The sequence below is a fragment of the Acanthochromis polyacanthus genome, chromosome 17 (genome assembly GCF_021347895.1).
Source record: "Acanthochromis polyacanthus isolate Apoly-LR-REF ecotype Palm Island chromosome 17, KAUST_Apoly_ChrSc, whole genome shotgun sequence".
In the NCBI taxonomy this organism is placed as follows: Eukaryota; Metazoa; Chordata; class Actinopteri; family Pomacentridae; genus Acanthochromis; species Acanthochromis polyacanthus.
In genome coordinates, this window is record NC_067129.1 from 35,168,445 (window position 1) to 35,240,533 (window position 72,089).

The 72,089-nt window shown below is 39.3% G+C and overlaps 2 protein-coding genes across 5 annotated transcripts in view; one reads left to right on the top strand and one right to left on the bottom strand.

Annotated features, from left to right (window-relative positions):
- tlcd5b (TLC domain containing 5b) overlaps nt 1-2,576 on the bottom strand; it is a 4,427-nt gene extending 1,851 nt beyond the window's left edge. The window contains exon 1 of the mRNA XM_022218152.2: nt 1,597-2,576. Coding sequence (XP_022073844.1) covers nt 1,597-1,786 — 190 coding nt within the window. The 5' untranslated portion in view covers nt 1,787-2,576. The remainder of the gene's footprint in view (nt 1-1,596) is intronic.
- Nucleotides 2,577-9,329: 6,753 nt separating this feature from the next.
- On the top strand, nt 9,330-42,984 carry elmod1 (ELMO/CED-12 domain containing 1). 4 transcript variants are annotated; one of them, XM_051937688.1, is made up of 11 exons: nt 9,330-9,595; nt 9,941-10,003; nt 18,833-18,978; nt 22,101-22,129; nt 24,234-24,331; nt 26,886-27,015; nt 34,117-34,250; nt 34,464-34,532; nt 36,918-36,968; nt 38,658-38,791; nt 39,745-42,984. In XM_051937688.1, the coding sequence occupies exons 2-11, from the start codon at nt 9,987-9,989 to the stop codon at nt 39,918-39,920; spliced, it is 984 nt and encodes a 327-aa protein (XP_051793648.1). In that variant the 5' UTR covers nt 9,330-9,595; nt 9,941-9,986; the 3' UTR covers nt 39,921-42,984. The 4 variants fall into 4 exon arrangements, with proteins under 4 accessions (XP_051793648.1, XP_051793645.1, XP_051793646.1 ...); XM_051937685.1 differs by having other exon boundaries at nt 9,331-9,595; nt 9,811-10,003; XM_051937686.1 differs by lacking the exon at nt 9,330-9,595 and adding an exon at nt 9,602-9,739 and having other exon boundaries at nt 9,811-10,003.
- Nucleotides 42,985-72,089: the final 29,105 nt, after the last annotated feature.

The window sequence follows — 72,089 nt, forward strand, 5'->3', positions numbered from 1 at the left end:
CTGTTCTACAATTTCATTTAGAAGACACTTTTATCTAAAGCAATGTACATCTGAGAGTAGATACAACACAAGGTGGGTGGGGCAGCATTTAGGACCTTGCCTAAGGGTCTTCACTGGACAGCTGTACCCTGACCGGAATTTAAACCACCAATCTGCTGTGCAAAAGCCACTGAGTTATCCAGTTTTTATGTCCAATCTGTGATTATAGCCAATCTGCAACATCTGGTGCTAAAAAAACATAAAGCCAACACAGGAGTACCAAAAACTGCAGACATCTGACCTAATCAAATCTCTAATTGGAAATATTCGTCCATCCATTCTCTATACACCGCTTTATCCTCACTAGGGTCGCGGGGGTGCTGGAGCCTATCCCAGCTGACTCGGGCGAAGGCAGGGGACACCCTGGACAGGTCGCCAGTCTGTCGCAGGGCTACATATACAGACAAACAATCACACTCACACCTAGGAACAGTTTAGAGTAACCAATTATCCTCAGCATATTTTTGGACTGTGGGAGGAAGCCAGAGTGCCCGGAGAAAACCCACGCATGCACAGGGAGAACATGCAAACTCCATGCAGAAAGATCCCAGGCTGGGACGAGAACCGGGGATCTTCTTGCTGCAAGGCGAAAGTGCTAACCACTATTCCACTGTGCAGCCCCTAATTGGAAATATCAGCACCTAAATTTTTTCAAGGTAGATTTCATGTTCAAGTTATTTACAACCTCATTAGTTGAAGTTATCTTGACCATGACAGTTTAGATATCTTGAACTGATAAAAGTTGAAGATATTTTAATCTAGAATTACATCCAATTTGAATTAAGTTGTAGATATCCAAAACTGGAATTGCAGCTAATCATAACTGAGCTGCAGATTTCCACAATTCACATGTACCTGTATATATCTGTAAAGATGATACTGACATGATTTGCCCTGGTAGAATGACAGATGTGAATATCTGAAATATTCTTTTTGAATAAACTTTCAGTTCAGCTAAAGCATTCTTCTGTTTACACTGCTAAGATGATGACAGCTGGACCCCTCACACTGAACTTCATAGCTTCTCTTAAAGAAACCTACAGGTAATGTCACATAGAGTTCTACTGCCTGTGATTACAGCCTTATAAAGGGATTTATTCCATTACAAGGTGAAAACTTCTATCAGGTGCATGGCATCTTGTGGTCCTAAAGCTCAACTCAAATGTTTTTTTTAAGCTATGAGCCTTTAAATAGTGTAGATTCATTCACCAATTGCTCTTTTTTCACTGGATTAGACTGAAGTTTCTACTGAATATTCAACATTTTTTTAAACTCAGTGGCAGAAAATAGTGTATTTGTTTCTCAACTTGCTTTATTCATTCATTCATTACATTAGAATGAATTAGAGCTCATTAAATGAGTAGATGCTTAAATTAATTATTGGTGTTCTCAGCTTTATTACTGACCAAATCAGTGTGCTCTTACACTAATTCAGTCTAATTGCTGATTATTTATGTGGATTCATATTTAACATTTCGTGTGTTACTGATCTTGTTCAGTCCTCAGGCAGGAGAGCAGGCCTCTAAAATTAGCACCAGTCTTTATCTTCCCACCAACCTGCATGAGTGAAGGGCCAGGGTCCGTCCACGAAGACGACATACGCCGTCAGCAGCACTATGAGGATGCCGTGGGACAACGTGACCAAGCGGCAGTTCCACTCAGGCGTCCGCTTGGTGAAGGTGCAGCAGAACAGCAGGTAGAGACACAACCAGCCAATCAGGCTGCAGGTCACCTCAAGCACTGGCATCGCTGTCTGTGTGGGAGGAAGGAGGTGATTTTACCACCACTGACTGAGATTGTATCCCACTTAACTTTGGAGTGCTTTCATTTTATTAGTAGTCATCTGTCATATACCATGTATCAACAGGATCACATTTGAAATTTAAGTGTCAAACTCTTCATTTACTGCATTCTGGTGAATTTCATGCACTTTTTTGTGCCTCTTCTGTACCAAAAATGTTTCCAAAATGCTTCCAGTGACTCCATTTTAATAATATTTAACTTAATATTGTAGACACACACAAGTGTTATTTATTGTTCTGTCTTATTTTGCGTCTTTTCTTTTGTGGAAGTAACTAACTTAAATGTGCCGTGACACTTCTGCAAATAATTTGTATTCACTTTAACAGCTTTTATGTCATTTAGCAAGATTTCTGCACTTTCAAAAATTTCTGCACATTCACAATATGTCACACAAATCTGTGTTTTAGGATAAAGTCTAAGAGGCATGTCAACTATGTTACTGAAGCTGATAGAAAACAAGAATACCACTCAATGGACCATGACATTATTTAAAATCATCATTACGGAATAATTGTGATTTGGTGGTCGCAGGAGCTCATAATTCATATTTTGGAGGTAAAAAGAAAAGGCCTCAACCCTGCCAGAGACGTTGCCATCTACGAATAATGTCATAACAGTGTTTCAAACTAAAAAATCTCCTTTTTCTCTCTTTTTTCTCTCTTTTTCATGTTTTCATTGGCAAGGTGAGAGGAAATATGTACATTTTCTAAATGCTTGAGATCTGCAATAAGGAGGTTTGGCTTTTTCATATGACATTTTCTTTCAGGAAAGAAGCAGCTGAGCAGCTTTTGAAAGTGATTTCTTTAATCACCAAATGTATAATTTGACCTTTTGCAGTACTGGGTTAGACTTGCCCAGTAATGATTTATTTCAATGCAATGAAATGTTTGATTTATATATATATATATATATATATATATATATATATATATATATTGCAATTTGGTTTATTGCATGAACTGAACTGTGTGTATTTGACACAGTGTTTGTCCCAACACTAGTTTTACTCTAAAACTGTCCCACATTTATTGTATGAAAGAATGTTTATATCACATTTAACACTGTGTTATGAGCAGATGTAATACTTTGTAAAAAACCATAATTCTTCTTCATTGTACTTAAAAGTGGAGGCTGATTAATGACAATATAGTAAATAAGGATCCACTGATATGTTTTTCAGTGTCGATATTGATTATTAGTAATCAAGGAGCCTGAAAACAGATTTTTGGAACATACAAGAAAAATTTAAATGTGGACTGATGTAAACTTGAAATGGCTTTGTTTGCTTGCATTTAACATACATTTAAATAAAATAAACTTTTCACCATTTATTCCCAGTATTTCTAGACTATTACTGATAACATGTGACTACTGACATGACTAAATTTGGAGTTGTATCAGAACCAAAGTTACACATTTTCAAATAAAATAGTTTTATCAGAAATTTGCTAAAGAGAGATTGGATACTAATAATCAAAAAATGCTGAATATTGGATCTGATAATTGAACAGGTCGATAATCAGACAGCCTCTAATAGGAAAATACAGCTGTGACAATGTAAAATATGCTATTTTATGCAGTAAAAAGAACTTAAAATGTTTTTATACATGCAAACAATTTCTTTGCAGTGCATTATAAACTATATTAATTGCTAAAAAAAATAACTGTTACCCAATTACTAACAAATTTAAAAGTTTTGAACAGGTTCTACTATATTTTAGTATGGATAAAAATGACACTAGACCAACAAACGTTGGATGCTTTGTAATGTCAAACTAATATTATTGGCCCAGAAGTGTGTCATTAATACAAAGCTAACCGTCCTGCATAGAGGCTCTCGGTTGACGTCTCACCTTAACTCCTCCTCCTGTCAGTCGTCCTCACACTCAGGATACATAAGAAACTGCTCCATCAGTCGCAGGACGCCACCATCACCGTTTATGTGCCATAAAGACACCACAAAGTGCAGACAGCTCAGCAGATTTCCAACACACTCACTGTGCCAACATGACAGAAATGCCATGTGGCGTCCACGGCGGACGGTTAGTGGATCCTGAATCCTCCCCCTGCGTCTCAGACCTGATCCTCTTAAAGGATTACCGTCTCAACTTCTCTGCAGATACCTGCTTTTAGACAGGACCAGCAATACAAGGCTGCAGACCCGCAGATGCAACACAAAACTGAAATTTGTTCATGCAACATCCAGTCCTGGGATCTTGTCTGCATGAGAGGCAAGTTTGTCCTCTGCAGTCACTGAATCAAACATCAGAAGCCTTTACTGTCATTAAAAGCTCTGCATAAAACCAAAATAGTGCTTGTCCTCCTGGTGCACAGAAATGAAAATATTAAAACACAAAACATTGTGTAATGAGCAAGAAGATAAATATATTCATGAATTCAAAGTATGAACATTCAATATTAAAGCAGCAAAGACTCTCTGTAACATCAGATTCATGCAAAGTCCCACCGGTTCAACTGTAAGATTACACCAGAGTGTAAACTATAATCAGTAGCAGCATTTAAAATGATTCTGATCAGTAGTAAACATAATATTGAGATGCACTAAATCTTTCCATTTGGGGGTTTTCTGGTGTGACTCAGCAGCGTTTCATTCATGTCTGCAGGTTATTAACCTGTTGGGCGAAGGTCAGCGGCTCACCTGACAACCTGCAGCATTAACCCACTTCCAGATCAGCTCTAATCCAACACCAGAGCAGATTATTGGTCCGACGTGGAGAGCTGAAGCCAATAGATACGTTCATTATATCATGCTGTTACTACTTTCTCTAAATCAGACTGAATGAGCATAAATGTGTAAAGGATAAATGACCAAAAGCGACATGTGCAGCTAATAAGTGTTGAAATGGAAACTGTAGAGATACTGCAAAATGATATGGTACTGGTCCAAGTAGTTAATAGGATCATAAAAATTCTTCTTCTTTTTTTTTTTTAGGAAATGCATAATTTTAAAATGGTCTGTATTTATATAGCGCTTTACTATACCTGAAAGATACCCAAAGCACTTTACATGATACGTCACATTGACCCACACATTCACACAATGATGGTGGAAGCTGCCATGCAAGGCGCTAACCATGACGCATCAGGAGCAATTAGGGATTCAGTGTCTTGCTCAAAATGCTTAAAAATACTTTTAAAAATATTTTTTCTTTTATTCATAGTTTTTTGTTCCTCTTGTTGCCTTCAGGTTTCTCCTCCTTTCTTTTTTGTCTTTGTCACCTATTTCTACTTTTTTGTGGTTATTTCTGCTCTTTTTTGTGTCTTGTAGTAATCATTTGTTTCTTTTTTTAAAAAAACATTTTGCATCTTTTCTGGAGCCATTTCTGGCTTTGTGTGGTCTATTTACATCTTGCTGTGCTCATTTTTTAAAAATCCTTTTTATACTTGTTCTGCATTTTGTAGTGCTTCTTGTGTGTTTCTTGTCGGTCATTTCCATCTCTTTTGAGCTGTTTCTGTCTTTTAGTAGTCGTTTTGGATCTTGTTGTGGTCTTTTTCATTTTGTTGTGGTTGTTTTGTGTCTCTTTCTGGTAATTTTTCATCTTTTTGTGTTTATTTTTCATGTTTCTATGATTGATTTGGCATTTTGTACCTCTTTTCAGTCAGTTTTGTCTCTTTGTAGTATGTTAGGATCTCTATGGTCTTTTCCACCTTGTTATTATTTTGTGTATCTTTGTGTATCTCTTTCTGATAATTTCTCAATTTTTGTGGTCTTTTTCATCTTGGTGTGGTTGTTTTGTGTCTTTTTGTGATCATTTAGCAACTCTTTCTGGCAGCCTGACAGAAATTTCTTCAAATATAGTACAAACGCTCACCTGGACTAATTAGATTTTTGGTGTCTTTTGTGGTCTTAAGAGTCTCTTTCTGGTCATTCCTACCTTTTTCTGGTGTTTTTTTTATTTTCTTGTGCTCACATTGCTTCTCTTATCAGTCTATGCTGTCTCTTTGTGGCATGTTTACATCTTCTATTGGTCATTTTCTGTCTTTTTGTTGTTGTTTTGCATTTCATTGTGGTCAGTTTGTCTTGCATTGTTTGCTTTTTCTTTGAAATGATTGATAATTGATTGACTTTCCAACAATAAACAGCTAAATTCAGACTCTGAAATCTTAAGGACTTCCAAAATTTGATTGAAGCGCAATGTCTGATAACCAGAGTCGGCATGTTACCATTCCTGTACAGCAGGTGGCGCCTTGTGAATTTTTAGTGACTTCTAGCCTATTTACTGGGAGATGATTCTCATTTTGCTTAAAAATAACTGTATTTATAATCAGACCTGTCACAACTCTCACACAATTGTGGCTGAAGTTTAATGTTGCTCAGAAAAACATGCTGACTTGTTTGATATTCACTTTACTAATATACACTTACATAATTATATACAGCCCATTTTAAGCAGCTTTCTCTCCTTCGCTTCTGTTTACCTGCATGCTACTGTTTTCAGAATTAGCCATATTAAAGCCTATATAATTGCGATATTTGTTAAAAAACATTTTATTCTGCATGTCTCACTAGAAAGCTACAACTGTAGGGTTTGCTCTCAACAGATTCTGTAAAAACAAAAAAAAATATTGCTCTCTTCTGCACAACAGTAAAGTTATTAGTGATTCAATGTGACAAAAAATCTGGTTGAACTGCAGGCTGTGTTTACGTAAGCTAATTAAAATGTCAAAAAGGTAATGAAATATCTATTTGTTGTTGAATGTGCCGCTCAGTACTTTTGTGTTCTTCCACTGTGCATAGTAAGTTCATCGACAGGCTTTAATCACTGCAGGTTTAGAACAAAGGGCATATGGTCCTAACCTGGCAATAGTCAGGAGGTGCTGATGCATGCTTTTATTTCCTGTCGTTTAGATTACTGTAATGCCCTGCTCTCTGGTCTCCCTAAAAAGAGCATGCATAACTTACAATTATTGCAAAATTCAGCCGCACGAGTGCTGTTGAGGACCAGAGGGCGGGAGCATATAACACCTATTTTAAAATCGCTGCATTGGCTCCCCATGCGCTTCAGGATCGATTTTAAGGTTCTTTTATTAGTTTATAAGTGTCTTAACGGTCTTGGGCGTTCTTATTTGTCTGCACTACTTTTATTTTATCAACCCTCGCGGACCCTGAGGTCCTCTGGTGCTGGGTTTTTAACGATACCACAAGTTAGAACTAGAACACACGGGGAGGCGGCATTCAGTTATTATGGCCCCCGATTGTGGAACACCCTCCCAGAGAACCTCAGGGCCGCAGAGAATGTTGATGTTTTTAAAAAGAGGCTCAAGACCCATCTTTTTAATCAGGCTTTTAACTGACTGATTTTAATTCTTTATAATTTCTTAATCTGACTTTTATTCTTACATTTTTTATTCTTACAATTTTTATTATTTTGTGTATAAATTTTTACTTTATACATTCTTTTCTCTTATCTCAGTCTTAGCTTCCATACCTTTTATTTATTTATTGATGTATTTATTTTTTACTATTCTTTATTTTTTATTTATTTATTTGTTTTACTATTTTAGTCCCTCGTTTCTCCAGTGTTTCCTCCTGGGGGCCTACCACACCTGGAGTTGATTCTGGTCCACTGATGGGGGTGCTGGCCCGTGGATGGCCCTGGCCCGGGTGGCTGGAGAGCTTTACACCTTCGTGTGGAGCCTCTTGTCTGCCTGGGCTGGGGTGGTCCTTGTGTCGGCTCCCCTGCAGTCATGGTCCAGGACTCCATTCGGTGTGTGTCGCCCCCACAGGTGGCTTCTTCCTCACTTTGGATTTCGGTGCCCAGCCATGTCTCCTCTATATCTCCTTAAAGACAGATGGTGTATGTGGGTGTGTGTATGTCAGTATGTTTGTGTGTGTGGATATGTATGTCTGTTCGTATGTCTACGTATGTGTGTGAATGTATATGTGATTGTGTATCTGTGTGTATATTTGTTGGAGGGTGGAAGGTTTCGGGTTTTTCACAGTGTTTTGTATTGTGTTGTTTTTGTTTTTATCCTCTGTGAGGCACTTTGTGTTACTGTATTGTATGAAAAGTGCCATATAAATAAAGTTGATTTGATTTGATTTGAATAGTCAGATTAATAATTTTGTAGTACTTGCTAGAACTCCACAACATCAATCTGGGACTGCTCCATGTAAATCCGTTCGGAGGAAAGACGCACGGATTGGACAATGCAACAGTATGTCCCGCCTCTGACAGGTTTGTTTTTAGCCAATCGCGGGATCTTCACAACAAGCGGAGCCAATTGGTAGATTAAACTCTTACCAAAACCCGTAGGTAAAAAAGCACAAACATCTTTACCATCCAGAAATGCGCAAAGCGCCTCTTGTTCTTCCTTCAAAGAAGCGATAGGAGATTCAGCTAAAACTGACTTAATAGCATCTACACGATCGTTGTCCTCCATTGCCATGTTTGTTTTGATCTACTGGCGCTTGGTGTTGTCGTCACACCCGGATATCCCGCCCATTATCCCGCCCCACACACGAATACTGCTGCGTGATTGGCCCGAACCAACTTGGTGCTGTACGAAAAGTGAAGGCGGGAGCGGAGCAAGATGGTTTCTTCAGAGATTTGTGAACTCACAAATATCGCGAGAAATTAACTTGCTGGCAAGGTTAATATGGTCCGGATCTGGAATGAAGATGGGGGGTGGAAACACTCTCAGGGTTTAAGAATAAGACTAATTCCTTGGTAGGTTTTCTGTGGTGCAGGCAAAGAGGAATCTGGGTTGTCAATGAAATCACAATGTGAGGGATGACCTCCTGAAATAATATTTTTTTTTGACAGTTTGGTCAATGGTTGTGCAGTACTGCTGTCACTGAGGTAGGAAATGTTCTTTTAAGATGCATTTTTACATTGAATATCTTGAAGAAATTTACTTTTGTAATGTTGAATACACACTCTTTTTATGTTTTTTTTTTTTTTTAAATTCAGATCTGATGCATAATTTTTTCCCTGTGGTTGCAGCATTGTTTTACTTCTAACAGTACTTTTGCTGTTTCCATAGAGGTGCAGGACTTTATATTGCAGTGAAAAATGAGCCCACAGTGAGAGAAAATTCCTAGTTAGTGGAAAAACAGCTACTGTGATAATGAAGTGAAATATAGGATAAACATAGAAAGCACAGTGTCTAATATTTATATTGATTTTACTCCAAAATAACTTAAAAATGCAATGAAAGGGAAAAAATGAAAAGAATAAAATAAAAACTAAAAAATAAAACTAAAATATGAAGAAATATAACAAAAAGAAGACAAATGCAAACGTACATTTTCCATAGAGCTGGAAGACTTTATGTTGCAGTGAAAAATGAGCCCACAGTGAGTAAAAATGTCCAGTTTATGGAAAAACAGCTGGTGTGATAATGTGGAACATGGGATGACCATACTGTGTCACATTTACACATTTTTTTCTCCAAAATAGCTTAGAAATGGTGCGAATATAAGGTTAAAATGTGAAGTTTTGTGAGCTGGACTGAGTCCTCTAGATCCTAGGAGTTCCTCTGTGTTCCGGAAAACGTTTTTTAATTTATAGATCATGCAAAAGTTAATAAGATGTCCTTGTGTGCAGGGACAGATGCTGTTGGAGCTGCAGTGTTGGTGGAGCCTCGGATTTCTGCACTGCGCTTCTGCTCTGTCGCTTTTAGAGCTCCAGTCTGTCATCATGGAGGAGCAGTAGACGACCGGAGCCGAGTGAAGAGGACGAACCGCCGCCGACATCCCGCCTTGTTGCTCCAGTATCACCTCACGTCGGTAAGAGAAAAACGCTGCGTCCGTTTCCCTGCATGCAAAGCTCCGTGCTGCGTCTGGTGAGCAGCTGCGGATTAATCGGTGTTTGTGTCCGCTGATCGCCTCCTTCTCCAGGCTTCTGTCAGGGCGAAACCGGCCCCGGAGCAGGTTCGTGTGGGTGTTTTTCTTCTTCGCTGAGCTGATCATTTCTTTTATTTATTTATTTTTTGCCCGATCAGAACCCGCAGAAACCCGGAGCTCTGTGGCAGCTTCGCTCGTTCAGCACCGCGGACAGCTCCGGAGCTTCGGGCCCGACCGGAGCGCGTCGCTCGGCCGCAGCAGAATCACTGGCATCCTGTCTGTCTGCAGGTGATCCGTCCGCTCCGGAGACACCTGAGGAGGAACCGCCGCCAACATGAAGCATTTTCTGAGGTGAGGTGGTGTTAAGATGGAGGCAGAGCTGGGTTTATACAAATATCGCATCAGGAATTCATTGTACATTCATCCTCCGTCTGTGTGCTGTTTTTTACTTATTTATACCAAACACTGCGACTCGTTTATGAACAGTTCTCCCAGCTGAGCTTTCTGATATCGATTCTGATATATTAAGTGGCTGTGAATGGGATTGAATGAGAGGCCTATTAATATCGGAGCACATGTAAACCATGAGCTCTCCAGAGGTGTTTCTATTAATAGTCTCTCTCTGCACACGTGTATTTTAAACATTTATGTCAGGATAAATAAAAATAGCAACACTGACATTGTTATACTGATAATGTGAAACTAAGTCTTTTGTATTGTAAGACTTTGTTTTTGGAACAGTTTTCATAAAAATGGATTGTAACACAAAGTATTTTATAGAGCGAAAAAAAAATGAACCCACAAACTATTATGTTTTATATGCAAGGCTCAATGAAAACGTGGGCCAAGAAGCTGCTCATAAATAAATTTCAGATTTTATAAATTTGCAATGAGGAATCAGCAGAGGCAGGATCAGTTAAAAATAAAAAACAAAACATTAAAATAGAAAGATAATACAAAAATTCAAAATTCAAGCGATAAAAGAAAAATAGAAGGTATAAATAAATAGATAAATAAACAAAATAAATGCAAATCCAATGTATGTGATTATATTCCAGAAAATGAAATAAAAGCATCTAAGAAAAATAAAATAATATAATAAAAATAAATAAAATGAATAAAGCCAAAAACACAAAAATAAATAAATGCAATAAAATACAATAGAATGAAAGAACAAAAATAAAATAAAGAGAAAATGAAAAAATAAAAACATATAAAATAAAAATAGAAAGAAAATAAAAAAGAAAATAAGTATAAATTCAATAAAAAAGATTAAAGTTAATAAAAACAATAAAGCAAATAACATGAGAAGAAATTAAATTAAAAATATTTTAAAAATGAAAAGAAACAAAGTAAAAAATACAAATATAATTGAATTTAAAAATATTCATAATAAATGAAAAAGACACATTACAACATGATTTCAAGAGTTAAATTAAAAGTGGATAGAAAATAAAACTTGCAATGCAAAATATAAATAATTAATCTTTCATTTAGAGTAAATAAAAAGAAGAGATGTTCACCTTGAATGAACCAAACTGGATCTGGGCGAGCCTCTGCTTTGTTCCAGATTTCTGTCACATAAAAGCTGTAAATCACCCACCTGAGAGGTTTGGACAGCAGCAGCAGATCAGACGAATATTTTGGCTCTGAACCATTAAATGCTTTATGAACCAACAACAGCATTTTAAAAGATGATTTCTGCATATCCTCATCATGAATAGCACTCACAAATGCACTTTAATCTGCCACTTTTTCCACAGTATTACTTTTTAATCAGTGATTTTGTGTGGGTTTTCCCTATGTAAGACCACATTTCCCATAAACCCCTGCTCTTTTTATTCTTATTAATAAGAGAATAAATCTAGTGGAGAGTGTCTTTCAGTTTACTCTCTTTGTTATAGTCTCAGAGCTATTTAACGTTGTTAACTTTTAATGAACAGTGGAGGCCGACAGAGGCTGCCAATGTTTCTCACTGATGGCTGTGTTTGTTTACAGTAATTATACTAATGTGCTACAGTGGCTGTTGTAATAGTTTTCTGATGTAGAAATGATTCATGCGGCGCCTTTAATGGTTTTTGGCCGATCCGAGTGTTTAGGAGGACTTAAAGGCCTGAATTAGTGCCGCACCTCCCACAGTTTGGGGAGGAAACAAAAAGAGGTCGATATGGAAGCAGCAGAGGCAAACAAATCTGCAGGTTTTGTCTCTTGTGTGGCTCCACAAACATTTGATTTTCATGCAACAGCGACCTTCTGCCTGCAAATACTCACCTTGGTGCTCGTCTTTCAACTCTGCATCTCCAGTTGTGCAGGGCGTCAGTTTGATTCAAAGCCAAGTTGCTTTTATTCATGTAGAACGACATCAGAGATTTGCCTCAAGCTGCTGTACAATCTATGGAGCAGTGGTCAGCTCTGAGGTTCAGCTAGGGGTCATCTTATTTCTGCAGTGACCATGGAGATGTGGGACGATTGTGGGACTTTTGTTAGTGATTTTACCCACAGTCACAATTTATACTGGGATAAAAAGAACAGAATACTGGGAGAGACAATAACTCTGGAGAGTTTGACAAAAATTAGTCAAAAATTGTTGAAAGTGACCAAGAATTTGTACAAAATGGCCTAAAACCGTCCACAATCACTGAATGTTTGTCAAAAATGATTCACAATCTGCCAGAATTAATAAAAATGTGTCAATAATGGGTCAAAAATTGTTGATAATGACTCCAACTTTGTTCAAAATAATAGAAATTCATCCAGGATGACATGACACTTGTCCAACATTAATAAAAAATGTCCAAAATGATGAAGAAATGAATAAGGACTGGGCTGCTGATCTTCACTGAACACAAGGTTAAAAGTTCTGTACATCTCAGGAATATATGATTTCCTGTTCAGGTCAGTTCAGGATTTACACATCACCATGCACAGACGAATGCTAAATTTGATGGTTCTTTTCATGCACACATTGCGTTGTCTTTGATATTGTACACAAAAGACACACAGGCCTCCTGTTGATGCTTCTGAAAAGCTGTGACTTTGCACTTTTTTTCAGGATAGAGCAGCCATTTACAGATTTGGCTGCAGCACTGAGTGATTATTTCTGAGGTGCATCACACATGATATCTGGAGAGTTTAGAACTTTCCACTACAGATGGGAAGCACCTCTAAAGTCTGGCAGTGGCTGCTTAAATTACAACTTCTTTTAAAGGATGAATTATAGACATCAAGCATTTGTTTTAAGGACTATTTGTTTCCTGTCTATGTGGTCACATGTTGACTTAACCTGCACAAGGATGTCTGCAAAACGTCTGAGCTGAACTCTGCAGATGACGGAATTTATATTTTGTAGACACAGAAAAAATGAATTTGCCTTGATTATACACTGACAGTCATTAAAAACTCTGAGACCATATTTTTCAACATAATTTTTATTTTGAAGCCCGAAACTGGATTTTCTTCATATGAATCATTTGTTTAGCATATTGGCATACAGAAACAAAAATCTAAAGTTTCAAGAATGATTTCAAAATAAAGAATTTCACAAAATAAAGAATTTCACAAAAGAAAACAGCATCTGCCAAACACAAAGTCACAACAGTCAATACCGAGTATGGCCTCCATTTGCTTCGATGCAGGCAGCAATCCGTCGGCGCATGCTTTGGGCCAGGCTTCTGATTGTGGGTTGGGAACAGCCCATACGCCTGGCTACATCACTGTAGCTCAAACCGGCCTCCACCATACCCAGTGCCCGGAGACGTTGTTCATGTGATAGATGCGGCATGATGCTGTTCACTGGACTAACAATGGTGGCCTTTTTTGGGCCTTTATATAGGCCTTCAAAACCCATTCTCAAATTGTGCAGATACTCAGTATTGCTTGGTGTGTATTTGGTTCACTTTTGCAAAGTGACCAACCTATGTGCAATGAATCATGACAAAATGACAACTCATCATTATCTCAACTACCAGGGCACTAGATCATCAGTAAATCCACAATGAATAATTACAACCCCCCTACAAGTACAATTCTGCGTACATTATCTCAAAGTTTCTATTGACTGTCAGTATACTTGCTTGTAGACACACATATGAACATCTGTTGACACCACAGACACCTAGTTGTTGATGTTTTACCTACTAGTTTGCTAGGAGTCCATTGGGAGGATTATGTTTCATGCACCCGCTAACTGCGGGTGCATGAAACAAATTGACCATTTGTGTTTTCTCATTTTGCACATTTGCACTACTGTCCTTGTCCTTTTGCAGTCTTATGGAGCTAATACAATTCTCCTCGTGTGAACGCTGGCATTTCTACTGCCACCTATGTGTTTGAAATAAAAATAAATCATTACAGGTGTCTGAATAGCTCACCTGGTTGATCAGGTGACCCATGAATTGGGGCTGAAAGTCACCAATTCAGTGGCAATGGTATGATTTCCTGCATGTCACTCCTCCTTTCTTCTAGCCCACATCTCCTGTCAGTGTTCAACTTCTCTATGAGACTTAAAATATTCAAAAATAATCTTAAAAGAACAACAAATAAAACATGACTAATTATTACTGGATTACTGGTGCCATCTTGTCTAGGCAAACTTTTCCATCATCATACTTTCAGTTAGAGCACTGATGTCAATCAATCAGATGCTCTTGAGCAAATGGAGGTGATTGAGTCTTTTCTCTCTGATACAGTTTATTTTTTTCATACAAGAACTGCTAAGACTTTAGAAACCTTTAAGTCACAGCTCAAGACCCACCTGTTCTCCCTGGTGTTCGATTTGAGAAGAGCTTAACACCCTAAATCATTGTTACAGGTTTGTTTGTGTATTTTGGTATTTAAAGTGTGTGCAGCATTTTAGTTAACTGGCGGTGGCTGAATTTTGAGAGTTTATAGATTTATTCATCAAAAGGACACATTTGAAATATCATAGAAATGTTTTGATGCAAACGATACACCAGAAAATATCATCAATGTTCATCAGGAGCCATATATTTCTGTTTGTTGGTCCAGATTGTCCACACAGACTGCTATTTACCTTCACTGCTGCATAAAGTTCAACACCATCAGTCCTCAGAGCCTCAGTTTGGATGAGAATAGTCCAAAAGCAGCAACACTTCCAGGACAGAGAAGCAACTTTGCTCATGTGGATAAAAAAGCAACATAAAGTTGACAGCATAGATGAAAAAGATGAGACAGTTATCGATTATCTCAGAGGTGTTGAAGACACAGTGAAGTCAGATTTGTCAACCAAAATGACACATTTATGATCTGTCAATCCAGCAAATGAGAAAGTATGATGAAATTGGTGATCGTGCATTCTATAATAATTGAAGTGGAGCCAAAATATTCCAAATTCTCGGTAAATATATACAAAATAATGCACTAACTACTGAAACCTTGATAGAGACAATAGGTGCTCTTTATTGTCTTAATTGTAAATAAAACTACAACATAAATAGTTTTTTGCTAAAGGTTGTTGCTAGAGTTACGGACCCGTACCTGTAGCCTGTGGACTACGGATACGGCACTTGCCATTTGCCAATCAGATACGCGAGATCTGGTCACGTGACTCCTGGTAGACGCTAGCGGTACGGACCCGTAGCATCGGTACTACAGGTATGGACCCTAAACCTGACCCTAACACTAACCCTAACCTTAACCTTTGCTTACCTTTCAACAGTTTGCAGTGGTTAGCAGCTTCTTGACTCGCGAGACTCGCGTACGGGTCCGTATCTGTCTGGCAAATGGAAAGTGCCGTACCCGTAGCCTGTGGGCTACGGATACGGGTCCGTATCTGTAGACACTACCTTTGCTAAAACACACACACACACGCACGCGTGCGTGCGTGCCCATGTTTTTACTATATTGTGGGGACCAAATGTCCCCACAACTGTAGGAAAACCGAAAACTATGTCATGTTAGGGTTTGGTTTGGGTTAGGGTTATGGGTTAGATATGAATGGGAGTCCATGGTAGATCCCCACAAGGATAGGAAAACACAGTGAGTGTGAGTGTGAGTGTGAGTGAGTGTGTGTGTGTGTGTGTGTGTGTGTGTGTGTGTGTGTGTGTGTGTGTGTGTGTGTGTGTGTGTGTGTGTGTGTGTGTGTGTGTGTGTGTGTGTGTGTGTGTGTGTGTGTGTGTGTGTGTGTGTGTGTGCCCATGTTAGGAAAACCTGTAGGTCACTTGTGGGGACCGAAATGAGGTCCCCACAAGTTTAAACAGTGTTTTCTTGGCCATGTTGTTACTGAAAAAAGTAAAAGTGCAAAAACGTTTCTTTAGGGTTAGGCATTGTTTTGGTTAGGGTTAGTGTGTGTGTGTGTCTTGCTATCATTGTGGGGACATACCATTGACTCCCATTCATATCTAACCCCTAACCCTTACCCTAACCCAGACCAAAACAATGCCTAACCCTAAAGAAATGTTTTTGCACTTTTACTTTTTTCAGTAACAACAACATGGCCAAGAAAACACTGTTTCCCCTCATGGGGACCCAAATGAGGTTCCCACAAATGACATTTCTTTTGGTTTTCCTATTGTTGTTGGGACATTAGGTCCCCACAACAATAGCGCACACACACACCAAGGCTCCAAAAGTCTCCAAAACATTCATTTCTGCTATTAAAGCTTAGATGGAGCATCTTTTGAGCATCTCCTCTTTTTTTGCATCTAGATTTTAGCAACTAGATGGTCAGAGGGCACTTGTTCTGAATAAATCAAGCTGATGTGCACAAAATAATCCATTTTGAAAATCCCATTTTGTCATTCTTAATATAATTGACATCAGTTTGTGTTATACATTTTGTTTTACCTCCTGCTGAGGCACAGAGGATATTCAACAAGTGTTTTCACAGACTAGCTTGCTGCCTAAATTGTAAATAAAACTAGTGTAAATATTTTTTAGCCTAAAAACGTACAGAGAAAGTTTGATTAGTGCTTGTAGTCTTACTTTCTGTTTGTAAACATCTCCCACCAAGCAGAACGAGTAACCTTAGAGGGAAACCTGAGGCTCAAACATGGCCCAAAACACTCATTGCTGCTATTAAATCCTAAATACACTGAATAACCGAACAAAAATATGATATTTTTTAACATCTTCCGTCTTTTTGTATCCGGATTTTAGCAGCTAGATGGTCAGAGGGCACATTTTTTTGAGTAAATCAAACTGATGTGCACAAAAATCCCATTTCATCATTCTCAATAAAATTATAGCCTCAGTTTGTGTTATACTCTTATTTTTAACCTCCTGCGGAGCCACAGAAGACATTAAGCAAGTGTTTTCATGGACTGAGCAGCTTTCCTTAGCAGATCGAGCCTTTAAAATTAATTATCAGGCAGCAGGTTCAGTGTCCAAGTTCATTTTATTTGACGGTTCTGTGTATGAAACCTATAACTGTTTGGCTACAGTATAACTTCCCACCATCCCCCTCTTTTTTTCCTGCTTCACTTCCTTGAAGGTTAAGGAAATGACAGAGTGTCTGTATGAGCTGTTTAACATGCCAGTCTCATGCACAGGCCTCGGAAAGACAAATTAATCCTCCTGGACTTTACTTGTCATCTTTTGTTGACACAGAAGATGATGCTGCGCTGTGATCCTTCAGCATCAGACGGATTTATTTCTGCCTGGGAAGGTTGCAAACTCTATTCCACAGAAAACAAAGCGTGTGTGTGTTGCTAGCAGAAGGAGGCTTTCCAGGTTATTCGCTGCGCAGGTGTGCTTTTTCTGCATTTTCTGAGATAACAGATGGAAGCGCAGGATGTTTTCGGCTTTCATGAAGGCTGGAAATCATTTCAGCCTCCACAGTTTCTTAATGGGTCACTATGCATTTCCCAAGACATCTCCATTTTCATTCTGAGCGTCACCTGCAGAAATAGCACACTTTGATCTGCTACAAGTGTCCCCTGGTAGAAGTGAAGCACAGCCTTCAGAATGACTTCCTTGTCTTCATGTCTTCTTCCCTGACTCTCTCTTTTATCTCAATGTCATGTCTTTTATTTGTTCACTTCAGTTGCTACGTCTGGGTGCTTTCTCTCTACAGTGCTTTTAAAAACTGATCAACATTTGACCTACTTTTCTTCTGCAAAATTAGTCAGAAATAAGAGGGATTTATAGTGTAAAACCTCAAATACACTGATTTTGGTAGAAATCCCAATAGGAGAAAGCACAGGAAGAACAATATCAGAGCTGCAGTTTCTGATTAGTTTAATCCTTCCATGCATAAGTGGGTCAAAAATGACCCGGTGATGTCGTTTTCTTGTACTATGGTTATAATGAAAGGGCTTTAAAATTTTATATTCCAGCCATACCTCAAAAAACTTGTATTTGATATCATCCCATTTAAACCTTTAAGTTACGTTTTATACTCTTAAAGAAATGTAATATTTGCATTACTGCCCCAAGCTCTTTATCACTGATAATATACGACAGGTAACACAGCGCAGAAGCTTGGAGGGATGGAGAGTAGCAACAGCTGGAGGTAAAGGGTGGAAAAATGTCAACAAAATGGATGGTGACATTATTCTATAGCTGTTCTGTGTAATACTCTTCTTGATCAATCATCAAAACATTCAAAATCTGTTATAATGAAAAATCAACATATTTCAAACACGAAATCATTCTGGTGTGGACAAAAATGTATTCCAAACAATAATGCAAATTTTTATTCTCAATCAAAATGACAAAAATGCTATTGAAACACACTGATTCTTATACGGGTCATTTTTGTCCCACTTATGGAAGAGTGTAGGGTCCAATCAGTCATGCATGTAAGGTTTAATAAAACAACAGAAAAAGTCTATCACAATATCCCATGAGGCATCATTTAAAATCTTGTTTTGTTGTTTCTCAACCACCAAAACCCCCAAAATATACAATTTACTATCAAGTCTGATCAAAAGAAGAAGCAAGTTTGTGCATTCAAGAACTGGAACCATTATTTCTGGGCTAAATTTGCTAGAAACAGGACTCAGCTGATTTTCTTTCTGTCACGTATTTGTCACAATTTTACATTTAATTCATTTCAAGCATATACTGGAGATACTAATAACTGCAAACCCCCAAGAATTTGTCATGCATAGCTTCTCTATTTTAGGTTACAAGCCCAAACCAAGTGTTCTCTGTATAATCTGAGTTGTCGGTGTGTGTTTACCTGTTTGTGAATGTAATCACCGGTGCTTTCCTCCCCAGAGTGGTGACCCAGTTCTTCGTGTTCCTCTACTGTAAATGTCTGTGGCGAGGCCTCAAGTTCGTCGTCAGGAAGTTCACAGGGCGCTGTGAGCTGCAGCGAATCTGCTACAACAACAAGCATGGAGCCCGCAGGACCCTCAAGATAGGTGGGCCTGCACGCTGCCTGCTAAAATGTTTATTTAGATCAGGGGTCGGCAACCCGCGGCTCCGGAGCCGCATGCGGCTCTTTCAGCCCTATGTTGTGGCTCCCTGTAACTTTGGAAAATAAATTGTTCTGCCTTTCAGGCGCGTTTCAATGCATTTTAATATAGAGAGTTTTATTATGAAATTACCGCTCTTATTTTGACGTGTCACTCCACCGGATGTGCTGCTGGGTTTGTTTCCCCCGGGACATGAGAGCGCTAAGTTGATGCAGAGAAGATGGAGAAGCAACGCCTGTAGTTTCATATCGTTTTGTACTCAAGAATGGCAAGCCTGTATATTAAAGTTCCACTCCAAGAAAGACACGTCTGGTCTTTGAGTCAAAAGTACTCATGATAGGATAATACACGTTACTCGCAAGAACACAGCTCGATGTCCAGGCAGCAGGTCAGAGAGTCAGAGGAGTGTCGTCTTGGAAAATAGGGCAGCGACTTACCGGAGAAAAGTTATTAGCTTAAGATAAATAGATTTTACAAGTTAAATAGACATTAGCAAAATATTGAGTTCCAGTTAACATTACGTAACATATGAGGTCCAAGAGCAAAAATGACATTAACCAAGTAAGATAAATATTAGTGGAAGGACACAATTTAAAAAATGAATCTATCTAATTAGAGGCTTTGTAATTAATTAATCACGACTGATTAACAAGGGCATAGAGGTAAAAAAAGCGATATATGCAGTGTTGTCTTCATTTTAAATACCAAAAGGATTTTGCGGCTCCCGGTGTTTTTTCTTCTGTGGGAAATGGGTCAAAATGGCTCTTTGAGTGTTAAAGGTTCCCGACCCCTGATTTAGATCATTTATGCATGAAGGAGATGCCTGTCTGGAACTAATTTACCCTGATGGATGGATTCTGTGCTTGTATTCAGTGTTGTTCATGTTTGTGTTCGAGTTTCTAGTTGAATCTTGGGAATAGATCACAATAATTAATGCTGCAGGTTGTCAGGTGAGTCGCTGACCTTCGGCTCACAGGTTCATATACTGCAGACGTGAATGAAACGCTGCTGAGTCACACCAGAATACCTCCAATATAAAGATTTGGTGAATCTCTAAATGTAATGTTTACTATTGTTCAGTATCATAATGCTGCAGCTGATTATAGTTTACACTCTGGTGTAATATAGTCAAACCAGTGGGACTTTGCATGAATATAATGTTGCTTATGGCGCTGTCACACTCTGGCGTATAGAGCCAGCGTATGAGGAACTTATGGACTTTTTGGGCATATGCTGACATACGCTGAAACACGCTAGGGGTACGCTGGAATACGTTTCTAGTACGCCGGTGTACGTCGGTGTACGCTGATGTACGCTGACGGCCAAAAAAATTTTTGAACATGCACAAAGATTTTCAGCGTATGCTGACGTATGAATTTTACGCTCTTCATACGTTCCTTATACGCTGAACACGCTAGAGGTACGCTGAAGGTACGTTACTCATACGTCGAGTACGCTTGTCATACGTTGAAATTGAGTGGGTCAGGAAACCTAGCGTTAGAGGAGCGTTTAATGAAAGTGTGTCTGATGTGTCTAACGAATGGCTAACGTTATGATGGTCGTTCTAACGACAGTCTAACGTACTCAGCTTATGCCTAACGTGTTCTGAGCATACAGCCAACTTATCCCATGCGCATTACATGCGCATTTCCAGCGTATGGGGGGTATATAAAGTCTCACATTTCCAAATCTGTATCAGTTTGTACCAGCAGTTCAGAGATGGAGGTTGCAGTGCTGCAACATCACCAAGATTGGTTACAGTTGGCAGTTGAGTATGCTAGACACAGAAGAAGAAGGCGTCGAATGAGACGTGCAATCTGGGTAAAACCTTGGATTGGAAGGCATCGTCAATTAGGCCTTTATGACCAGCTTATGGTTGAATTGAGAACTGAAGATCAGAGAGCCTTCAGGAACTTCCTACGCATGCCTCCAGAAATGTATGATGAACTGCTGGACAGAGTTGGTCCCAACATCACCAGCTCTGTACGCTCCTCATACATTAGGCTGAAGGTTCCGCATACGTTTCTCATACGTCAGAGGTACGCTGATATACGTTACTCATACGTCGGTATATGTCCAACTCAAATACACATCACATCACATAAGCTGACATACGCTATGCGTACGCTATTCATACGCTGACATACGCTGACATACGCTATGCGTACGCTATTCATACGCTACTCATATGCTGACGGTACACTAGGCTCACGTTACTCTAACGGTCATTAACCGAAAATCAACCTCATACGCTGAAAAGTTGTGCGTATAAACAATTTTTCGAAATATTCGATATGTTCCTCATACGCTGGCTCTATACGCTAGAGTGTGACAGCGCCATTACACAGCCTCATTGGTGCTTTAATATTTACTGTTTATACTACACATGCATGACTATACACTGCCATTCAAAATTTTGGGGGTCACTCAGAAATGTCCTTATTTTTCAAAGAAAAGCAGTTTTTTTCAGTGAAGATAACATTAAATAATCATAAATACAGTCTGGAAGTTGTTAATGTGGTAAATGATTATTCTCGCTGGAAACAGCTGATTTTTAATGGAATATCTCCATAGGGGTACAGAGGAACATTTCCAGCAACCATCACTCCTGTGTTCTAATGCTACATTGTGCTAGCTAATCGTGTTGAAAGGCTAATTGATGATTAGAAAACCCTTGTGCAATTATGCTAGCACATGCATGAAAGTGTGAATTTTAATGGAATTATGAAGTTTTCTGTGTGAGCCCAAACTTCTGAATGGTAGTGTATACAACGGTAAAGATAAGACCAGTAAAACATGAAAGCTGGTCTATGAGTAAACTACATTCTGAAAGCACACAACTGAGAAAAGAAAGACCTAACCCTTTAAAGAGGTCTGTACAATGAAACAAGTTCTGTTAGAATAACTATAGTTCAGGGTCATGAGGAAATAATTTAGACAAAAAACTGTTTCCGGGATGTAAATTCAATGTGCTACACCAACATATACATTCTAAAGCTCATGAATGGTGCTGATTGTCAGGTCACTGCTGGCACTTTTCTTACACCGTGCAATTTCTTTCTTTCCAGAGTCGTCTATGACGTACTCCAAAAATGAGGTACGAGTCTTTTTTCACAGTTATTTTATAGGTAATATCTAGTTACATGTTAATACTAAACACACAGACCAAAACTGTATTATCCACATCAAAAATCTACAATCTCTGTGTGTAATTTGTTCTTGTATAATGTGCAACTGTAAAATTAGACTGTTGTACTTTCTTTAAATCAGTGAAAAATAAAACTAGTTTGCCAATAGTTTCCATCACTTTGAAGAAAAAAAGATATATATTAAAATAGTAAAAAATAGTAAAAATAAAAAAGTAGTTTGAGATTTTCCCTGTTTTGTTAAATAAAAGGTAATGTTTAGCAAAATCACAGCAAAAAAGTATTTATGTATGTGTTGACAGTTTAAAATGAAGTAATTAATGTCCACATAAAAATGTGTATTTTTATGAATAGTCATTTGTTCTTTACAGTGTATGACTGTAAAATTGCAGTTTACTCTATTTAAATGAGCTAAAATACAATAATTTTGCTGATATTTTACATTATTTCAAAGAAATATCATGTATATTAAGGACTAAAAAATGGTAAGCGATTTTTTTACTGTTATTTTTTAAAATTTATGCTATTTTGTTAAATTACAGACATCTAGTAAGATCTGAAAAAAATATTTATTTACACATTAACCCTAATAAAATGGCCAAAATTGAAAAATCTGTGTTTTTACCAATAATTGTAAAATGACACTGCTGAACTTCATTTAAATCAGCAAAAAAAATCATTATTTTGCTAATATTTTCCATTGTTTGAAAGAAAAATTATGTATATTAAGGATTGAAAAATGGTAAATAAGTTTTTAGCTGTTCTTTTCAGAATTTCCCTGTTTTGCTTAATAACCAATAAAATATTTATTAACATGTTAACCCTAAATAAACTAACCAAAACTGAAAAGTATGTGTTTTTGCAAATGGTAGTGTGTTCCTTAACAATAAGTGACTGTAAAATAACAGTCGTATTTTGTTTCAATCAGTGAAAAAAATACAATTGTTTTACTAATAATTTATATTATTTTACAGAAAACATGATGTATATTAAGCACTGAACATGGTAAATGATCTTTGTTCTGTTAAATCACAGATAAAATCTAGTAAAATCACAGAAAATAAGTACAGCGGGTACGGAAAGTATTCAGACCCCTTGAAATTTTTGACTCTGTCATTGCAGCCATTTGCCAAAATCAAAAAAGTTCCCAAACTTCTTCCATTTGAGGATCATGGATGCCACTGTGCTCTTAGGAACCTTGAGTGCTGCAGAAATTCTTTTGTAACCTTGGCCAGATCTGTGCCTTGCCACAATTCTGTCTCTGAGCTCCGTGGGCAGTTCCTTCAACCTCATGATTCTCATTTGCTCTGACATGCACTGTGAGCTGTAAGGTCTTATATAGACAGGTGTGTGCCTTTCCTAATCAAGTCCAATCAGTTTAATTAAACACAGCTGGACTCCAATAAAGAAGCAGAACCATCTCGAGGAGGATCAGAAGAAATGGACAGCATGTGAGTTAAATATGAATGTCACTGCAAAGGGTCTGAATACTTCTGACCATGTGATATTTCACTTTTTCTTTTTTAATACATTTGCAAAAATTTCTACATTTCTGTTTTTTTCTGTCAAGATGGGGTGCTGAGTGTCCATTAATGAGAAATAAAATAAGCTTTTTTGATTTTTGGCAAATGGCTGCAATGACACAGAGTGAAAAATTTCAAGGGGTCTTAATACTCTCCGTACCCACTGTATTAATTTACATGTTGACTGTTAATTTAAAAAAACAGCCCATAACTGTACATAATGTCCACATCGAAAATCAGTATTTTTGCAAATATGAATTCTTTATTTTACAATGTGCAACTATAAAATTGAAGTTTACTGTATTTATATGAGCTAAAAAATAATCTGATTATTTTACAGATATTTGCTGTTATTTTCATTGTTTTTACAGTTTTTGAATGCTACATTATTACATTATTTTATCAACATTCACTTCTGGGAGCCTTGCTGCCAGATTCTCTCTTTTCTTTTTTACAGTGTGTTTAACAAACAGTACACCTGTCTCTTTTTTAGCACGTGTTCTCACTTTCCGTCTCTTGTTTTTCTCTCCAGCTGCTGCAGTCTGCCCTCAGTGTCCATCCTGACAAAGTGGAGAAGACCATCGACAACATCATGGCCCTGAAGAAGATCAACCCTGACACCAACCCTCAGTAAGAATCCACACATTTCTCTCATGTTACCACCTCTGTTACCATGTTGGTGTAAATTAGAGGTTGGAGTTCATCCCTGGAGTGTTGGCATTTTAAATCCTAGCTGTGAAGGTGTGACTTTGGACAGTGAATTTCTGATCTGAGATTAGTCATAACACATTTAAGGAAAGGAAAAATGGAGCAGAGTTGGTGATCTTCAGTGTACCTATAGATTTACCGAACAACATACAGAGAAGCCTGCAACAAACTGAGCTAGTCAGAGAAAAAAAATCAACTTGAATTAGCTTCTATACACTGTCCAACATGCAACCTACAGTACTGTGAAAAGTATTTGTCCCCTACAGAAATGTTCGTTTTTTTGCACATTTGTCACCCTTAAATGTTTCACATCATCAAATTAGTTATAATGTGAGACAAGCAAGGGCGTAGGTTTGGTCTCAACATTGGTAGGGATGATATAACAGCATAACCTGCATGTACACTTTTTGCTGGGGACAGGACATTAATAAGACCAAACAGATTGGGTGAACGTCGGTCAGGGCTACATTTCTCACGAATATGAACCTAATTAATTGATAAGCTAAATGATCAATGCAAAATAAATCTGTATTGACTTATACTAACTTTCTTGTGTATTGGTTCAGGTGATAGTAATTAAATACATTTTAATAAATAAATAAATGCACTCATAGGTATTTGGTTTCAAAAGTGTAAAGTCACAACATGCTCTAGCCTTCTTTCCTTCTAAACCAGGCCGTTTACAAGAAGAAAAGCAGCCGCAAGTGTTTTTTTGACTGTCAACACTTTCCTGTGAAACACAGACTGGGACCTCTCTCTCTAAGCAGCTTCTTGCTCACGTTTTTCTGGTTCTATATTTTCCAGCAGAGTTCACTACATTTCTCACAGTTTAACGTTAACAGTAGAAAACACATACAGGAGGACAATTCTCTCTAAGCAGCTTCCTACTCGAGTTTTGCAGGTTAGCAAGTTCACACAGTTTAATGTTATGCTAACTCTGATGCAGGTCGGACTTTCAGTAGCAACATTAGTGGTGTGTTCCCCACGTCCACAACATTGACGTCTTTTTACATTACTTACAGTGTTGTCGTCTGCTGCTGCTGGCTGAAAAAAACTTCTAATATCCCTCCTCTTCGAAGGGGGCGGAGAAGACGGCATGTTTATTTCTTGTGTATTTCTGTCGGGGCTGTGTGAGTGTGCATGTGGGTGGTGGTGGTGGGGGGGGGTCAAGTCATCAGCCAATCAAACGCACGTTTGACTGGACCTGCACATTCAGCAAGTGAAAAGGGGTAAATGTAAGTCTGAACCTGGTCTGAACATAATGAAAATAATTCACTTAATAATGGTAGGGTCAATTCTATCCTTACAATATATGGGAAGACAATCAAAATTACCTATATAACTGAACTCATTATATAATGCAAATAAGCTTGCTTAAAAGTTGGTGGGGACAATTTGACCCTCTTGAAAAGTTGGTAGTGTTATGTCCCTACCGTCCCTATGCAAACCTACGCCCTTGGAGACAAGGATAATCCATGAAAACATTACATGCAGTTTTTGAAGGCAAAAATTCTGTCCAGACCATCTTGCCCTATGTGAAAAAGAGTTTGCCCCCCTTAGCTACCAATCTACCAAATGACCGAATTCATTTGCCATTTGGTTTCATTTTCACCATCCACACTCCCATATGATTACTGTCAGGCTTGTTGAACCTAAACAGAAGACCTTCAAAGGACAGTTCATGATCAAAAACCATCTAATGTGACTAAATTAAAACTATTCTGCAGAGAAGAGTGGACTAGAATTCCTCTGTGGTGATGGAAAAGACTGACAACAAGCTGGAACAAACAATTAACTGTTGTTGCTGCCAAACCAGCTGTTAGGGAGGCAATTACTTTCTCACAGGGATTATATTGGTTTTCAATAAATCATCATTTAAAAATGGCAATCTGTGTTTTGTGGGTTGTGTCTGTCTATTCAATAAATGTAAATATTAGTTTGATGATCTGGAACATTTATGTGTGACAAATATGAAAAAAACAGAAGATTTCAACTACTTTTTTCACCGCACTGTAGATGTCCTTACTCTGATTTTCAGCTGATTCTCACGTCCTGTCTTGAGCTGCATCACCACATCATGTGGGATTATCGTTGCAGGCTTTTGCTCACATTAAAACTTGAATAGTCTTTGTTTTCGGTACACTCTGGGAATTGAACATTGAGGCAGAACATTCTGATCAAAGCTTATTTGTTTCTACATGAGTCACATATGGCCTTTTCTTATATGCACATCTTATCAGTACGGTTTATTTTTTACAGTTTTCACTCTTCTAGACTGTTATTCTCATTTTATTTGAGCTTCTATGATTGGATATTGCAGAATATCTATTAAACAATTAGTGAAAATGGCCTGTTTAAACAATTATTTGATTGTAATTTCCAATAAATGTCAACATCAGTGCTTAAGTAGTGCAGGTATCTTCATTATCAGTCCTGAACCTCCTCAGACCAGCCCTTCTGTCTCTGTGTGTCCCAGATTGGGCATCTCCCTTCAGGCCAGTCTGCTGCAGATTGTGGGCTACAGGAGTCTGGTGGCCGAGGTGGAGAAGCTGCGCCGGGAACCGTATGACTGCGAAAACGCTGAACATGAGGAGATGCTGATGAAGGTGAGCAGTTCAGAAAAAATACTTGACGGTGCCAGTTTCCTTTGTTTGCTTGATCTGTCACACTGCTCACTCGGTGCATTCAGGGAACTCTGCCATCATGAACCAGTGATTGTGACCCTTTTAATCCCACAAAGCTGTCAGATGAACGTTGACATTTGCTGGAGACATCACTCTTTATTTTTAGTTGACAATTTAAATGACTTATCCAGTAGTTTGTTTCATAGTGCTTCAGAAAATTGCAACAACAACAGCAATAATAATAATAATTTACTTTATTTTTTGTTATTTTATTATTGTTGCTGTTTTAGTTTTATTTTAAATTTTTATTTTAGTTTCCCCGTGGGAATCAATACATTTTCTATTCTATTCTATTCTATTCTATTCTATTCTATTCTATTCTATTCTATTCTATAACAAGTAAGCTACTTATTTAGCCAGGTTTATATTGTCATAATTGAGGGCTAATTCATGATAAATCCCTGTTGTGTTTCTCTGGTTGGATTAAAAGTAGATTATATTGAAATTCCACAAATAAACTGAGTTTATTCAACAAACTTTACTGCAGTTGAACAAAATGCATTTACAAGCCAAAACCTGTTAAAAAATCTATATTTTTGCAGTGTGATGTTGTTGTTTTTTCTTTCTTTTTTTATTCATTTATTTGATAGGGACAGCACATATTAATGAACATAAAAATATGTAAATATGCCAGATTATAGCCACAGGCTAAATTCCATCTGTTGTCCCTAGACAGGCTGATGGAGTGGTCACATTAAACGGTAACAGAAAAAATACGTAAAAGAAATTAAAAACATAGAACACAACTAACATTATACACTTGGATCTCAAACAGGGACAGAGTGAAAGAGGACACAGGAGGGACAGGAAAGGACAAAGGGAGAAAAGGGAAAAGGAGAACCAAAGAGGGCAGGGAAAACAAAAGACATAGGACAAAAACTGAAAGGAAAACATTAAATAGTTGGAGATTGTCAGAGCGTGAGCAGTTCAATTCAATTCAATTCAATTTTATTTATATAGCGTCAATTACAGTCAAATTGTCTCAAGATGCTTTACAGAACCCATATGCCTGACCCCCAGAGCAAGCCCAAAGGCGACAGTGGCAAGGAAAGCACCCTTTTAACAGGGAAAAAACCTCGAGCAGAACCCGGCTCTATATAGGGGGGACCCATCTGCCTGCTGGCCGGGGGGTTCGAGAGGGACAGAGGAGGGCAAGGGGGAGGGATGGGAGAAAAGGGAGGGGTGGGAAAGCAAGGAAAACACAACACACATTTGGATACATGTATGACAGGATATGTGACACAAACAAAGTATAAGCTAACATTGAAAACTGACTCATAATTTACTCTTATGATGCACAGCTCTGACATTAAACATACAACCCAACCCGGTCTCACGGGGATTCGTGAAACTGTCACGTAAGTTTTAGTTTCGGTTTCGTGCGCACCAACACGATTTCGTCATGTTTTTCGTGCCGCTCACCACGAAATGTTTTTCGCTGTGGTAATCACATCTGAAAGTGGTTTATACCGGCGGATTCATGACGATCTAAGCTGTCCATCGGCGTATGCTTGTGTGATCGCGTTTGCGGCCGCCGGCCGCCGGACATTCTTGAAATTCCTATGCAAATTGGTAAGTGTACCACCGGCTTATGGTTAGGTTATGGTTAGGGTTATGGTTAGGGTTATGTTTAGGGACGATGTCATGCAAAATATAGCGTTGGATTCGCCACGGTTTTACATTAAAAATATAATATACACATTCTTTTGAAATACGTTCTGAGTGGCACGAAAAGTCCGCCGTTTAAAATACATTGGTGCGCATTTCGTGGTGAGCAGCACGAAAAACATGACGAAATCGTGTTGGTGCGCACGAAGCCGAAACAAAAATTTACGTGACAGTTTCACGAATCCTCGTGAGATCGGGCTGTACAACCACAAAGGCAGTAGTGACATTGATCAGTTCATAAATTCATCAAAAACACTAAATTTCAATAAGTTAATCATTTATCATTTACATTTGAGACAAAATTCTAAAACTTTAAATTATAAAGTACAGTAGTGCATTGTACATGAATCTATAAATTGCTTCTCAGTGACTAGGTTATTGCACATTAATCCATAAGGTGTTTTTTAGTGTTATTGATCAATGCTCACATTTTTGATTAGATCTTAGCCACTCTTTTAAGTGACCTTTGAAAGTTTTAAAACTCAGGGCCTCCCTCAACGAAGTTGGTATTTTGTTCCATTGCACACAACCTTTAGCCTAGCCACGCTAGACAACCCACAGCAACGAATTTAATTCTCTGCCAGGGTGGGTCTAGTTACCCTCCATAAGGCTCGAGGTTGGATGCTCCTAAAACTGGCCGGATGAATCACCATGAAGTGTAGAGTCAGAAGGCGGGCGTAACTAAGTGACGACAGAGGCATGACGATTCTGACAGAAACAACCGGCGCACAATAAACAGTTATCTTTCGACTCGGCTTTGGCCACAGCCCTTAAAGATTTGAAGCTAAAATTCAACTTGAAAGATAAACAAAGGACGGCACTGAAGTGTTTCATTGAGAAGAAAGACGTATTTGGACTTATGCCGACGGGATATGGCAAATCCTTAATATACCAGTTGGCTCTGATGGTTGGGAAGCTAATGGGACTTAGCCACAATCCGCCGGCGCGCTAGGAACTACTTCAGCCTATTCGTTGCGCTGATTGGTTGTATACCTACCCAATTGCTGCAGAGTGATTTGAAAGACAACCTTTTAGCCCGCCTCCCTCCCTGTCGAACGTTCCTAGACCCTTGTGTCTTAAGAGCTGGGTCTAGCGTGGCGAGGCTACGCAACCTTTGTAGGACAGGACATTTTGACCAAAAGCTGTTTTCCTTACTGGCACCTCACAGTCAGCCCTGCTTTCGGCCCTGGTGATCCGTGAACTGGTTGGTTTGTATTTAATGTAATTTGAGAGAGGTGGCGGCGCCAACCCATGTAAACATTTGTAGATCAGGCAAGCATTTTTAAATGTAATAAAATTTTCAAAACTTAATAGATTGAATTTTGTTAGAATGTTACAGTGGTGATAGGAAGACTTTTTTTATCAAGAATTTTTAAAGCTCTTTTGAAAAGAATTTCAGTTGGTTTTAATGTTGAGCTGCCTGTCAAAGACCAGCTAGTAATACAATAGCCTATGTGTGAGAAGATCATACTGTGCAGAAACATCATGGCAGCCTGATCAGTCATTGACCTTCTAATTTGATTGAAGTTGGATACATGAAATTTAATTACTTTAGCTAACATTTTGATATGACTTTTAAATGAAAGAGTAGAGTCCAAAAGCACTCCTAAGTATTTAAACCCCTGGACTAACAGCAGTTCGATGCCTCCAAAATACACATTAGAACGAGCAATTCTTCTTTTCCTTTCGGCTTTTCCCTTCAGGGGTCGCCACAGCGAATCAATTGCCTCCATCTAACCCTGTCTTCTGCATCCTCTTCTCTGACACCAACTACCTTCATGTCCTCTTTAACCACATCCATAAACCTCCTCTTTGGTTTTCCTCTAGGCCTCCTGCCTGGCAGTGGGAAACTCAGCATCCTTCTACCAATATATTCACTCTCTCTCCTCTGGACATGTCTGAACCATCTCAGTCTGGCCTCTCTGACTTTATCTCCAAAGCCTCTAACATGTGCTGTCCCTCTGATGTACTCATTTCTGATCCTATCTATCCTGGTCACTCCCAAAGAGAACCTCAGCATCTTCAGTTCTGCTACCTCCAGCTCTGCCTCCTGTCTTTTCCGACCAAACAACACATTAGAACGAGCAGTATTTAACGCTTTTTAGAGAAAAACATACTGACAGTCTTTTGCGTATTTAAGTGCAAGCAAGACTGTTTGAGCCAACTTTGAATGTAAGTCAGCGCTGATGTTAGAGTTTGAGCTGCTGTCTCAGCTGATTTAGCACCTGTATAGATCACCGCATCGTTGGCATATACACACGTGGACAAAATTGTTGGTACCCCTCAGTTAAAGAAGGAAAAACCCACAATTCTCACTGAAATCACTTGAAACTCACAAAAGTAACAATAAATAAAAATTTATTGAAAATTAAATAATCAAAAACAGCCATTACTTTTGAATTGTTGATTAACATAATTATTTAAAAAACAAACTAATGAAACAGGCCTGGACAAAAATGATGGTACCTCTATAAAAGATTGAAAACTATTTGACCAGAGTGACATGATTAACTCAGGTGTGTCATTTAATTGACATCACAGGTGTTTCCAAACTCATAATCAGTCAGTCTGCCTATTTAAAGGGAGACAAGTAGTCACCCTGCTGTTTGGTGAAAAGGTGTGTACCACACTGAACATGGACAACAGAAAGCGAAGGAGAGAATTGTCCCAGGACATCCGAAAAAAAATTATAGACAAACATCTTAAAGGTAAAGGCTATAAGACCATCTCTAAACAGCTTGAAGTTCCTGTGACAACAGTGGCTCATATTATTCAGAAGTTCAAGACCCACGGGACAGGAGCCAACCTCCCTGGACGTGGCCGCAAGAGGAAAATTGATGACAAATTGAAGAGACGGATCGTTGGAATTGTATCCAAAGAGCCCAGAGCAACCTCCAAAGAAATTAAAGGTGAACTCCAAGGCCAAGGTACGTCAGTGTCAGATCGCACCATTCGTCGTTGTTTGAGCCAAAGTGGACTTCATGGGAGACGACCAAGGAGGACACCACTGCTGAAAAAAACTCATAAAAAAGCGAGACTGGAATTTGCAAAAATGCATGTTGACAAGCCACAAAGCTTCTGGGAGAATGTCCTTTGGACAGATGAGACCAAACTGGAGCTTTTTGGTAAGGCACATCAACTCTATGTTCATAGACTCAAAAACCAAGCATACGAAGAAAAGAACACTGTCCCTACGGTGAAACATGGAGGAGGCTCAGTAATGTTTTGGGGCTGCTTTGCTGCATCTGCCACAGGGTGTCTTGAAAGTGTGCAAGGTACGATGAAATCTGAAGACTATCAAGGCATTCTGGAGAGAAATGTGCTGCCTAGTGTCAGAAAGCTTGGTCTCAGTCGCATGTCATGGGTCTTCCAACAGGACAACGATCCAAAACACACAGTCAAAAACACCCAAGAATGGCTGAGAGAAAAGCGTTGGACTATTCTAAAGTGGCCTTCTATGAGCCCAGATCTGAATCCCATTGAACATATGTGGAAGGAGCTGAAACATGCCATTTGGAGAAGACACCCATCAAACCTGAGACAACTGGAGCTGTTTGCTCATGAGGAGTGGGCCAAAATACCTGTTGACAGCTGCAGAACGCTCATTGACAAATACAGAAATCGTTTAATTGCAGTGATTGCCTCAAAAGGTTGTGCAACAAAATATTAAGTTATGGGTACCATCATTTTTGTCCAGCCCTATTTCATTAGTTTGTTTTTTTAAATAATTATGTTAATCAACAATTCAAAAGTGATGGCTGATTTTGATTATTTAATTTTCAATAAATTTTTATTTATTGTTACTTTTGTGAGTTTCAAGTGATTTCAGTGAGAATTGTGGGTTTTTTCCTTCTTTAACTGAGGGGTACCAACAATTTTGTCCACGTGTGTAGGTGTATGTTCACATCTTTGCAAACATCCGGAAGGTAATTTATGAACAGTGAGAATAATATAGGCCCCAAGATAGATCCTTGGGGCACACCTAATGGACAATCTAGATGAGATTTAACTCCATTTACTATGGTGGCTTGTTTTCTATTTGATAAATAGGATGCCATCCATTTTTGTGCTTGCTCAGAGAAATTCAAGGATTTCAATTTTGACAGCAGAATGTCATGATTTACAACATCAAAAGCTTTCCTCAGATCCAGGAAAACTGCTCCTACAAAACCACTTCTGTCCAAACTACTTTTCGCCTTTTCCAGAAACATTGTTATGGCTGATTCAGTTGAATGATGTGAACGAAAGCCGAATTGCATGGGATGCAAGGGGTTTGGCCACTTTGAAGATGTTGAATTAATTCCTTGCAACCCATTTTTCCAGAACTTTAGAAAAACTGATAATATACTAATTGGTCTGTAATTGTTTATGTAATTTTTGTTGCCCATTTTAAAGATAGGGGTAATTGTGGCCATCTTCCACATCTGTGGTACAGTGGAATGCTTAACAGAGAGATTGATTAAATGTGTAATTGGATGTGCCAGTGTCATTTTATGAGTTTTAAAAAAGCTATGTCGTAGCCATGATGATTTGATTACAATCTAATAAAAACTTAATATTGGAAATGTTCACCAGTATACTGACATGTGCGTCTCTTCAATGTCAAAGTGAAAACGGATTCCCATAATGGATCGACATTTAAAAAAAAAAAAAAGCATGTTCGGCTATAATTACAGCATTGAGCCTGTGCGTATGGGTATCAGTCAGTGTTTCACATCTGGACACTGCAGCTGTTCTTCATTCTTCTTTGCAAAACTGTGGGATTACACATGGGTCACGAGCCCTTTTTAAAGTCTAACCACAGATTCTGAGTTAGATTGAGGTCTGACTTGGCCTCAAGAACATTCACCTTGTTGTCTTTTAACCATTTCCAAATAGCTTTTGACAGTTTGCTTCCCATCATTGTCTTGCTGGTGAACTGGTAAAATGTTCTTCGAAATTGTTTTCATCAGGTCGTCCTTCAGGATTTCCTTACATACTGTATTTACACTACTGTTCAAAAGTTTGGAGTCATGCAGACAATTTCATGTTTTCCATGAAAACTGGAACTTTTATTGATGTACTAGCATAACTGCACAAGGGTTTTCTCATCATCAATTAGCCTTTCAACACTATTAGCATTAGAACACAGGAGTGATGGTTGCTGGGAATGGGCCTCTGTACCCCTATGTAGATTTTCCATTAAAAATCTGCAGTTTCCAGCTAGAATAGTCATTTACCACATTAATGTTATCTTCATTGAAAAAACCTGCTTTTCTTTGAAAAATAAGGACATTTCTAAGTGACCCCAAACTTTTGAACAGTAGTGTATGTATGAAATCATCTGTCCTGAGCGGTGGTGTGTTTGTGTTGTAGTTATGGAAGGAGCTGCGTCCTGACACTCCTCTCAACGGTCGCATCTCTAAACAGTGGTGTGAGATCGGTTTCCAAGGCAGTGATCCCAAGACTGACTTCAGAGGAATGGGTCTGCTGGGCCTCCACAACCTGCTGTAAGCTGTCAGGCTGGAAAACACAGATCACAGTTGAAAAACAACATACTTTCATAGGATGTACACTCTGTATATTAGTAATTACATGGACAAACACATAGAAAAGTAGTTACAGAGGACAATCCGCAGCTGAGACAATGAATCCAGAAGAAAAACTGATCTACAGATGTGTGAGAATTATCCTCAGATTTCCTTTCTTCTGTCTTTCTCCAGGTATTTTGCAGAACATGACAAAGCCACTGCTCTGCAGATGCTCCACGACTCCCTGCAACCAAAGCACAAGTACGTTCATCTCTACTTTCTCCGTCTCACATTGAAGTTTGTTGGTTCATCTCTGGAAATTTAATAAGCAGATATGAAGGTGTTCAGTAGGCATAAGTAAAAAATGAAGGGTTATCTGTAGAAATATTTACAGAAAGGTTGCATCTAAATGCAATTAAAGGCATAGTAGGGCCTTTATTTACACTATAACTTTAACACCCAAAATATTGGTGATACAGATAATGATTCTATTTTTTGTGGCATCTCAATAAATATAAATGTAGATATACTCTATAAAAATGTTGAACAATTTACTATATTAACTAGAATAATTTGAACAATTTATGTTTCTTTTTTGTTAGTTTTTTTTTTTTACATTTTCTGCTTTGTTAAATCTTGTTTTTATATTAGCAAAAATATTATAGTTTTATAGCCGTTACTTAAAATATAAAGTATACATATTAGGGATTAAAAAAGAGTACCATTTTTTTGTTATACAAATTTTCTTAGTTTTAAAAACAAAAAGACAAAAAAGTTTTTTTTACTCTTTCTGTTTTGTTAGATTAGACATAATTAAGTAGTAAAATCAAAGAAAAAAAATAAAAAAAATAAAAATTATAATTGTAGATAATGTTTACACCAAAATCTGTATTTCTTTAAAAAAATGTCATTTATTCTTTTATTATTGTTGACTATCACTGTTTCTACTGCATTTAACTCTTTTAACTTTTACAGATATTTGATGTTATTTCAAAAATATATATATTAAAGGTTGAAAAATGGTGAATCTTGTTTTTAGTGTTCTTTTACAGATTTGTTATCTGATAATATCTCGTAAAACCACAGAAAAGAGAATTAATTTATATTGTGACTGATAGGAAAAACTGTAATTTTTTAAAATAACGTCTGACTGGTAAATTACACTCTTTTTACTGTGTCTAAACCAGCAAAATATGTCATTATTTTACAGATTTTTGTTGTTATTTTTATTGTTTTTTTGTTGATTTTGATCACTCTTGCTGCAAGATTTTCACTGTTGTTTTTACAGTGTAGACAACATAACAGAAATGTTCAAAGCAGCTTCAACATCTTCTACAAACTTGTTGCATCCCGTCTTCTTTACGCTCCACTGAATCATCCATAGCTCTGTGATCACTCTGCTCTGCTTGATTATTTTCACTCTTACAGCCTGAAGTCATTCACTGCCTCATCTTTTATTGACTGCTGCTGCTTTGTCATCTGCATCTCAGTGAGCTGTCTCATTTCTCCACTGAAGATTCTTCTTTTCTTTTCCTCTCCTCCACCTCCATTGTTTACCCTCTGTGTTTGTCTCATGCAATGTAGGATCACAAACAGAAAGCCAAGGTACTAAACTTCACTCTCATTAATGGCTTCCCTGTCTGGGTTCATGCATTTAAAGTTGCACAAAGCATGATTTGTATGAAACAGTCAGCTGCCTCATCAGCATAAAACAAAGAAAACAGAAGGAATGCACCTCAGTCAAACTAATGGAGACAGACTCCATCAATTTTAGGGAATCCTGAGCATTTTTCAGGTGTTTGTCACCATTTTTTTAAAAATACCATTTATGTTTTCAGTAGACTAGGTGCTGAGAGGCACAGACAGAGAAGCAGTTTTGTCCTTTTATAAAATTTGATCATTGATCTAGAATCTACAAAGTAGATTGAATAGTCTCTGATTACGAATACGTGGAAATTTGAATGAAGAAATTATTACCATCTTTGAGCACACATTAACAAAAGAAATGATAATGCAGAATTAAACTATCAGTGTTTTCTATACCATATGTACTTACATGTCAATGTAATACAAAAGAAAAGATTTCGAACACTTTTTGAAATGAAACACTTGAAATATCGTACTTCTGCATTATCATTTTTTTGTTATGTGCTCAAAGATGGACTTTTCATGGTGTGTCAGTTTCTTTTTTTTTTTCATTTTTCAGCTTACCTATAATCAGACATTATTTGTTATTATTATTTCTCAGTATTAAAATGATAAAAATGATAAAATAGGAGAAAATTTTAAATAAATAAAATAAAAAACACTTTAATAAAGGCAATGACTGTACAAAATAAGGAGTAGTGCAGCTGTATGTGCAATAGTCAGTAGGTAACATACAATATAGATAGCAAACTGTCATGAGGTAGCCAGTGATTTTAGGCTCCTGGGGAAAAGGAACATGTTCGATTACATTTTTATATTTTTTAACCTGAATCTGCTCTAAAGTCATGCTGTCTCTACAACGTCAGTTTAAATGTTGTCTGTAGGTTTTATTTGAGGCAACACAACATACTGTTGTGTTGCCTCACAGACACAACACAACATACTGTTGTGTTGCCTCCCATGCAGACGGTACACGCCTAATGTTTGTGTCCTCCACAGTGAAGTAAACAAGCCTGAATGGGAACAGAAGAACATGGACAAAGCCATTGGGTGAGTCTCCATACTGTAGACGTGCACGTGTGTGTTGAAGAGGTGAAACTTGGCCGACGCTGCTGTGAGTGTTTGGCCTGAATTCGCAGCAGTTAGAGCACGTGACGGGTGTGTGTGTCTGTGTGAGTGTGTGTTTATGTTAATGAGCAGGAGGGGTTTCACTGCTGTGAGTCCTGCAGCTCTGCCGTCTGTCTTCAACCTGCATTCACTCTGAAAAGCACCAAAGATAAATAAACTGCACCTGAAAGGCCTGAAAACTGTGCAGTACACCCAAAAAACTTGATCTTTTTAGCTGTAATTTGTTGAACAATTTATGGTTACTTTTGCAGATTGTTCTTGTTTTGAAATTCAAATACAAACCTGTAAATCCCAGAAAAATAGCGCTAACTCACATGTTAATATGTAAATAAATGGCAAAACTGTGAATGTGTACATTAAAATCCATCCATCCATTCTCTATACACCGCTTTATCCTCACTAGGGTCGCGGGGGGTGCTGGAGCCTATCCCAGCTGACTCGGGCGAAGGCAGGGGACACCCTGGACAGGTCGCCAGTCTGTCACAGGGCTAGATATACAGACGAACAATCACACTCACATTCACACCTACGGGCAATTTAGAGTAATCAATTAACCTCAGCATATTTTTGGACTGGGCTGCACAGTGGATAGTGGTTAGCACTTTCGCTTGCAGCAAGAAGGTCCCGGTTCAGATCCCGGCCTGCGCCTGGGATCTTTCTGCATGGAGTTTGCATGTTCTCCCTGTGCATGCGTGGGTTTTCTCCGGGTACTCCGGCTTCCTCCCACAGTCCAAAAATATGCTGAGGTTAATTGGTTACTCATGGCCGGCCCTAGGACTTTGGTGGCCCGAAGCAAGAATTTTTTTGTGGCCCCAAAACATGCACAGGGCAACTACCAAATCACGTGCACAGCTTGTAATTGGGTTAAAACACAAATGTTTTTATACTTAAAAAATATAATTTCACATAGCTTGGAAAGTAAATGATATCCTTAAATGTTTGGGCCAGTTCAGATATTGAATATATGTATTAAAATTATAAGTCTAAACAAACACAAATTTAACGTTCCAATAAAACATTAAATCGACTCCTATTCATGTTATTGCTTGGCCTGCAGCTTCAACACATAGGCCTACTGTTGATTTGATGTGTGAATGACTGTACACACCAAAAAAACTATCATTCACATTACTAAAATAACTACTAAAATCACAGAAAAAAAACACTTAAATGTTAACTGTTAAAAACAAAAACAAAATTATGTCCAAGATGAAAATCTGTGTTTTATCTGTGATAACTAACTCTTTTACAGGTCTGATTGTAAAATTAGACTGTTTTTTACTGTATTTAAATCAAGAACAATATACTTATTTTATAGATATTTGCCATTTTTTGAAAGAAAAAATTCTTAAATGAAGTTTTACTGTCCACATTTAAAAAAAATCATTAATGCATCAGTTAAGTGAAACTGTTTACAGAGGTTTGGTTTCATCCACATCAAAATATTCACCAACAATGTGTTGATGACTCATATTTCAGTTTTGCAGCTGTGGTTTCATCTGGATGAAAATGCTGACGTGTTTATTACAGGACACTAAAAAGCTCAAATGAACAAATACACAAACCATGTCCTACTTATGAACATATTTTCTTCTATCACCTCCCCTGCAGCTATTCTTTTGCCATTGTGGGCATCAACATCACAGACCTGGCCTACTCTCTGCTGGTCAGCGGAGCTCTGAAGACTCACCTGTACAATGTGGCTCCAGAGATGCCGAGTCTGCTGCACTTCCAGCAGACCTTCTGTGAGTTCAACTTAACTGGATATCTATCTATCTATCTATCTATCTATCTATCTATCTATCTATCTATCTATCTATCTATCTATCTATCTATCTATCTATCTATCTATCTATCTATCTATCTATCTATCTATCTATCTATCTATCTATCTATCTCTATACATCTGTATCTATCTATCTATCTATCTATCTATCTATCTATCTATCTATCTATCTATCTATCTATCTATCTATCTATCTATCTATCTATCATCTATCTATCTACATCTCTACATCTCTCTATCTCTCTATCTATCTATCTATCTATACACACTCTCCACACACTATTTTATTACGTACACCTGCTCAATTGCTTGTTAACACAAATAGGTAATCAGCCAATCACATGGCCATAGTAGTTCATAGTAGTTCAGTAGTGCATTTAGGCATGCAGACATGGTCAAGATAACTTGCTGAAGTTCAAACTGAGCATCAGAATGCTGAAGAAAGGGGATTTAAGTGACTTTGAATGTGGCATAGTTGTTGGTGCCAGACAGGCTTTCACGAGTATTTCACAAAATGCTGATTTACTGATTTTTTTTCACGCACAACCATCTCTAGGGTTTACAGAGAATGGTCTGAAAAAGAGAAAATATCCAATGAGTGGCAGTTGTGTGAATGAAAATGCCTTGCGGATGTGAGAGCTCTGAGGAGGTTGGGCAGACTGGTTGGAGATGATAGAAAGGCAACAGTAACTCAAAGAGCCACTTGTTACAACCATGGAATGCAGAATACCATATCTGAATGCACAACATGTCAAACCTTGAAGAAGATGGGCTACAGCAGCAGAAGACCACACCGGGTGCCAAGTTTTGGATCATCAGTCTTAAATGCAGCTTTTGTGTTATTAGTTCCACCTTTTTTATACATACAGTAAAAACACAAACACACTAACTGCTTCCTGTTGCTCCTGGCAGGTTACCTGATGCAAGAGTTTCACCGTTTCTGGATCGAGGAGGATCCCAGCGACATCATGGAGTTCAACCGGGTCCGTTCCAAGTTCCACCGGAGGATCCTGAGGCAGCTGAAGAACCCGGACATGGCTCTGTGCCCCCACTTCTCCGCCTCCGACCTCCACTTGGTCAACCTCTAAACACTCCCCCATCGTCGTCTCCCCTACCTCTCCTCCTCCTCCCTTCAGTGAGCCCCATTCCCCCCCCTGGATGTCCAGTAGGGCAGCAAAAAAAATCTAATCTCCCCCCTCTTACACTCACATTGATGATTCCTCAATCTGCTGGACACATCTGGGGAGGCTCTCTCTGCTCAGCCCAACTCATCCCGGCTAACGTCATGTCGCGTCACTGCCAACAGCTCACTCAGCCGCTGCACACACAAACAAACACACAGAACATAAAACCAAACCAGTCTTGTTCACATAATTCAATCATTCTCACTGTGGGGACTTTCATTTAGAGGAAGTTGAGTCCCCACGGTGTGATTTCCGTTCACTGCCTCTCTGCCCTCACTGCAGCGTCAGACCACCAGCATCAGAGACGACCATAGCGATTGTAGCTGTGCATGAGGAGGCTGCACCATCGTTACCTGTTGCTTTAACGATTCATGACGATTGTATCACAGACATTACACCTCAGTTAGGAAGACCTTCTTTTAGTGCCAAAACCAAATTTACTTTCTCAGCCAAAAATATCTCTGAGATTGCAGCATCGATCCAGATGTTTTGGCAGTTTTGTATTGAAATGAAGAGATAAAACATATTTAATGTACCTGCTGCCGCTGATTCAATCAAACTATATATAGGGACACGTCACCTCTTAACTTTGTCTGTATTAGCTAACTGCCACAGATTGTAACGTACTTTTTTATGTCAACATTTACACCTAAGACTTCTCCTTGTCAAAATACAGAATGTGGAGACCTTTAACAATCACAGCAGTTAGCAAGTTTTGTAAACCTGCTAAAAGATGTTCACAAGTATCCAAAAATGAATGTGTGTCCCAGTTCGGATGTTAAAAATCTATAAATTCTTCTTCTGCAATGAGTATTCAGGCTGATTCTATTCCTCATACACCCAGAATAATAATTTAAAATCATGCCGTGAGCAATTTCTTTACAGGTTTGCAAAAGTGTTTTGATTTGTCCCCATGCAGAGATTGTGTTCTGAATGTTCCTCACAATTGTTTGATTCCATTTTAATCCATTGAATGTGACACTGTGTCCACTGTTGTATCAGCCAAAGCAATAATTTCCCTTCATTTCACTGCAAGCCTCTTTAAATGTGTTTATTTGCACCGTGTGTGCCTGAGTATTTGTTTTGCTTTTGAACTCAGAGCTGGAATGCAAATCAATTCACAGCGAAAACACGTAGAGCTGATTAGAAGTAAACTGTCACATTAATTTTGTGACATTAGTGGAATCACTGCAAATTTACTGGCAGGTGACATTAAATGTAGAGCTACTCCATAGAGGATGAATTAGGTGATGGGGAGAGTTTAAAAAATTTAAAATGGAGGCGTTGATCAGCCAGTCGATGCACCAACTGCAGAACTCCCACTGTCACACTAAATTAAACTTCCTATGAAGTCTGTTTTCCTGGATGCTGGATATTTTTCATTTAAATTGCCAATCTCGAAGATTTTCATTGAAATAAATATCAGTCAAGTCAGAATTTGTCTTCAACTTGAGACAACACAATTCTCAAATTTTATTATCAAGTTCATATGGTAGAATTATTTCAATTAAACCTCCTTTGGGTGAATCCTGAGCTTCATCAGAGCTGGCAGGACATTTTTATGTGAAGATAAGGCTGTCATTGCGCTGAAAATGACACTGCAATGATTACATAGTTTTCTTGGATTGGAGTTTTTATCAGCAAAAAAAACCAAAACAACTATCTGACTGAGAGAAGATTGCACCTTTGCAGACACAATACTGTTAGTCTTGATAATGCAACATTAAATTGATAAATATAATAAATATACTGAATATACAGCAAAGAAGCCAGCAGGTATCATTTGCTGCTTCGTAATCTTGTTCCTTTAAGACGAGCACTAATTTTTTAAGGTGAAGTGAGGTTTGAAAACACACCTGCAATTACTGCTTATTGCCACAGGTGTCACCAAAGAGCAGGAAATGTAAATCCCAGAGGTTGACAATTTAAATAATTGATTTCACATTTAGTTTATCAGGAAAATGCAATTTTATAATGTTTTACAAGAACGACCAAACCAAGAAGGCAGCAACAGACTAATGACACTCTGCTGATAGATATATCACAGATTCAACAGAAATGCAGTTGTAAAATTTTGAGCACATTGGCTAGAAACAATAATAAATCATAGTCTAAATGTAAAGCAGTGGTTCCCAACTTTTCTGATACAAAATAGAAGCAATAGAAACTCTAAAAGTAAAGTTATCCTCTACAGAAAATATAGACACAAATCTGACAAAATGAACAACATATTGCAGCAAATATGTTTTTTCTGCGTTCTGTCTTTGTTAGATTCGTCTTGAGAAGTTTTGTATCATCACCTGACACCTAAGGGTCCTTTAAAGACTTTGTTTTGTTGCCTGTGGAGCAGCAGACTGATTGTAATCTCAGCTCTGAGTTACTTTTCTTTTTCATTGAATGATAAAACACTTCTTCACACCTCTCTGGAACATGTGACTGCACTGTATTTAACATTCATTCACACTGATGCTGTCGTCATCACAATACTGAAGATATATACAAACGATATTACTGTTATTTTACTGCCATGCCTTCACTGTTGATTGTGTTTGAATAGTATTGAAAACCTTTGTTCTTTTGAAGTGAATGTTAAAGCTTTTGTCAGTATTAACCAACTGTTTACTTCAGTGAATGTCAGTGCTGGTTTCATTTCTTGCTTGAGTTTTGCTTTGCTTTACTATTGCACTATTGTAAAAACAAAGCTGCAGTTTCCTTTATGATAATAAATCAGTAAATTGTGGTGTTCGAGCCGATGTGCCCCACAATACTGTAGATGAACTTAGGTACCTGCTGCTGTATATTCTGCTTTAAAGCTGCCTATAAGACTCAGTCTGCATGATATTTTCATTGTCGCTCTGACATTCTGTATTCTTCAGTAAAGTACTTCTAGATATTGTAACGTTGTGCTTCATTTGTCTGTGCTGTACTTTTTGAGACCACAATAAAGACTAAATGTCAGTTAAAATGATCCCTGAGTATTTATTTATTTGGTTGGATGTGTTTTTGCGATGCTTGGACATAAAACACAGTGATACTTTTGGATTAGTTAAAGTAAAAAATAATCATAGAAAAATGGTCTTTTAATGTAGATACAATAAGTATTTGGATTTGCTCTGTTTTGGATTTACTATCTTACTGATATCAGAGCTATAAAAAGAGAAGTTTTTCACGCAGAAACATGAATCCAAATGAATGTATTATGATGCATGGAGGAATAAAACATTATAGACAAGCTTTTGTGTAACATTTAACCCCTTTGTGATATTTGGTTTATATAATTTTATCATATTTCATTATGTTTTAAGATTTCATTGTCTTAAATATATTTTTTCTGCTTTCTAATGCTTTGTGTATTTTAATATTTTGTAAAGCACTTTGCATTTCCAGTTTTACTATTAGTAAAACCAATTATACGTGCAGCTGTTTAGTTCAGTGGATGAGCCGGTCCTTCATCAGTTATCGATTAAACAGTCTGCTAACTGAAATCACCTGCTGCATCAAAAATATGAATGTGTTTCACAATCAGACGCTTGAAAAGCATGTAAGTGCAACAGAAAGAACCAGAATTATTTCTTGTTTATTTCATTTTCCAGCACAAGATTGTTTGTAAAGAGAGTATTGTGAGAAAAGTTGGAGATATATGGAGGACAAAACATTACACTGAGTAAATAAAAAATAGAGGGACAAGACAAGATAATATAAGAAGGATAAAAAGATAAAATTGTATTAATCCCCAAAAATCTTTTGCCAGGTATTGCTCAGAAAACAAAATTACATAGCAGAAAAAATTGGTGATTATTACGAAAGCAATGGAACAACACTAAAATAACTACAATTAAATACATTAAATAGAAAAAAGTAATAATTAATACTCATTGACTGATTTGGAGTAGTTAAGTAATATCATGCATGATAATGAAATACTTCAATGTTGCATGTGAAGTAGAAATATTGTACTTGAAAATAAAATAATACACTATGTTGTACATGAAAATTTAAAAAATGCATTATGGCATTGCACATGAAAATGAAAAACTACACATATTACATACAACACTCACACTAATGTTGTCCAAATTATTTTTAAAAAGTAATATTTCAAATCATATTGATATGATTGTTGAGTTATTTGCACACTACAAACACATAATCAAAACAACAACAAAAAACCCCAAGGGAACTACTTAGAGAAAAAAATGTGGTAGACACATATATAAGAGACAGAGGACCCACTTTATCAGTCCAAACTGGCCAATCAGGTAAGGCTTTTGAAGGAAGTTCAGAAAGTGAACAGCTACTGCATATAATTTTACCATTCTTCCATCATCAACAAGATTAATTCATAGATACACAATCAGTTATCAACACTAAGCATTCAAAATATGCAACACATTCATCTTTCCATCTGTTTTACAGTAACTTCTTTGAATTTCCCCACACATCTGTTGTCCAATCAGATTTGAGAGGTCACACCTACACTTCTAATAAATAAAAGAGCTGCATCTGAGGCATGTGTGGGGGCAGATATGGAGAATAAAATGTGTGTTTATATCCACATTTCTACAAAAAAAAAGGGGTAAGATAGTGACCTGATGTTTTCTAACAGTAAGAACTAAAGGTTTGTACTGTATATAACAGATTGTACTGATGTTTCTTTTTGCAAATCTGGGAGAAATTTCTATCTTTTCATCTGTTGTCTGAAATGCACAGATGAATTTAGCAGAAGGTTGCCAAAAGTTTCTCAGTGAAACTAGAAGAGTTGAGCTGCTGCAACACATCAGTGACCACATTTTAACTGTGAATTTGTGCATTAACACTATCATAGAAGCATTGACTTGCCTTTTTTTCTCAGTACTTTCAGTTCCATTTTAGATTTAGCCTGAATTGCAGATATTTTGCCCGAGCCTTGAAGGCAGAAAGTGGATACCGTGGACAAGCCGAGTGCAGCCAAGGGAACTAGGCTGTAATTGACTGCATCCTGATTAAGAATCGATTTGAGAGTCACTGCTGTTTGTTGCATTGCTGGATTTGACTGGAACTTAAAATCCAGCAACCGTTCAAGCAAACGTTTTCCGATGCACAGCTCAGAAGCCTACGGAGGACAGCTTAGCACAACTTGTTGCCCTCAGATGCTTCATCCTAACAGTACTGGGGTCCATGGGTTCACCTGAGTGATCTATCGGTCTTCACAGAGAAGGAGCTGCTCGTTCGGCTGAATCAGGAGGTGCAGCTGCATGAGGGGGTCATTGAACATCTCATCAGAAAGGCTGCAATAATGGATTTTATATACAAGCCATGTGTGAGTGCAGCTTTTAATTCTGTTTAAGAGAGTGGTGAAGCTTTTTGTTTCAGTGTTGCTTTTAAAGTGTGTTAATCTCAAGGACACCTGCCAACGGGCTTCCTACTCTACTTTTTGTTTTGTTTGCACTACAGTTCAAAAGTTTAGGTTCATCAAGACAATTTCATGTTTTCCATGAAAACTCACACTTTAATTCATGTGCTAACATAATTGCACAAGGGTTTTCTCATCATCAATTAGCCTTTCAACATGATTAGCTAACACAATGTAGCATTAGAACACAGGAGTGATGGTTGCTGGAAATGGGCCTTTGTACCCCTATTAGGCTGTATAGACCTTTTCGCAGTGACGTCAGAGTCGGGGACACGTGACCATACCTTCCTTAGCAACACACGCCGCCATTTTAAGAGGGGGCAACAAAGTCATTAGCAACCATGATTTGACCGCCGAAACCACGCGGTTTTGACCCGGAGAAAAACGTCTGGTGATTATTTCGGAAATCTTGAGCCAAAAGCCAAGCTACGGTATAAAGAAAAAATAGAACTGGTTGGTTTGCCGTCATGTCCGTACCAAATTGCACTGGGATCATGGGAAAACGACCCTACTACGTGTCCAGATCTTCATTGGCACTTCATTTACGAGTACCTTATCAACAGCCCAGGCATCCACACAATGGAGAAGATGAAGACTTATAAAAGCCTGGACTCATACGTTTTCTTTGAGGTATGCTTATATTTATACGTTTTTGTGCATACAGGTCAATGTCAGAATGATAAATGCTTTGTAAGATACGGCTACACCAGCTCCGCTCTGCTAAGCTAATGTTAAGCTAACGGGGTGAGCCATTACACCTTTTAATTTCAAGTGGAAGTAGTGTATGTATATTAGTTAGATGTGCATTATCAAAACTAAGAGTCAGATACCTGTAAATGAGCTCTACCCACCCTAGGCCCAAGGACATGAGGTGCTAACAATAATGAGGACAATGCTGCTGATTACAGCATAGTAGTTAGCAGAACGAAAGGGAGGAGAGAAGGTTTAAAAATAGCAGTGTGAGTAGAAAGACCCCTGACTTTTTGTGGGAAGCACAGCTAGCACTAGCCTAAGTTAAGTAGCTAGCCCTCAACATTTCAGATAATTATAGACATCATAAGCTGCAGTCAATTCCAGCCACTTTTAGTACAAAAAAATCGGTAATATTCTATTTGTAAATAAAAATATGACGAGAAATACAGGGAATATTGGACGTGCATCGCGAGGTGCATTTCCTTGAAAACGACCTATTCGTGGATTATATACCGACTTCAAGACATGTTTTGGACAAAATATGTTACTGGCTTGTTTCGTCTGGATGTCCAAGGTTGGATTATGGCCGTTTTTTGTGGAATATTTTCATCTGTGTGTAATAATGAACCCGGAAATGTGAGTCGCGCTGTGTATGTTGAAGCCGTGTACAGAGAAAGGATGGATGGATATTCGTTTTTGTCGGACAAATGTGTTTATATTACCCGCTGTGGTAATCACATCTGAAAGTGGTTTATATCGGCGGATTCATGAGAATCTAAGCTTTCCATCAGCGTATAGTGTTTGTATAATCGTGTTTGCAGTTTCAGACATTTAGCAAATTGCTTATGCAGATTTCAAAGTGTACCGCGGGCGGGACACTGAAGCGCAACGGGTTAAGCTTATTAATTAATAATTTCAGAAAATCAGTTAAGGGTTAATAATTGCATGAAACACAACATACCATTGACGAAATGCTGACTGCAAACATAGGACCATTTTGACTGTGGGCTCCATGTGGTTCCATTATTGTTAATCCGCCTCAATGCTGTGAGCCATAAACTCCTTTTCTGGCCCTTTTCAGTCGGAATCCTGTAAAAGGAAAGGTTCTTGTTGCTCCATGACTGAGAACTACAGCCAAAAACAGCGCAGGTTTTGGGCATATCTGCTTTTGGTCGTTCAAATTGGGAGGGAAACGTGGGAAAGTAAAGGCAAAGCATACCCCTCTTAAAATGGCGGAATCGCGTTGCTAGGGCCGGTGACCGGCGGTGACGTTCGATGATGACGTTTCGGAAAAAGGTCTATTGGGACCATGGAAAAGTGCCTAGAATGTGAATTTCGTTCCACTCACGTGGATCTACATGAACTCTGCTTTATAAGATATAAATGTTGCTAATTAGTACCCAAAAAAAGTTTCTACTCACCGTTTCCAGTCATTTTTTTAATAATTAGCGTTTTTGTGTCGGTCTTTTTTTAATGTGGTGTAGTGATATTTACACAGGCGGACTAGGATTTGCAGTGCGTGCAGCGGTTTTTGGTCACGTGGACCAATAGGAGCCGAGTCCTGTTGCCGTGGTTTCAGATAAACACACAACATGGCGTCAACTGTATCTAGCATAGATACCAGCGAAGATGACGAAAAGAAAAGAAAGACAAGGAAATCGCTCTCAAAAGTTACTAAAAAAGGATCGAAACGATGCTATATGCATTTCACAGATGTCCAGGGCGAAGGAGAGGGGTCTGGCTGCAGACCTCCACTCTCAGGACCCTTCCTTGCAGACCTGCACTGTGAGGTCTCCTCCACTCTCAGGACCGGAATTTTATTCGAAGCCTTTCAAAATACAAGCGAGTATACCGGAAGCACGTATTTCTCGTTTCCCATGTGAATATACCATATGTATATAATGTAAATATGGTTTAAAAGTGAGTATACCAGAAGCCTACATGTTTTCTAGTTTTCCGTGGGCATTATTTTATGTCTAAATATGTAAATATTATTTATGTGTATTCATGTTTGATTAAGATTTTAAAAAAATACTATGTTTCCAGTTAAACTGGATAAAATGCAAGAAAATCAAAAATGCCACGACCAACGACAGTTTTTCCGCTGATAATTACTGCAAACTAGAAGTACAGCTATTGTTATAATCCCCTTAAAACATTATTTCTCATTACTGCATTATTTTACGCCACAGTATTTTGATTTAATTGGCTAAAAGGATAGCTGTTAGTTTAGTTTGCACCACATATTCGTTTTGAAACAAGACATCTGTGTGAATGCACCCTAATGTGTGATGGCATAATGCTTCTACACTCCAACCTATTGCTGACTGTTCTTTGTTACCATACTATTATTTATTATTGAAAATGTAGCCTCCTGCACTGTTGGACCCATTTACACATTGATTTACTCCATTCTTTTATATAGGTATATAATATGTGTTTACAATTATTAATCTTCTTCTCATCATAATTCATTTAATAATTACTTAATATTGTTTGTGCTATGTTCTTACCTTGTGCTGTCAGACCACATGGATTTGCCAATGGAGGATGTAAGGGTTGATTAATTTTTTGATTAAGTTTTGTGCATTCAATTCACTGAATTACTGAATACCTAGTTACATGACCCAGAGAGCCAATAACCTCTGTTACAGGAGAAAACAGAAGACACAAAACAAACTTTCAAACGTTTTATTTGCCCTTGAATTCACAGTATGCCATGTAGCCTCGATTATCCATAACCTCTTCACAGAAGACAAACATATCCTCAATGTTGTAAAATAAAAACTTGAAGGGCTCCAGAATGAATTCTTTCTCATCATCATCATCAATGTCCTGGGTGGCATCGAACAAGTTTGCCAGTTGCTGTTGAGCCTCCTCAATAGATCTGCTGTCCATGTTTAAAATTTCTGGCATCTCCACCCTGGCTGTAAACAGTTGTGGGTTCCCCTGCACCCATTCCGCTGCTTGTTTGCAGTGGGCCACAACTTGGCCCACCATACTGGTCTAAAAAAAAAAAAAGTGTCAGCTTTTTGTCAAGGCATGAAAGATCATCTCACAAAATTTAACAACATGGAACTGGAGAGGCCTACCTCTTCTTCAGTTGTCTCCACCTGGTGAGCTGGTTCCATTGTCTCCACCTGGTGAGCTGGTTCTGTTGTCTCCACCTGGTGGCACATTTTCTTCCTCTCCTCAGCCTAAAAAGTATTATTTTGCATTAAATACAAGCAAAGGTCACAAAGTCAGTTTAGAAACCATGTCCTGGGATGGGAAACTTGACATAAGATTGACTGAAAATAACTGGAACTGGAAGAGGAGAGATCTGGCATCAAGACCGAGGTGGACTCTGCAGCTGTATTTTTGTGGGTGGGAGGAGAGGTCTTTTCTGGAGAGGTACGCTGGCAAACCTCCAAGTGTTTGGTCATGTCTGTCCTTCTCAAAACAGTTTTACTGCACACAGGACAATGGTAGTGTCCCTGATCCCTGCAGTTCAGTCCACATCTGCATATAATTTTATCTAGAATAAAATCGTGCAAAAAAAACCATCTTAGTTAAGGACCAGTGTACAAGTACACTCTATAAATACTGTTTATACTCTCTTTTTGGGTGCGGGTGTACACTCACACCCCATTTCAGCAACATTCTAAAGTTTTCAACTTTTCACTTAACTTTTCATTTTCTGATAATCATTTGGCTCACATAACTCACGTAAATTTTGACTTGCAGAGCAGAGAATCTGATTCTTAACTTTTTCTTTTATAAAAATGGCTCTCTATAACCGTTAAGGGTAGCTCATTCCCCTTTTACCAGCCAAACCAAAACCTTCAGTAGCATTGTCTCATACTTAAGAATACAAACACACAGACAAGTACATTATGCTTACCTTTAAATAAAATGCCACCTTTTTTGTGTGCCTCCAAGTGGCTCTGCAGCTTGGACAGTTTGGCAGGTTTAAACTTTAGGCACAGCGGACAGTGGAATTGTTTGCAGCATGTCTTGCAGCGTTCAATTTTGGGCGTGCTGCCGGCTGTTAGCACTGAAATATGCATCTGCAAGAGAAAAAGTATGTTGTAATAAGTCAAACAAAATTATACAAAAATATATATGGTGACTCAGTTGTTTTGGTCTTCTAGCAGGACAATGGCACATTTTAGTGAGCACTATCGCATGCACAAGACGACTTCAACAAGTTATTATACAGTGGAAACCAGTTAACGTTGTAGTGATCATGGATAACGTTACTTATCAACCACTTATATGGATAAAAATGACCGGGACAAAATAATTTTTGTGCAAATGCTGTTTGCAAACGACAGTGAAAGCCCTCTAATGTCAAGCTAATCCCATATATATCTAAATAATACAGAGTGCCTTTAGAGGCTAATCAACCGAGTGAATCAACCTGGTTAGCGCTAGCCACCGTTAGCCTAACTACGATAACAACGCTACACCGTAAAGTCCGAAACTCGATTCTTTCAAATTAATATAACTTAACAGGGCGATGTATAGTGTGCAACGTAATGTTCTAGTGAATAAAGGCTGTTTCTGTTTCTTCTTATAACAAAAAGTTGTCACTTGACTTTTACTCACTTTGTTGTCTTCGTACTTCACATGGGAAATGCTAAATACGTGCTTCCGGTATACTCGCTTGTATTTTGAAAGGCTTCGAATAAACTTCCGGTCCTGAGAGTGAAGGAGACCTCACAGTGGAGGTCTGCAGCCAGATTGTCTTGGGGCGAAGACGTGCAGGACTTTACACAGAAATGATGGGAAACTTACACAACCTGCGTTAGACAGTGGCTTTCTCTGCAGGGTGCGTGTAAGGACCTTGCTGAAAATTATAAACATTGCGTCGATGTTGATTTTGACAATGTTCCTGAGGACGCTGGTTTCCATAAGACATGCTCCATGCGATTTATTTGTAAAAGGCGTTTGACTTTGGCCCAGAAAAAACGCGATACTGTAGCCTCGGATCAATCAGCCCCTTCGGACAGCATCGCCGACGCCAAAGCATCGACATCAACAGCAACTGAAACTCCACGAAAGAAACTTCGCTCCAGGACAGATTTGCCAATACGTGCCACTGGCCATGTTCTTCCACCGCTGTGCATTATTTGCAAAAAAGCGGAAAAACTGATTACTGTTAAAGGCAAACGACAGAGGGACAAACTTTCACAAGCTGAGACATTGACTACAGGTAAGCCACACACGCTCCTTTTGTTGTGAATAATAATGGGGGGTGGGGGACGGGGGCTTCTGGTCAGATCACAGATGAAGTTAACACTTACAATGTGAATTCTGGGCTGCAACTGTGATGTATTGGTCATTTGTTTAAGACAGATGTACAAATAGAGACCAAGTCTGAGGTCATTTGATGAAGTCAATTAACATTATTATATTAAATTGTTTTACATTGAGCAAAAAGTTTAGTTTGAGACTGATAAGAGTGATAAGAGTGGAATGCAGGGCTTTCAGGTCAACAGGTCACTACTGCCAGCCCAGACCAGATTTATGGCTGTGCAAGAGAGAGAGAGGTCTTTTGTGCTCATCATGGCAAAACAAACCTCTGGTCACTGTTATTTACACCCCCCCACCACCACCACCACCACCACCACACACACACACACACACACACACACACACACACACACACACACACACACACACACACACAACATTTGGTTGTACTGATTTTGTCTATATAGCTGCAGTCAATTCCCAGCCATTTTCAGTACAAAAAATCACTAATATTCTATTTGTAAATAAAAATATGACGAGAAATACAGGGAATATTGGACGTGCATCGCAAGGTGCATTTCCTCGAAAACGACCGATTCGTGGATTATATACCGACTTCAAGACATGTTTTGGACAAAATATTTTACTGGCTTGTTTCGTCTGGATGTCCAAGGTTGGATTATGGCTGTTTTTTGTGGAATATTTTCATCTGTGTGTAATAATGAACCCGGAAATGTGAGTCGCGCTGTGTACGTTGAAGCCGTGTATAGAGAACACATTTAGCAAATTGCATATGCAGATCTCAAAGTGTACTGCGGGCGGGACACTGAAGCGCAACTGAAGCGCAACGGGTTAAAGGCCGGTTGCGGAAGGCTGCTGAGCTGAAGGAGGACACCAGCGTGCTTTTGCACATCAAAGAAAAAGACTGTGTGGCCCTGGAGGTGCGGTATCACAGGACCTTTTACGCACAGTACACAAAGTTTTTGCCAAGGCCTATGGAAACAAGTACTGCAACCCCAGATGAAGCGTGAGTTATTACAATGCATTAACATTTTATTACAGATTGTACATTTCAAAATGAGGCATTGACAAACAACATAGTCTTTAGTTTGTTTAACTGTAGTTCCAAAAACCTATTTGATAAATTCATTCAGGAAAAATTGGCGGAATAGACTCGCTTAGATAATCTTGATTGGATGATTATGTAAATATGACATGGCTGCAACAGTTTACACATGGTTTGTGTGTGTGTGTGTGTGTTTTTCAGAACTGAAACACCATTCACTGACAGCTACAATTTCTTCTGTGAGACTGTCATCCATCAAAGGATTATAGTTGACCAGGAAGTGCTGCGAATGGACAAGCTACGAAAGACATTCGTGGACATAGTGAAGAATCAAGAGGGTCTTGATGCTTCAGAATAGAGATACCCGAAATATCATGTGTCTCTCTCACGGTTCTTGTAAACAAAAAAAGTAAATACTACAAGGTTAGTTGTTATTGACTTATTCTCACAAAAAAGGGTATGCGCATATGTTTATGTAAACACACACGTCAAGTGGGGCCTAGTTATTTGAGATCCCAGGAGCAACCACTACCTAAATAAAAGCTTTAAACAGACCAATGAAAAGCTAAAATGAGAAACTATATAAGTTAACCACATGATTATGCTTATGCTTGATGCACGAATGATTTTCATAGGTTGATATATATTCTGAAATTATGTTTGCTCTAGAATAGAATGATTTAAAATGAGTAATATGATCATACTAAGATGTAATGATTAAAAGAAGTGATTATAAGTAAAAGCACTGTGTATGAGGAGAAGTAACCTATTTTTAACTGCGCACTTACAAAAAAGGGGAACTACAATGCTGGGGAAATCTTAGCCTGTGAGGAGTGTGTGCACATTTCCAAATATGGTTATAGGAAGCGCATGAAGAGCGTGTTGATCAATGTCTCAAACAATGTGTGTGTGTTAACAACGGGATGTGGATGCTGTGTACTTGTTGGGAAAACATGATTTCTGTATAACTGATGCATGTGTTACAAGAGTTAGACTGTGTCTAAATCTATGAGTCAATCAACTGGGCGTACTAGGCGTGGAAATGTATGTATGCTAAGCTAAGGCTAAAGCTAAGAGCTATAAAAGAGAGAGACAAAGACACTGAATTCGGAGTTCTCCCCTGGGGGGGAGATGCTGCTCCCTGGAGCTGCCGGAGAGCATTGCCAAAGTTCTGAGGAGCTTTCACCGGACTCTTTGCCCAGAAGACGTGGAAGCAACACTGGACTTAGGCTGCAGAGTTCACTGAGGACATCGTTGGAAGCAAAGTTGTTCTAACTTTGTTCAACAAGCAAAGACCACACTCTGCCAGACGGAGAGTCCTGAGAGGTCTGCAATTATCCTAAAGAGACGAAGAGAAGAAAGCACCTACACCAGAGAGGCGCAGGAGGCAGCAGCAGAGGGCTGCTCCTCTTTCGGGGCTGAGAGAACCAGCGACTCACAGCCTGGAGAGTCGGAGACTTTCCACAGCCACCAGCCTACTGAGAGACAGCAGGAACGCCCTCACTTGTGTTCCAGCTACTGCTACAAGAGATAACTGCCACACCACGATTGGCTTTTGGGACCTCTCCACTCTCCCTGCAGAGGAAGAACACCCTCTGCCCACAAAGAAGACTTCGTACCGAGTCTGCTGGTCTACGGAGTAGCTCTCCCAGACGCAGGTCAAGACTGAGTGAAACAGCGGTGGCCACGCTGTCCACTCTCTCTCCTAAATTTTACAATTAGAGAAGATTCTTATGTACACTCAGTTTAGTTTAGTTCAGTTTATTTAAGTTAGAAATAATCAGGACTAATTATATTGTTTAATCATGAGCTGTTGCTATAACCCTGCTTAATAAAAAGCTACATTGCATTTAAAGAGAAGTCTTATGAGATTATTATGATTCACCTATCCTGCATCGTGGTAAAAAGTTAAGTTTATTGTGTGCATTAAATCTAATGATTCTTAAAGGTTACTTTAATCCAACTAGTTACTTTAAACATTACCCCTGAGGTTAGTGTTCCAAACCTCTAAAACCAACCTAGGAATATCACCAAGTGCAAACAGTTATAAGAGGAAAGCTGTCGTTAACAAACATGACCAATAAATCAATTCTGCTACAAGGAGGGCTGCTTAGTAAGAGAGTATTTATTGAAATAAGAGGGGTAAGACGTTTGGATGTAAGACAGTAAGGACCTAGGCGAGTATTCCTCGACACCAGCTTAATTATTCTACTGAATCCTGTTAGGTGAAATTCTAATAGGCAGATAGAATCTGACCCTTTAAACGGAGAGCTGGTCCTGAATTAACCTGATGTAAGGGTTAAGGAAGGCAAGACTGACTGACATGGCACTACTAAGACAGAAGCGCCCAAAAGAAGATTCTGACGGTCCGGACCGACACATAGAATCAACCACCAGAACCTTTCAGTGGAAACTTGGGAAGAGAGGGCGAATCTCTTCTGACCAAGGTTCCACAGCTGCGGAGATTGGGGAAGGACCGGACGAGACCTTCTGACCAAGGATCCATAGCACGGGTGATCAGCCGAGGCGAGACTCGAGATCATCACGCCTGACGGGAGGTACAGCTGAGAACCGCAGGCTAAAAGAAGCCGCAGTGACCTTGGGCCAGCGCACCCCATAAAAGAGGCACCGTGGAGCAGCCAGACCAAGTCTGCATTCATCCCTGCTCAGCAGTACTACGAGAGGTATTGAAGAAGCAGGCGACTCGAGACGACAAAGACGATGGCCGCGAGCCAACCAGACAAAAATGAACTTGTCCCTGACAAAGAAGAAGAACTCGTCCCACAAGACGACGCGAAAGCCGGAGGCTCCGGTGAACCAGAGGAAAAGGATTCTTCTCCTGAGACCCCAGTGCCTGGGGAAACAATGATTGACAAAATGGTAGAAGAGTCTGCCAGACAGAGGCTTCTCTCACCTCCCACTCCGGTCTATCCGTACCAGATTGTACTGGCAGGAGATGGATGGGACACATGGGAGGAAGGAATAAAGCAGCATGTACATAACTTTAACAAAAGAATGACAAGAGATCAACTGAAAGCGCAAATACAAGAGGGCCTCGATAAAGACAGGTGCTACACCTCCTACGAACGGGTAGGAGGATACTGGCTGGCAGTACTGGGGGGCAAGTCCAAGCCACCCAGAGGCAAGAGTGAGGTGAGAGATTGGATATTCTGGTGGGGTAACTACCTAGAAGATTCCACGAGAAACCTGCCGATGTCAAAGATAGCTATGCTATTGAGCCCCTCTGCAGAATATGACCCTGTAGTAAAAATGCTGGCCAGAGAGACGGAGGTGTCTCCAATCTTGATCTCCAACACAGTACGGGCAACGGCAGTCCATAGAGACCAGTGAGACGTTCTGAAGCCCCTGCATCCATACAAAGCCTCAAGAAGCCAGATGATGGTTGACGAGGACCGGCAAAGTGAACAGACAGGAGGGGTCAGAGGCAGAAGACGCAGATCCAGAGGTGCCCGAGTATGCTGAGCTTCCAACGCCGACAGGACTCGCAAGATGGGAGGCCCTACAGTCAGGACTCAACAGACAGGATTGTCCACTCCCGGTGCCCCGTCAAAGCCTCGCAGGGAACTACTCTGCTATGACCCCTGAAGCCTGAACGAGGATGCAAGAAACCGATGGAGTTCTCCAAGCCACGAAGAAGGCTATCCAATCCCTGAAGGCGTACAATGCAGCCTGCAACTTTGCAGACTACCCAGTTGATGAGGACCCCACAGAGGGTGAGTCGACAAGCAACAGCTCCAAGAGGAACCTCCATACCCTGCCACCATTACCCAGTGATGGCAAGAAGTTCAGCAACCAGATGGGGGCAACAGCATACTACATCGAGGGGGATCCATGGGAGTACTACAATGCTGGGGAAATCTTAGCCTGTGAGGAGTGTGTGCACATTTCCAAATATGGTTATAGGAAGCGCATGAAGAGCGTGTTGATCAATGTCTCAAACAATGTGTGTGTGTTAACAACAGGATGTGGATGCTGTGTACTTGTTGGGAAAACATGATTTCTGTATAACTGATGCATGTGTTACAAGAGTTAGACTGTGTCTAAATCTATGAGTCAATCAACTGGGCGTACTAGGCATGGAAATGTATGTATGCTAAGCTAAGGCTAAAGCTAAGAGCTATAAAAGAGAGAGACAAAGACACTGAATTCGGAGTTCTCCCCCGGGGGGAGATGTGCACTTTTTCCATGGTCACAATACAGCCTAAATGCAGGTTTTGTAAGTTTCCCACCGTTTCCGTGTAAAGTCCTGCACGTCTTCACCCTGGACATCTGTGAGATGCATATAGCATCGTTTCGATCCTTTTTTAGTAACTTTTGAAGGCGGTTTCCTTGTCTTTCTTTTCTTTTCGTCATCTTCGCAGGTCGATACAGTTGACGCCATGTTGTGTGTTTATCTGAAACCATGGCAACAGGACTCGGCTCCTATTGGTCCACGTGACCAAAAACCGCTGCACGCACTGCAAATCCTAGTCCGCCCGTGTAAATATCACTACGCCACAGTAAAAAAAAGACAGACACAAAAACGCTAATTATTAAAAAATGACTGGAAAAGGTGAGTAGAAACTTTTTTGGGTACTAATTAGCAATAGATATATCTTATAAAGCAGAGCTCATGTAGATCCACTTGAGTGAAACGAACCAACACAATCTCGTTCAGCCAATACAGCCTATATGTAGATTTTCCATTAAAAATCAGCCGTTTCCAGCTAGAATAGTCATCTGCAACATTAACAATGTCCAGACCGTGTTTCTGAATAATTAAATTTTATCTTCATCAAAAAAAATTGCTTTTTAAAAATAAGGACATTTCTAAGTGACTCCAAACTTTTGAATGGTGGTGTAGATACACACACACAGTTCATACAGTTTATAATAGTGAGAGACAGACCCATAGATTCAGTACTTTATGGCAGTGGAAAGACAAAAAAGCAGAGCAGAACCAGGTTCAGGGAGGGCATTTGTCTGTCTCGACTGGTTGGGATGAGAGAAGAGTAAAGAGCAAGGAGAGAGGGACAGACATTTTGTTTGAAACAATATTGCTAAAGTAAAACAAAAAGGCATATAGGCCAAGTTTGCATGTTTCATCATTCTTTTGTCAACTATAATTTCTTGAATTTGTTGCGTGAGTGACTGGTAAGCACTGTTGCATCAGCTGTGGAAACTTGTTTATTGTTGTTTTCTTTGTGCTATCTGGTTGCTTAGGGACACAAAAAATATCTTTTAGTGATGCTGCCATGCAGTAGCTGCCATTGTACACTGTGGTGTGTGCTGTAGTTGTTAAAGATCAGGTGTCTTGTTAAAGATCAGATGGCCTGGTGGCCATCTCTCAATTGTCCTTCGACCTTCAAAAAAATCCTTGATCCAGACCGGTGATCCGGATCACCTCCAAAATCTAATTGATTGTTAGGGTCCGAGCACCGAGGGTGCGAAGGACAGGCGGTGCAAGGGCACCGACTGTCCAAGGCACCAGCGGTGCCAAGGACCGTATTGAAACCCTAGGGTTTATTATTATTATTATTATTATTATTATTATTAATATTATTAGGGTCTGAGCACCGAGGGTGCCGAGGACAGGCGGTGCAAGGGCACAGACTGTCCAAGGCACCGCTGGTGCCTAGGACCCTATTGAAACCCTAGGGTTTATTAGGGTCCGAGCACCGAGGGGGCGAAGGACAGGCGGTGCAAGGGCACCGACTGTCCAAGGCACCAGCGGTGCCAAGGACCCTATTGAAACCCTAGGGTTTATTATTATTATTATTATTATTTTCTATTTTTTTTGTTTTTTTTCTCCCGTAAAGTAAATTGACTTTTTGGCGGCCTTATCATACTCCAAAACGCGTGAAATTTGGCATGCACATCAGGATTGGTGAAAAATTTGATATTTTATGGGAGTTGCGCATGTGTGTGGCAAAATGGCTCTATAGCGCCACCTGCAAACTTGAAAAAGTAGTCATTAGGCCAACTCAGGGCTTAAAGTGAGAAAAAATCCTGAGCCTGAACTTCTAAGATCCAATTTATAGTGTCAATGAATGTATTTAAATGTGTTTTAAAATGCACTAAAACACAATATATATGAGATTCTATTAATTCAGAGCAAATATGAGGTTATCTGGTGGAAATAATGCCCATTATGATCCCACTATTTTATTGTTGCTCAAATGTAAAACCTTACTCGGCCAAAACTTAAGGCATTTTAGAAAGTGCCCCAAGTCTGATTTTTTTTGTGTTGATGTTTCAATACCACATCACTATAATTGCAAAGATTTATTTTAGTGTAAAGGGGAAAAATCATGAAAACCAAGTACATTTATTATTAATAACTTTTAATAATTTTTATCTCTTCAGTAGATTTAACAAGAACTCAAAACAACACCAACCACAACAAAACTGCTACAAAACTATGCTGCTTTCCTTCATACGGCACAATTTTTACTTACAACATTATCTCAAGTGTCAGTCTCAAGAGAATAATAAGTGCTTGGAGAATACTGTTTGAAAAAGTCATTTCTTTTTTCGTTTTTGCTTTGTTTGTGAATTTTCTGAACATTTTCTTTTTAACATGTTCAAAATGTTGTTTGTTGAAATAAACTGCAAAACACAGACAACAGAATTAACATGTTTAATATTCTCTGGAACACTACAAGAGAATAAACTGTCATATGTCACTTGCTATACCAACTTTGTATTTAATCAGGTAATAAAAGTACTAGTATTAACTCTTTAATGCAATTTTAGTTATTGCCTCACAATATAAATAAGTTGATCATGACGCTGACTCTCTCAAACTCTGTAACTAGCAAAGAAATTCGGGCCTTCCTGATCTGGTTTATCTGGGTCCTGGCGGCAATGGACTGCTCATGCTGAAGAACTTCTACTCTGGCCTTTTCCTCTGGAGTCAGCCCATTTCTCACAAAGATCTGATTAAGAAGCCCTCTGTAGCACATAACCATACATACACATGTTAGTAACTGCTCATTTGATAAACCTCAATAATCTGTGTGATTAGTTTAAATCATTTGATTTTCAACTTGAACTGACACACATTTTGTTTGTTTTTGATAAGGGAAAAAATGTATTCACTGTATAATTTGTTCAGTTGGCTTTCAATTTAAATGTTTCTATTTTTTTATCTATATTTTGGGAAGAAAAAACGGTGAAAGCAGCCTAAGAACATTCTTATTTAACTACCTATCCATTATTCATTTCACACAACCCATACGTTCATTCTGTTCTTACTAACAATATTTGCTTGAGATTGGAGAGTTTTTGTTTGTGGCAAGACATCATTCTGATGCATAAGGTCAGAAAATCTGCTGAGAGCTATTTAACTCATTATTACAAACATCCTATATGTCCTCAAATAAAAAAGGTTAATATCACCTAAGCTACATTCAGTTTGTGCATATTTAACTAAACAGATGTTCTGAGGAAAATAATGGGACAAATCCGTATGGCTTGATGTTTGATTTTTTTTCCTTTCAAAATAAAAGCCAGCAAACTAAATAGCTGTTTCCTTTTTTCCTTTTGCCGTTGTAAAACACATAGAAAATGTTTAAAGATTAAGAAATCAAACAAAATCAACAACTTTTGTTGCAGCGGCAGCGGCTGCTCTCTTTGTTAATCAGCAGAGACACATCCTCTCTCCTCTGTCACACAAAGTCTGAGCAAACTTTAGTATCTGCGTCTTTGGGCTAAACACAAGCTCCAACGCTTTTGAGCAGTGATCAGCTGCTCGATTCTTCACCGCACCACTCACAGATTGGAGCTCCGTGCGCTCTGCAGAGACCAGGCAGCCACAGGGCTGGGACACGTGGAATGGGTATACAGTCCAAGCAGAAATAAAATAAATAATATGCAATATATATCAATGTGTTTCCAGTAATTCCCTTTAAATATAATTACAAAAAACACCAACAAATTTTGCAAATTTGGATTTTGTTTGTGGGATACTGTTATTTCTTATCAGTGGCTCAGCAGCACTGACGATACCGAACCAAGAGGGCGTAGCATATCGTGCGCCCAGCAGTCGATGCGCACTCGCAGTTAGAGAACTGTAATTGTATAAAAGTTCTATCAGAAAGCCGCATGCCTGGACAGAAGGTGTATATTTTTTAATGTAGGATTTGGAGTTTGATTCATTAAAGCGGAGTAACTGAATGACGCACATGCTTGGAGCCTTCTGGACGGAGATGGATGAAATTTTTTCCATGGTACATTTCCATGCGCCGGAAATCCGGCGCGACGCCGGAAACCTTTAAGCGCTGCCAACTGCCACAATGTTTCATGTACAGCTACAATATTTGGTGGGCATATTCAGAACATCAGGACACACCAAAAAGTCAATCACAGCCACGCCGTAAACCCAACAGGAAGTCGGCCATCTTCAATTTGCTGTAAATTTGTCAAAATTAATTTCTCCCGGCAAATGAATTGCCTTTTTGGGGGCCTTATCATAAACCAAAACGTGTGAAATTTGGCGTGCACATCAGGACTGGCGAAAAATTTGATATTTTATGGGAGTTGCGCATGTGTGTGGCAAAATGGCTCTATAGCGCCACCTGCAAAATTGAAAAAGTGGTCATTAGGCCAACTTCCACAATGTTTCATTTACAGCTACAATATTTGGTGGGCATATGCACCACATCTGGACACACCAAAAAGTCAATCACAGCCACGCCCTAAACCCAACAGGAAGTCGGTCATCTTGAATTTGCTGTACATGTGTCAAAATTAATAGCTCCTAGTGGATAAGTCTGAGAGAACTGAAATTTGCCCAGTACATGCACCAGACCTTTCTGATGAAAAGTTATCAAAAACTCAACCAGAAGCCAAAAGGTGTGGCCATGGCGGAGCCTCAAAAAACTGATCCTTCGCCATGAAACAGGAAGTGGTGTCTAATTCTTCTCAACATGCTCCAATCTGCCTGAAACTTTACATGTATGATGACAGTCCTGTCCTGATGTCATCCACATAGGGACATTCATTGACAGTCATAGCGCCACCTTGTGGTTTCAGGAAATAGACATATTTTACACTTTCATGCCCTATTGTTTCCCGGTTGATCATATTCACTTCAAATGCGGTGACAACAGGCTGAACACATTGATGATGCATCCCAGTGAAAATGGTGACTTGTCATCAAAGGGCGTGTCTGTGGCGGCCAAAGGAATTTCCATGTTTCGCCATGAAAATGTAATGATTCATATCTCAGCTGAACAAGATCCTATCTGCCTCAGACTTCACATGCTGGATACCAGGTCCAGTCTGAACACATCCACACTCATAAATTTTGAAAAAGTCATAGCGCCACCTGTTGGTAATAGTAAGTTTAAGGTCTTATGTTTTCAGGTACAATGGCCCCAAACTTGGTGATATCATGCTGGAAATTGGTCAGTCGAGTCTTCACCTCTTGACAATCCCACACTGTGAAGGGTGTGACATTTCATGCAACGCTGTTGCCGTAGCAACCAAATATCGCCATGAAAAACAAAGCCCTTTCTGACAGGTTTGGAATACTCCAATGCTCACAAAAATTACCACACACATCACCATTGACCCAAGGAACAACACTGTATGCATCTCGGCACTGCACATGCTATAGCGCCCCCTACAGTATTTTTAACAAACAGCCCCCCCAGCACGTTTCACCTACATCCATGAAATTTGGGAGGCTTATAGAGCACATCAGGATGCACAAAAAAGCCTCTTGGAGCCATGCCCTAAATCCAACAGGAAGTTGGCCATCTTGGATTAATGGTAGATTTTTGATGATTTTTCTCATGTTTGAGAGTGAATACCTCCTAGGGGATAATTCCAGGAGACCTGAAATTTTGTCAGTCCACACAGCAGGACTTGGTGATGAAAAGTTATCAAAAGTTCAACCAGAAGCCAAATGGTGTGGCCATGGCGACCATCACAGTTTTGATGCTTCGCCATGAAACAACAGCTGCTTTATAACTATCCTCTGAATGCACCAATCTGCCTCAAACTTTACATGTGTAATCACACTGCAATCCTAATCAATTCCATAGGCCAACATACCCTTTCAGTCATGGCGCCACCTGTTGGATGGACAGGAAATGCTTTATAAGTAGCCTGTACGTTTTCCAATCAGCCTTAAACTTTACATGACTGATCAGAGTCCAACCCTGATCACATCCACTGCTTGAAATACATTCTCAGTCGCAGTGCCACCTGGTGGATAGACAGGAAATGCTCTATAACTGCTCTGAACATGCTACAGTCTGGCTGAAATTTTACATGTATGATTGGACTCTGGTCCAGATGCGATTCAGAGGCTGACATACACTCTCAGTCACAGCGCCACCTGGTGGACGTGCGTGGATTCACCGACCAGCGTGGATGCGAGGACCCATCCATCGCTGCTTGCAGCTTTATTTTTTTTTTTTCTCCCAGAAAGTAAATTGGCTTTTTGGCGGCCTTATCATACTCCAAAACGCGTGAAATTTGGCATGCACATCAGGACTGGCGAAAAATTTGATATTTTATGGGAGTTGCGCATGTGCGTGGCAAAATGGTTCTATAGTGCCACCTGCAAACTTGAAAAAGTAGTCATTAGGCCAACTGCCACAATGTTTCATGTACAGCTACAATATTTGGTGGGCATATGCAGAACATCAGGACACACCAAAAAGTCAATTACAGCCACGCCCTAAACCCAACAGGAAGTCGGCCATCTTCAATTTGCTGTAAATTTTTCAAACTTAATAGCTCCTCGGGAAATGAATTGCCTTTTTGGCGGCCTTATCATATTCCAAAACGCGTGAAATTTGGCGTACACATCAGGACTGGCAAACAATTTGATATTTTATGGGAGTTGCGCATGTGTGTGGCAAAATGGCTCTATAGCGCCACCTGCAAAATTGAAAAAGTGGTCATTAGGCCAACTGCCACAATGTTTCATTTACAGCTACAATATTTGGTGGGCATATGCACCACATTAGGACACATCAAAAAGTCAATCACAGCCATGCCCTAAACCCAACAGGAAGTCGGTCATCTTGAATTTGCTGTACATTTGTCAAAATTAATAGCTCCAAGTGGGTAAGTCTGAGAGAGCTGAAATTTGCCCAGTACATGCACCAGACCTTTCTGATGAAAAGTTATCAAAAACTCAACCAGAAGCCAAAAGGTGTGGCCATGGCGGAGCCTCAAAAAACTGATATTTCGCCATGAAACAGGAAGTGGTGTCTAATTCTTCTCAACATGTTCCAATCTGCCTGAAACTTTACATGTATGATGACAGTCCTGTCCTGATGTCATCCACATAGGGACATTCATTGACAGTCATAGCGCCACCTTGTGGTTTCAGGAAATAGACATATTTTACACTTTCATGCCCTATTGTTACCCGGTTGATCATATTCACTTCAAATGCGGTGACAACAGGCTGAACACATTGATGATGCATCTCAGTGAAAATGGTGACTTGTCATCAAAGGGCGTGTCTGTGGTGGCCAAACCAATTTTGATGTTTCGCCATGAAAATTTAACGATTCATATCTCAGCTGAACAAGATCCTATCTGCCCCAAACTTCACATGATGGACACCAGGTCCAGTCTGATCACATCCACACTCATAAATTCTGAAAAAGTGCCACCTGTTGGTAATAGTAAGTTTAAGGTCTTATGTTTTCAGGTACAATGGCCCCAAACTTGGTGATATCATGCTGGAAATTGGTCAGTCGAGTCTTCACCTCTTGACAATCCCACACTGTGAAGGGTGTGACATTTCATGCAACGCTGTTGCCACAGCAACCAAATATCGCCATGAAAAACAACGTGCTGTTTGACAGGTTTGGAATACTCCAATGCTCACAAAAATTACCACACACATCACCATTGACCCAAGGAACAACACTGTATGCATCTCGGCATTGCACATGCTATAGCGCCCCCTACAGTATTTTTAACAAACAGCCCCCCCAGCACGTTTCACCTACATCCATGAAATTTGGGAGGCTTATAGAGCACATCAGGACGCACAAAAAAGCCTCTTGGAGCCATGTCCTAAATCCAACAGGAAGTTGTCCATCTTGGATTAATTGTGAGATTTTTGATGATTTTTCTCATTTTTGAGAGTTAATCCCTCCAAGGGGATAATTCCAGGAGACCTGAAATTTTGTCAGTCCACACAGCAGGACTTGGTGATGAAAAGTTATCAAAAGTTCAACCAGAAGCCAAATGGTGTGGCCATGGCGATCATCAGAGTTTTGATGCTTCGCCATGAAACAACAGCTGCTGTATAACTATGCTCTGAATGCACCGATCTGCCTCAAACTTTACATGTGTAATCACACTGAAATCCTGATGAATTCCATAGGCCAACATATACTTTCAGTAGTGGCGCCACCGGTTGGATGGACAGGAAATGCTTTATAAGTAGCCTATACATGTTCCAATCAGCCTTAAACTTTACATGACTGATCAGAGTCCAACCCTGATCACATCCACTGTTTGAAATACACTCTCAGTCGCAGCGCCACCTGGTGGATAGACAGGAAATGCTTTATAACTGCTCTGAACATGCTTCTGTCTGGCTGAAATTTTACATGTATGATCAGACTCTGGTCCAGATGCGATTCAGAGGCCAACATACACTGTCAGTCACAGCGCCACCTGGTGGACGTGCATGGATTCGCCGACCAGCGTGGATGCGAGGACCCGTCCATCGCTGCTTGCAGCTTTAATTACTTTTGCTCTTCCGGACATCCTGTAAAAATCTGGTGAAAATCCGTCCACTTTTTGAGTTATGCTGTTAACAGACAAACAGACACACACACACGCACACACACAGATGGACAGACAAACAAATTCCGGTGATTACATAACCTCCTGGCGGATGTAAAAACTCCGGTGATTACATAACCTCCTGGCGGAGGTAACAAACTCCGGTGATTACATAACCTCCTGGCGGAGGTAACAATGCAATGTTCTGCTGGGAAATCTTGGCTCCTGGCATTCATGTGACATGTGCCACTCACCTAAGCATCCCATGGCAGCAGCATCCCCCAACAGGACAATGCATGCTGGAAATCCTGTAAACTGGTCCTTCAGGATTAGATAGAGCTGCTAGTAACGATTCGATTAATGGATTAGTTGTTGGGTCGATAAAATGTCAGAAAATCTTTTAAAAAATGTCAATCGGTGTTTCTAAAACCCGAGGTGAAGTTCTAAAATGCCTCATTTTGTCCACAACCCAAAAATATTCAGCTTACTGTCAGAGAGGAGAAAAGAAAACCAGACAATATTCACTTTAAGAAGCTGGAATTGTAGAATTTACTTTATCAAACTTCTTTTTTGTTAAAGTTACTGAAAAATGATTAATCTGTTTTCTTAAAGCTGCTGTCCGGAGTTTGAATCGCAGCGTCTCCCAAAACACTGTTGGTCCCACCCTCCCTCTGATTTCGCCCCTTTATTTGTGCACACGCGCAGTACATGAGAGAAGTGCCCGGAGTGCTGCAGCATCTTGCCTTTTTTGCTGTTTTCCACTCTTCTACATTTAGTACATTTAGTAAATAATAAAGGAATTACGTTAGAATGCTGTATTGAGTCTAACTTGTCCTAATACCAAAATAATATGAATCTGCTAGGACGAACGAGTAAAGTTTCAATATGTGATTACACTCGTGTATCCCTCTCGATGACGTTGTTTATCAAACTTAGTGCATTTACGCGTGTATATGTGTTACACTGTGTATTTATTTCTATCTAGAGTTCAGAATTGCATGACTCCTCTGACGAAGAGTATGTCCCGGACGCCCCAACATCTTCCTCCAGAGGTCGGGCATCTAAACGAAGCCGTCAGGCGGGCTATGGAGGCCGTGGTCGGGGAGCGACGCGAGCACCCTGAGCCAAAAAACGTCCTGCAGTCTCTTGGCCTGACAAGCCGTGGGATTGGTAACTTTTCTGGAAGTTGCTGATCCCTGATTCTCTCTTCTCCACAAGCAAAACAAATGTGCGCGCGGTTGTGTAGTGCGTAGCTCGCCCACCTCTGCATGGGCTTGCTTGCTGTGCGCGTAACCGTTGATTGACAGCATGACAAAGCTGAAGCTCGAACTTGATTGGTCGACAGCGACCGGCGCTTTTTGGAATAACATGGGGGTCTATGAGAGGAAGGCGGAGCTCAGGAATAAATTTTCATATTGCGTTATACTAACTTTATATTATAGTATCGAACTAGACTAACACATTTAAGCTTTGTTAAACAATGATACATAAATTGAAAACAAACGGAAACTCCGGACAGCAGCTTTAATAGCTGGTGACTCTTCAGTGTGAGCTCCCTGCACCTTTCCAAAATGTGATTTTCACTTGAATCAGTTTTTGCATTTGTTTTTGAATTTGAAAACACTTCTAGGAATTACCCACCTGGGAATTGTCATTTAGAACTGCATTAGAGATCTCCGTCCAAACTCACTCGTCTGACAGATGATGACACTTCTCTGACTTACACACGTGGACAAAATTGTTGGTACCCCTCAGTTAAAGAAGGAAAAACCCACAATTCTCACTGAAATCACTTGAAACTCACAAAAGTAACAATAAATAAAAATTTATTGAAAATTAAATAATCAAAATCAGCCATCACTTTTGAATTGTTGATTAACATAATTATTTAAAAAAACAAACTAATGAAATAGGGCTGGACAAAAATGATGGTACCCATAACTTAATATTTTGTTGCACAACCTTTTGAGGCAATCACTGCAATTAAACGATTTCTGTATTTGTCAATGAGCGTTCTGCAGCTGTCAACAGGTATTTTGGCCCACTCCTCATGAGCAAACAGCTCCAGTTGTCTCAGGTTTGATGGGTGTCTTCTCCAAATGGCATGTTTCAGCTCCTTCCACATATGTTCAATGGGATTCAGATCTGGGCTCATCGAAGGCCACTTTAGAATAGTCCAACGCTTTTCTCTCAGCCATTCTTGGGTGTTTTTGGCTGTGTGTTTTGGATCGTTGTCCTGTTGGAAGACCCATGACATGCGACTGAGACCAAGCTTTCTGACACTAGGCAGCACATTTCTCTCCAGAATGCCTTGATAGTCTTCAGATTTCATCGTACCTTGCACACTTTCAAGACACCCTGTGGCAGATGCAGCAAAGCAGCCCCAAAACATTACTGAGCCTCCTCCATGTTTCACCGTAGGGACAGTGTTCTTTTCTTCGTATGCTTGGTTTTTGAGTCTATGAACATAGAGTTGATGTGCCTTACCAAAAAAGCTCCAGTTTGGTCTCATCTGTCCAAAGGACATTCTCCCAGAAGCTTTGTGGCTTGTCAACATGCATTTTTGCAAATTCCAGTCTCGCTTTTTTTATGAGTTTTTTTCAGCAGTGGTGTCCTCCTTGGTCGTCTCCCATGAAGTCCACTTTGGCTCAAACAACGACGAATGGTGCGATCTGACACTGATGTACCTTGGCCTTGGAGTTCACCTTTAATTTCTTTGGAGGTTGCTCTGGGCTCTTTGGATACAATTCCAACGATCCGTCTCTTCAATTTGTCATCAATTTTCCTGTTGCGGCCACGTCCAGGGAGGTTGGCTACTGTCCCGTGGGTCTTGAACTTCTGAATAATATGAGCCACTGTTGTCACAGGAACTTCAAGCTGTTTAGAGATGGTCTTATAGCCTTTACCTTTAAGATGTTTGTCTATAATTTTTTTTCGGATGTCCTGGGACAATTCTCTCCTTCGCTTTCTGTTGTCCATGTTCAGTGTGGTACACACCTTTTCACCAAACAGCAGGGTGACTACTTGTCTCCCTTTAAATAGGCAGACTGACTGATTATGAGTTTGGAAACACCTGTGATGTCAATTAAATGACACACCTGAGTTAATCATGTCACTCTGGTCAAATAGTTTTCAATCTTTTATAGAGGTACCATCATTTTTGTCCAGGCCTGTTTCATTAGTTTGTTTTTTTAAATAATTATGTTAATCAACAATTCAAAAGTAATGGCTGTTTTTGATTATGTAATTTTCAATAAATTTTTATTTATTGTTACTTTTGTGAGTTTCAAGTGATTTCAGTGAGAATTGTGGGTTTTTCCTTCTTTAACTGAGGGGTACCAACAATTTTGTCCACGTGTGTAATTACAACCTGATGGCTCTGCATATTCATCTGCACTATAAAACCAAAACAATGGGTTAAAAGATGCTCGAGCTGAGAGGAGAGATGTTATTCTAACAGCATTCATTAGTGTACTTGATAAGAGCAGTTTTTCAAAATGTACTCAAAATTTGCAGTCCAAAACACTTCCATTTGATACACATGTACAAATTTCAGAATGGACAACAAAAGGAAGTCTGGGTCACAACTGAAGACCGAGATAGAGCGGTGCCGCTCAGAGAGCCAGTGGGGCAAGATCCCCTGGTGCGACAGCTCTCGGCCAAACTAATATCCAACGATATTTAAACTCAATAATACAAAGGCACCCACACGGATATACCGTGCTGTAACTAGCAAGTTGCTAAAGCTAACAGGAGAGTTTGATGGCTTTTATTAGGTGGCTTTTATGCGAAAGTGCAAAAGCAAAAAAAAAAAAACACCACTGAAGCCAAAATTAAGTCATGAAGCAGTTCGTTTGTGTGCGCCTTTGCAAATCATTTGGCTTCTCTCATACTGTTAATCATAATTTGCATTCAAGTTTCTGTTAAAAGTGAAACTTGTGAATTCTGAAAAACATTAAAACCAGAAAATTTCCTGGTTGTATTTGTCACTAATGTTGGTTTGTAATGTGCACTGGAGTCAAAATAATGCCACGAGTGTACAGCTATATTTCTAATGTACTCATTTAATTCCACTGAACAGCAGAGGGCAGTAAGCTCACACATAAAATGAGACGTGGATTGAGACAGAAGTAAAAAGTGAAAGGTGGAAGTGATGGATAAACTCGATAATGGGTTTAAAATAGTGAATTTTGACTGGAGGAACATTTCGTGGTGTTTGTTTTACACAACAGCACAACAAGGATGATATTAAATCCATTGCAGTTGTAGTGTTGGTGTAGTAAAAATGATTGTAGGTAGATTAGATAAGAACAGGGGCCTGTTTCACGAAGCAGGTTCAAGAAACTCTGAGTTTCTTCCTCAACTCTGAGTTGATCTACTCTGAGATAGAAAACTCTGAGTTTTCGGTTTCACAACGGCTGATTTGAGTTGGTTTAATTAACTCGGTGTCAGGAAGCCGTCCGGCTCCTGACTGGGTTTTGTTCCTGCCTCTGTCAGGATGCTGTTGCAGCTCCTGCCTGGTTTTTGTTTCCCTGTCTCCCTTTCTCGCTCCCAGCTGATCGCCTGCTGCCGGACAGCTAATTGTGTCATTAGACTCAGCTGAGGAGCAATCAGCCCAACTCTATTCACCTGCCTTCCCCTTTCAGTTTAAATATCCTCTGCTCTCCTCTTTGTGTGTGGGAGCATCACAGTTCTGACTGTCTCTTTTACGGTTTTCCCCTCACTTTTTCTGTTTTTTCGCAACTCTGGATTTTTGAAGATTTGCCCTCCTGGACCCCACTGCCTTTGGACTACATTGGTTTTTCTTTTGAGGATTCAACCCTTTTAGGAGTTTGTACTTTTGGACTTGCCGGAGCTGGTACCTTCCTGTAGAGGATTTACACTGTTTGTGAGTACGTGTCCCTTGTGTTGTTTTGCTGCTTTTGGATTTTGAATTTTGGTTAAATAAACCCTATTTTTCACCACTACTCCTGTTGCCTGCCTGTTGGTATCTGCGCCTGGGTTCTACCTCCTCCATTCGTGACACTCGGAGTAGTTTGACCCCGATTCGACGAGTCACCATGGAAACGGGGAAGCGAAAGGCTGTGTTTTTGAAATGGAAGTTTTTAACGCGCTCATATGGCGAGTTAGAACACGTTTTTAGAAAGATGTGCTACAAGAGAGAGGGAGACGGCATGGAGAACACTGCTGCCCGGGTCAATGCGTACGTTTAAATGTAGTCCTTTGTAATCGTAATAATATTACAGGGAATAACTGTCTGAATGGTAGCCTAGTAAGTTTTTCATTTAGGTGAAATCTCGCGGGGGAGAAGCGCACGGGGCAGCAGCTTAAAATGAAATATAAAAACGTTGTTCAAACAGGTCAGACCTCGGCATTATTTCATGGAGGTACTTCATGTTGGTCATGTTTTACATTGTAAAGTAGCCTAAATATTAAGTGGCTGTTTGACTGTGCAGTTGTTTTATCCACACATAGCCAAAATGTCTGCATCCATATCATGTTCTGTTAAATAATTAAGCCTATTTAAACTCGCATAGACTTCTGCTCAGCCAACAGAAAGAAAGCAGATGCCTGTAAAATGGTGGTATAAAAGGTCATGGATGCATATCTATCTATCTATCTATATATATATATATATATATATATATATACACACGTGGACAAAATTGTTGGTACCCCTCAGTTAAAGAAGGAAAAACCCACAATTCTCACTGAAATCACTTGAAACTCGCAAAAGTAACAGTAAATAAAAATTTATTGAAAATTAAATAATCCAAAACAGTCATTACTTTTGAATTGTTGATTAACATAATTATTTAAAAAAACAAACTAATGAAACAGGCCTGGACAAAAATGATGGTACCTCTATAAAAGATTGAAAACTATTTGACCAGAGTGACATGATTAACTCAGGTGTGTCATTTAATTGACATCACAGGTGTTTCCAAACTCATAATCAGTCAGTCTGCCTATTTAAAGGGAGACAAGTAGTCACCCTGCTGTTTGGTGAAAAGGTGTGTACCACACTGAACATGGACAACAGAAAGCGAAGGAGAGAACTGTCCCAGGACATCCGAAAAAAAATTATAGACAAACATCTTAAAGGTAAAGGCTATAAGACCATCTCTAAACAGCTTGAAGTTCCTGTGACAACAGTGGCTCATATTATTCAGAAGTTCAAGACCCACGGGACAGTAGCCAACCTCCCTGGACGTGGCCGCAACAGGAAAATTGATGACAAATTGAAGAGACGGATCGTTGGAATTGTATCCAAAGAGCCCAGAGCAACCTCCAAAGAAATTAAAGGTGAACTCCAAGGCCAAGGTACATCAGTGTCAGATCGCACCATTCGTCGTTGTTTGAGCCAAAGTGGACTTCATGGGAGACGACCAAGGAGGACACCACTGCTGAAAAAAACTCATAATAAAGCGAGACTGGAATTTGCAATAATGCATGTTGACAAGCCACAAAGCTTCTGGGAGAATGTCCTTTGGACAGATGAGACCAAACTGGAGCTTTTTGGTAAGGCACATCAACTCTATGTTCATAGACTCAAAAACCAAGCATACGAAGAAAAGAACACTGTCCCTACGGTGAAACATGGAGGAGGCTCAGTAATGTTTTGGGGCTGCTTTGCTGCATCTGGCACAGGGTGTCTTGAAAGTGTGCAAGGTACGATGAAATCTGAAGACTATCAAGGCATTCTGGAGAGAAATGTGCTGCCTAGTGTCAGAAAGCTTGGTCTCAGTCGCATGTCATGGGTCTTCCAACAGGACAACGATCCAAAACACACAGCCAAAAACACCCAAGAATGGCTGAGAGAAAAGCGTTGGACTATTCTTAAGTGGCCTTCGATGAGCCCAGATCTGAATCCCATTGAACATATGTGGAAGGAGCTGAAACATGCCATTTG

What these genes read in the sequence shown, in the direction of transcription:
- elmod1 (XM_051937688.1), top strand. An exon ending in ATGAGGAGATGCTGATGAAG is followed by an intron (nt 27,016 to 34,116) that starts GTGAGCAGTTCA and finishes TTTGTGTTGTAG; the next exon opens with TTATGGAAGGAGCTGCGTCC. An exon ending in CTGGGCCTCCACAACCTGCT is followed by an intron (nt 34,251 to 34,463) that starts GTAAGCTGTCAG and finishes GTCTTTCTCCAG; the next exon opens with GTATTTTGCAGAACATGACA.